The sequence below is a fragment of the Dicentrarchus labrax genome, unplaced genomic scaffold, assembly GCF_905237075.1.
Source record: "Dicentrarchus labrax unplaced genomic scaffold, dlabrax2021, whole genome shotgun sequence".
NCBI lineage: Eukaryota > Metazoa > Chordata > Actinopteri > Moronidae > Dicentrarchus > Dicentrarchus labrax.
The window spans coordinates 17,857,723-17,910,480 of NW_026136722.1; the positions used below are offsets into that span (position 1 = coordinate 17,857,723).

The window sequence follows — 52,758 nt, forward strand, 5'->3', positions numbered from 1 at the left end:
GTTGTCGTGTGCTACACTTTATTTACACATTTATTTACTGGTCTTAGAAACTATAACACCTTGACTTCAACTGAAAATACAGCTGAGGTTTGAACTGTTTGTGATCTACAGTATCTTTTTAATGGGTATTTTGCAACTCAAATTTCTGAAAGTTGCCATCTTTACTTAAAAAAGAAAAAGAAATGAAACATGCTAAAACCTCAACAGCTACTCTAGAGGAGAAAAAGAACCAGATGTTGTTCCCCTGATGAAAAAGTATTCACAACATAAACAGTGTGAGCATGAAATCGAGCACTAATCTGCTCAATCTCTCCTGCAGAACAAACTGTCGCTTGTTTCCTGGTGTATAACGGTGAGGGTGGGCAGCAGATGCACACATTACATTATCTGCAGAGCTCAGAATGACCTCACTCCTCTCTTGATGTCGGGACTGTAATCCCTCTGTATGTTCAGGAAACCGATGCTGAGCAAAAAGCTTGACCCCGATGCTGTCAGGCTAACATACAGCAGCCCGCGACCTCACTGAGGAATCATCCCTCAGTGAAAAGGGATGACCTCTTTGCGTCACCGATCCCCGTCCCGCTGCCGGACCCAGCATCTGGAGGAGTCAAAGTGCACTCTGCAAACTGCGGTCGGCGATGACTGCATCACTTCCACTGTGAATATTTTCATAACACATGTCATTGTTCTGCTCATGACTGGCTTTCATGTAACACCAGGGATATTCGGAAAAGGCTTTATAGTGCATAAATCTGGATTAACTGACTCCAGGGGGACATATTTCTGTCTCAAATTCCTAAATGTTGATATAATTTACAACTGAAGTTACTTCTTTTTGACTTTGTAGGAGGCAACACAGGATCTATCGCTCCCCAGAGAGGATAAATCAATAATGAGATGTTACTATTGTGTTGCTGCTGTGCTTTTTAAGAGCTTCTAATATTGATTTTTGATATTTTATCTGTGAGTGTGTATCATGTTTAATTCTTAGTTTTGCTTTTTAGGCACTGAAAGACAGAATAGTTTTAATTAAAAAGGGCTATTTCACAATACAGGAAATGTATTAACATTAACTTAAAACTTATTATTTTGCCAACACTTAAAATTATCTTATTTTATCTATTTGCCTCCTCACAAGGGAAAGCACAACTTCTCATTCTAGCATTTCCAGATGCAGATTGAGCAACATATATAACACAATACAACCATTACAAAACAATGGTCCCCATCAGGAATGAAGTGCAACATAAACTGCTTTATAACTCTGGCTGCTCCGACTGTAATAACCAGACGGACGTAAACATATAGATGTTTTAAATCATTTTTTCCTGTTTTTCTGAATATTTTTATTCTTATATTAACCCATTTGTGCCCATAGACTATGTTTAGTATCATAAGGAAAAAATGCCTTCACATTTGTTCTGGTTGGTCTAAAGTTTTTAAATTTGGTACCGACATACTTTGGGCAAGTATCTGAAAGTACAGCTTTGAACATTTTTGGATCACATCACACTTTTATCAAAAGTCAAAGTCAGGATTTTTGAAAAATTAGAAAAAATACAAACTTTTTGTTTATGAAAAAATTAAAGTCAGAAAGCATTTGAATTACTTCAATTTAAGTATAATGTGTAAATCCGCAATTTCTTTTAAATTTACAGCAAATCAAATGATCTATATTTTTTTTGTTTTGAATTAAGTTTTTATGTTATTATATTTACATATATTATTGAATTTCAAGGAATCAATAGCAGAAAAAAATCTTTTTCAATTCATGAATAAGGAATATGGCAGTAGTTTGCACTACTTTTATTACTATGCACTTCTTAAATTAACTTCATTTTATGTTTTGTGATATGTACTGAGAATAAAAACAAAACATGTATTCAAAAAGTCAAATCATGTAAAAACTAAAGCTTAGATGTGATAGAAAGAAAAGTTTAAGAAAGTTTAAAGATATTCATGTATTTGTTGTATAAGCAGGATGAGACCTCGAAGACAGAGCAGCTCTCTTAAAGACAAAAGCCTTGAAAAAAAGGTGTGTGTGTATCGGGATTGTCACTTTACCAGAGATTTAGAGCTCTAAAAACAGCAGCGAGTCAGAGGAAGACTGGTGTTTCTGTCCTGGGGATGTTTGTGTTGTCGTGGTCTCGGGGAATGATTAGCTCAGAGGATGTAATAGGTTTGTCTGTGTGTATACCAGGCCTCTTGGGTGGAGTTTCTCCTGCTCATATCTCTAGATAGATCTTCCCCAGCGCCAGACGCTGGTGCCAGGGAGTCCGGCAGCCTCGCTGGGACCTGGAGTCAGACAGCAAGGAGAGATGGGAAAGGGTGTGTTGACAAATCCTGCAGCTGTTTGAGACTGCGAGGCGAGGATGTTGAGAGTTTGCCTCTGCTTTATATTCTACCTCCGTATCTCGGCCGTGAAGCTCCAACAGGTTGTTTGTTCATTTTCACAGCGTGAAGCCGAGTCTCCTGCAGTGATCAGGCACATCGTGACCTCCCCTCTGCTCTCCAACCATAAACCATCCTATGAACAAATGAGGAGCAAGCCATGTTCCCCCTACGGTGGCCATTTGATGTGACCTTACAGGGAAACAGCTGTGATTGTTAATTTTTAAGTCCTATAATTTTCCCTGGATGACAGTAAATGTTGATTAAAAAGTCTGATAAATAACTGCTGTGACAGAAATACTGAATAATAGGGCTGATTCCCTTTTTTCTATAGCTAGCCTATGACCTATAAATAAATGTACAAATATGCTAAAAAAGTTAAGTTAACTGTTTGATTAATGGTTCTAATGATGCTGGTTTATCAGACTAATTATCAGCTTATTGTACTCAGTTTCTAACGGTAGTATGCAACTTTAACAACTTCAAGACTCCTGATTACAAGACTGAACGTTGTGCAGTATGAACTGTACATACCTATATGTAAGTTTCCATACCAAATAATCTAATATTTTCCACCAGATTCTGGGTATGAGTTTCTAAAAGTTTGCCTGTGAACTTCCAGAGTTTAACTTCAATCAGTTTCCAGATATTTGAAACTACTGGAGAGGAGATCCAGTTAAGTAAACCTTTTAGCTGAATTTTACCTGCAGGCTACTAAACATGTGAACTAAAGTGACCTCTGTCATGGAACCGTTAAGTGAAGGAAAAGCTAAGATTACAAGAGTTACACAACAAAACAGTTTTTTTCCCTCCTTTTCTGGGCCAAAGGGGAATATTTAGTTCGGTCTGAATCGGGCTGAAGGCCAGAGGGCACTGAGGGGAGGGAGGTGATGCAGTGAACGTGATCCTTTCGTCTCTGTTGTGTCCTCAGAGATGTTCCATGAGGTCAGCAAGGAGGTGCTGGTTACACAACCGGGAGACAGCTGAGGGAAGCTCCTGCTGCGCTGCTGCTAGCTGAGGATCAATCAGTTTGTTGCCATTCCTCATCCGCCTGCAGCCAACAGTTTCTGACTTTTATATTCCATTTTTTCCACAATAAAACCAAAAGTGCAAAAATATAATCAATATTTACTGAAACCACTCTGTTATAAGTAAAAGTCCTGCATTGACAATGTTACTGCAATAAAAGTATGTATGCATAATCATCTACTTCAATTTCAGTTCAATTTAATTTATAGTAACTAAGGTGTCAGATAAATGCTGTTTCCCTCTGAGATGTAGAGTCTTGTGAGATAAAAAGACTCAAGTAGAGCACAAGTACTAAAATGTTGTACTTAAAGGGGAACTTGGCAGCTCTAGCCATTTCTTCGCTGGTTTTCACTTTTGTCGTCGCATGTTTTCTGAACGAGCTCCCCCTACAGCTCTGGGACGTATATTTCAAAACACTGTCGTAAAAAAACTCACTTGCGGCCCCCTCCTCCCCCTTTCTACCGCTGCTGATGTGCATTTGTTGCCGGAGCGGGGAAAGTCACCATTTTCAGCAGAACAGGCCATTTAACCATCAGATGATTTCTAAACGGGTTTATTAAGTTGAAATAGTTGCCAAGTTCCCCTTTAAAGCTGCTGTAGGTAACTTTTATTGGTAACTTTGTTATATAGAACATAAACAAAATCAGGTTCCTGTTGCTCATTCCAAGTTTTCCTAATGGTATTTAAAAGAATCCAACGGGCCTGAATAAAAAAAACAACCAATCAGAGCCGAGAAAGATAGATAGACACTTTGCGTTGGAGGCTTAGGGATAGTTGATTGTGGAGTCTTAATCCCAGTTTGTCAAATATACCAGTGTTTCGTGTTGGTGGCTTTGGGACCCAAAGCGTCTGTATTTGGCTCTGATTGGTTGTTTTCATTCAGGCTGGTGGATTGTTTTATATTCCATTAGGAGCACTAGGAGGAGCCAGAGGAACTAATACTGTCAGGATATATAGTGAAAGTTTCTCAGACCTCATCAGGGTAAATAGTCACAATGAATGAAATGACCCCTGAGACAAGACACGATCATGGTAATAAAACTACATATAAAGTATCACACTGCCAAATCATTTCCTCTCTACCAAAGACCTCTTCTCAAACACGAAGAAGAAGACTGGAGGAGGGTGGGGTCTCACCTCTCGGACAGCAGCGGGTGACGGACGGGGCCGAGGATCTCGCAGATCTGATAAAGGCCCAAAGAGAGCCCTTTCCTTCCTGAGTGGCGGACTGTTTGTGTTAGAGCGTTGTGCGTCCCTTCTTCTGGGTGTGGGAACCTGCTCCTCCCAGAGTTCATGGTTTCCTCTCGTCAAGGACCCGCCACCACCGGCCCGCATGTGTGTGTGTGTCGTCTCCAGCTGAATGAAGACACTGTACAATAAAACCAACCTCATTATCCTGTTTTTACATAAGCACAATGTTTGCCTCTGTCGATAATGAAGGCAAATTATATTTATATATATATATATATATATATATATATATATTATAGTTATAACTGAAAGCTGAGACACATACTCCCCACTTGTGCTCCCCCAGTCAAAGTCTGGAAACACCCTTTGAAGTAAAGATTCATTATGATTTTTATATTTATAGAATGTATGTTTGCCAAGAAAGTCCAAAAAATGCATTTATTTAAATTAAAATATGACAGCTTTTTACATAAAATGTGTCCAAGTAATCAGTGAAAACTTTCTTGATCATAGTCTTAACCTTACTTTATATTCCATGAACTGTGTCTTTATTTGCTATCCTTAACTTTAAAAGAAGAATTGGTTTTCCATATTTATTCTGGTTGAGTTATAATTTGTTGATTTGTTTGGAAAAGTGCTCGACAAACAAATATAATTACAATTATATCTATTGCATTACGGCAACATCATAACTAATAGATAACACCCAAACAACAAACTCCAACTTTAACTTTACTCGAGTCAAACCCTGTCAATAACTTTTCTGACTCCACAGAACAAATATGAAGCTTCATAATAAAAACCATAACAATGTGGAACTCTTTACAGCACGCACACATGTTGCTTATAACCAGAGCTGTAGCTGCCACTGACGTCACCTCTTCTGGAAAGAGTGGATTTTAATTATTTAAGAGTTTACGTCACATGAACTGGGGGACTCATGATATCAGTATTTTTTTAAAACAAGCCTGGCCATAACAACACCCAAGCATACATACAAAGAGAAAGTACTGAAATGATCACATCAGAGGTAATTTGCCACATCAGCCTCCCATCAACACTTTACATTTAATTTAAAAATAGGAAAACTCTTATCAAAAAACTCCAGCTGGCAGATTCTCAGAATATTCCTGCACCAACCGAACAAGAAAATATTAAAACGTTTTCAAACATAACATGAATTTTATTTAAGATTATTCAATGCACATGAATCTATTTCCTTCAGTAAATTGCACATATCTTCACCACTCTAATGTAATAAGTTATTTTAACTAAAAACACTGTTGAAATGGATTACATCGAGAATTTTAAGTAACACAAACTACATTTATTAAGTTAAAAAGATCCTTGATTTAAGCAGCTTTTATTCGTAATTTTAAGTGACACTTTCGTAAATTACAGAAACATTCCTGATTAAGTACTTTTTATCAGGTATTTTGTTTTCACAGTACAAATTAAAAATGACAAAATGAAGCTACTCGATCAAGAATGTTTAAATTGAGTTCATTTTACTTACAATTTACGACGTGTCACCAATTTTTTGAGTTAAATGAACTTATTTGGTTTTACAGTGTGATAAATGATATGGTGTGTTGTGTGTTTTCTTGCAGCTCTGTCTTGGGTTAAATGTCTCCGCTGTGCTGCAGCCCACATTCACACCCAGTTTGAATCAGCGGGGAGCTGTAAAACTGACTCCTCACCATTGTCTCATGTACGTCATCACTTGTTCGCTCCTTCCCAGGCAGCAGTGCTCAGAGGAATGTCCACGGCTGATAAAAACCAAAGATCTCATCAAAACATACCCTCCCCCCACAGGGGCTCACAGTGGTTTACACTCACTCAGGAGGATAAAGGGGGTGGGGGGGGCTGTGGTCGGGTCTGGTTCCCTTGTTGACGGGGATCCAGGGTGGCAACCTGCTGCTTTATGGGGCCACAGCTCCGGCATTGACAAATGACAGAAGAATGCGTTACAATACATGAGCCATGTTCACACTGTTTTCCTATAAATCTGATGTTTTCTCATCACTGTGACTTGTGTTCAAATGCATTTTATGTTGGACTTTTGAAGCATCGAGCAGGGGCATTTCCAGAGGGGGGGTGGTCTGAAATCTGATTGGGTACCTCATGTGCCACCCCATTATCCATCAACAACTCCGAACTGTCTTTCAGAGGCTGTAGCGGACTCTGTTTTAAAGCTAGAGTTAAATATTGCTATCATGAAGCTAGATGACCTAATGCATCCATCGGCTCCAACCATTTCATGCGAGCATGTCAGGAAAGGGGCTAAATAATGTTCCTAATTTAGGCACGATTTTATGGAGAGATAAACTAGAATGGCCATTTTCAACTGTTACTGACTGGACCTTTAACAGAAGAGACAGCCAGACTCTACAGTCTCTACTGTATGTTTTGATATGGGGTTAATAATGGATGCGACAGAACTGATAAACGTCTATGTAAGCGCTGAAAACTATAAAAAAAAAATAAAAAATTCTATTTATTATGTTAACTGAAAGGAGTGAATGTTGAAAACCGGGACATTTAGGTGTTTTACAGATATTTGTCAGGACTCCCAGCTTGAACTGGGATAATCCTGAACAAACGGGACATCTGGTCCCTATATTATAATGACAATGTTAACATGAAGATTTTTTATCAGGTTTACATTTCTTAGTTTTGAATGTTATCATGCTAACATTTGCTAATTAGCACTAAACACAAAATACAGCTACAGCTGAAGTAAATGTCATTCATGTTGTTTTTGGTCATAAACCAAAGTATTAGTACACTGCGTCCGTATAGACTATGGACATTAACATTAACATGGCTAGAAACAGAAAAACAGAATGACAAAATAAACCAAAAGACAAAGAAAATACACTTTCATTGCTGTTACAGGACTGATGATAAGTTGTCTAGAAGTTAATAAAAGATTTAAAAGTGCATTTAAGATCATCAGGTTGGTTCCATCAGTGCACAGAAAATCAACTTCACCATTGACTGCTTATAGTACTGCTCCCTTTTGCCATGAAAACCAAGAGACCTCTCTTAAAAACATACTAAAACACAAGAAAGAAGCCCCAGCTGACTTGATTTGTGTGCAGGGAGAGGCCTAATTTCAATTATAGCTTCATGCTGTATCCGCAACTTGTTGGAAACAGATGTGGGAGTATGGACTATTGAGCAGCATCTTTCACTGGTTTGGACACGCTATCATAAAGTCACAGTAATTCATGTTGCAGATGAACTGCGAGCGTGGAAACTGTTTGAGGTGTGAGTTGGAGGTTTATGGAAAAGTTTTTAGCTCCACAAAGGAGCTTAGCTGTTCAGATGAAATGGAAACCAAGAGCTGTGAAGAAGCTACTTCCCATGACATCATTGTGTTTGTTAAATGACCTCCGCGGGCACGACGGGCACACCTTCTCATTTCCTCCCCGAGCCACTCAAATGATTTACTTAATTTACAGACGGGGTGGGGGGAAATGTTTTTTTAGTGCCAAGAGTGTCCTTGAAAGACTAAATAAGAAACTGAAAAGACTCATATTGTCTTAATATACAACAGCTTCACTCTTACTGAAGAAACAATGTTTTATTCTAAGCTGATAGTTATTTTTCATTATCAATGTGTCTGCCTGTTGTATTCTCAATTAAAGCTGCAGTACGTAACTTTTATAAAAATAACGTTTTGTCATATTTGCTGAAACATTCACTATATCCTGTCTCTCAGTTGAACATGAGACGGATAATCTGTGGAAAAAACTGCTTCCTCTGGCTCCTCAAAGTGCTCCTATTTTTTGCTAGAATCCACGGGGCCCGAACAAAAACATCCAATCAGAGCCGAGAAAGATATAAAGACACTTTGGTTTGGAGGCTTGAAGATAGTTGATTGTTGTTGTGTGTCAAATACAGACGCTTTGACACTCACAGAATGAGACTCAACAATCAACTATCTTTCTCAGCTCTGATTGGTTGCTTTCGTTCGTGCCAGTGGATTCTTGCAAACGCCATTAGGAGCACTAGAACGAGGCAGAAGAAGCTGATTTTCCGCAAATGATCCGTCTCACGTACTGCTGTTAGGATATAGTGAAAGTTTCAGCAAATATGACAAGGAAAATATTTTCATAAAAGTTATCTACTGCAGCTTTAATCAACTACTTCTTTTGGTTTATAAAATGTGTGGAAAAAAAGTGAAAGAATTCCTACCTTAAATTCCTAAAACCCAGTGTGACATTTTCACAGTCCCACTCTGACACCAGACAAAAAACAGTGAACAAATCCTCACTATTCATTCATATATCTATAATGTTATTATTACTTTTTCTTTACATATTTCTGTACATTTGTAAATTACTACTTTGCACTTCTGGTTGATGCTAACTGCATTTGCTGCAATGACAATAAAGTTGAATCAAATCAAATCTTCACAAGCTGGAATATAAGAATGTTTTTCTGTGATCGGTTAACAAAATAATTGCTGATTGATTTTCTCTGTTGATCAACTACTCGACTTATCGTCTAATTGTTTAAGACAATTGTCTACAATCACCCCAGTCATTTATTAATCCATAACATAAATGTCTGAATACCCTTCTCAGTGTGATTTTAAGTTTCAATTAGAATAGTTTCCACAATGGAAATAAGTCATTTTTCCGACTGTTTTTAAGGAATATGAATGTATTGGTTGCAGTGTTTGACAAGGTGTATATGTAAAAGATATCAGAAATATCGAATCAGATCAAAATTAGTTGAAAAGCCAGGCTTTGCTGAGCTGCTGTGTCGCCCCTCCTGTCCGACACACTGTGGTTGAACATTGCACAAGATTTTTGGAGAATATGGGGGCGTCCCACTTTGTCTGAGGGGCCATCGGTAGGAAGCGTGTCCTGATCAGAACCCCTCCAAGATCTGGCAGCGACTGTCTCAGTTATAAGAGGACATTCTGTACTTGATTGTTTTCGTGGCCACATGTGATGTTCATTACTGCTTGGTCAAAAGGGAATGACAGAGTTCATGCTTCATGCGCTTCTAACTCGACATCAGCGGTTCCCAATCTTTTGCCTCAAGGGACCCATTTTTATCACTGCCTAAACTGACGACCGCTGACTAAGGGTTTTATAGAGTTTGTGTAAAATGAGCGATTTGGATGAATGTTTAGCAACTTTTTGCCAACATTTTCGTTCTGTATCATGTTTATTAAATATATTTTTAACAATTATACATACTTGATACACTTTCATTGTTCTATTAGCTCCTTGGTTGTTTTAACTGTGTCCTTTTTTTAATGCGCCGAGGCTGTTTATCAGAGATTGAAGGCTCAGACAATATTCTCTCCATAAAATATGATCCAGTTTCACCCAAATCACTCATAAAGTGCTGTAAGCTTGTTAGCTAACTAATGAATCTCTGTGAGATTGATTGACAGGTGTCATTGCAAATATCATGATATTGTTGTTGTTTGAAAGCGGTTAGTTCATGCTTACGTAAGCATGTATCACATTTTCTTTTACAGGAAGACAGAATGATTGGATTCTGAAAAATACAAAGAAATTGTAAATGTATTGGCAACATTGTTAAATAGGGGTACAACATAACCGAGGATGCAATGTTAAAGCGTTAAAATGACATTTTTAATTTGACTGGGACTTTAAAACGACCTGTTTTAAAACTGTACCATCATATGTAACCATTGACACTGTTTTCAGTTGCTTTACATGCTCTTGTCAGATATTTATGTAACAGGCGAGCTACGTCAGCAAAGCAGGAGCAAATCTTTGATTAACAAACACAGATTAGGAACAGCTTTTCCAGATCTCTATAAAAAACAAGCTTTTTACCCAATATTCACAGATGCCTCTCAGCCATCTACAGCATCTAATCACTCTTGTACAGTGGGAGGATGAACAACAGGCTGACACATCGGCCATTTATGCAATTTCCCTCGTCTTTTGCAACGTGCGTGCGTCAGAGGAGGCGATACCTATCACAGTCCAAACAAACTGCCTGTAAAGTCAACCAGTCATGATTTTTCCCCACACATATGGACGTAATCATTCTTGATGCATAATGGGACTGACAGCAGGGTGTTAACTTTCCTTTTGGTCTGTCCTCTTTGCGTTCTGCCTCTTTGTTCTTCCTCTTCGGCTGTTGACCACAAACTTTAAATTGTAGAAAGAGGATTCAGATGTGGCGTGGCAGTGATGAAATGGTCGGATTAAACTATAATATGACCTCCAACAGCTGTTACTATATCCAAAAATCATACAACACATTCTTTTGTGTCACTTTTATACTACTTAATGTGAAGTGTAGTAAATAAATAGTAAATAATAAACCTGAGATTGGTAAAATGTGCTTCGTGGTGCCTTTATACACTTCTCTAACTCCATGCTCTTATGGAGGAAAATTTATTTTTCGACAGTATTACACCCCTGGGTTTAATTAGGAAGTGGCAGGTCACTGTAGAAACAATAGGAAAGTGAGAAGAAAGTAACAACGAATAAAAGCACTTACACCAAAGCAGTGTATTGGAAAGTTAATGTGCTGTTGCAGCAGTTTATGAGCACACAGATCGTGGTGGGTGTGAACTCGCAATAACTCTTCTAATCAGTTAAATAAACTAAAATGAAGTCAGAGTACAATCTGTGATGTTTTTATCATTAAAAGTCAGTTGTTTTCTAACTTTCTTGGTAGAACATGATTTTCTTATTTTTTTAAAAGGAAACTCAAACTTTAAAATCAATTAAAAAACAGTGTGAATACATTACCCTGCTGTATGACACAGTAGACATTGTGTATACAGCACATATCATAAGGCTTAAAGATATACATAATTAAAAGCATGAAGGCTTTAGGTGACAGGACTTCACAACCAGGCTTCATTCAGCTTTCCTAAGCTCCACACACGCTCCACATTTTTGGATTATCTGGGAGCCGGCGGAGTCAGGACTGTCAAGATAGCGACAGCCAGAGCCGATAACGCTGAGCTTCACAACGGCTTTTCAGAAACCTCTGGGGGACGCCATGGAGACTGTGTCCACTTTGTATACAGTCTATGATAATGACACATCCATACAGACACAGAAAAACATTGCTGTTCCATTGGAGTTGTGTTTGTATCTCTATTTTGGTCTCTACAAACTCTTGAGGGAAATGTCTGACTCTGTAGCTGCTGGATATTTTTATTGAGGTGTTGATTTTGTCTTGTTCTTAGAAGTTGAAGTTATTTCTTTTCAAAAGCGACAACTTCAAAAAGTAGCATTTTACAAAGATTATATTTAGTTATTATATAATTTCAGGGAACAAAGAGCATCGTGTAAGCCTCCTGTTGTGTTTTGGGGGTTTTGTCAGAGCGATATGTTCGTGTAAAGCTTTGAAGGAGAATGTTTTTCGAAGCCTTGTACTGGAGATGACACTATAGTCCTGCTGAAGTGGGATTTACAGTAAAAAAAAGGGAGGAACCGTTCAGGAAGAGCTTTCTCTTTATTATGTGGTGGAATGAGGGCGAACCGAGCCGGCAGCACCCCGGGGACTGTGGCCAGCCAACACTTCAGACACTCCAAGAACCACTGGCAGCACATGAAAGAGTCAAAGAAAGAGCATATCGTGCAGAGTTAGTGACCGCCACTGTCACACTCTAAAATACTGCTGGCTCTCATTATGTCAAATGGAGAGGTTGGGCACTCTTACATAAACTGCCCTGTGGAAAAGGTGTGTCAAAAAGCCATCATAAGATCCACAACAGGGGAGGAAGATTGTGTCTGATGATGGTTGCAATGTTTTCTTTGTCTATTCATGGGCTAAAGACATCAAACAAACTAGCATGCTAGCAGCATCTAGGGATGTTTGGATGTTGGCGGGTCAATCGGTTCACCACTGGTCCAGGCTCAAATAAGTATTGGATGGTTTGGTGTCATTTCCCGCATCCTGGTGAATGTTTATGCATCAAATTGTGCTTTTTATGCATCAGTTTCATAATCCCCACATTGTCTGACACACCTCTCTGAGCAGGAAGGAGCTGAGCTGGTGCGTGAGACTGAGAAGAGTTTCATAGATGCAGCTTGGCTCACCTTTATGTTCAGATCTGACTCTGGAGTTCAACTTCCTTCCAGCGGGCGGTGTCCTGTCAGGCAGCAGAGACACCCACAACAGTACAGCTGTTGTTCATGAGTACAGACCTCAGAGCAGATCCACAGCCCAACATGTTCTCTCTAGTCACTGCTTAGTTGGAAGCAGGTCACAAAATTACAGATTGTTTAGCCACGCTAGCAGCACGTCTCTAGGGTTGGCAACGTCTGTCAGACCGAATCTGGACTGAAAACTCAAAAATGATCGGATGTATTGCCTTAAAACTTTGTAAATGTATCCTCATGACTTTAGTGATTCCCTGACCTCTCCTCTAGTGCCACCATATGGTTCACATTTGTAAAAATATAAACAAATATTGAATGGATTGTCACGAAAAAGTGTACAAACACTGTATTTGACACTCTTAAGAAGAACCGGTGAATATTTGGGTTCAGCCAGGTTTAATCCGTCAACCACACCACTATCCATACGTGGCCGCTCTCTGTTTCTACTAGTGGAAGTTGGCAACCTTACACACACATTTAGCAGAAAAAAAAAGCCCTCAGCAGGCCAGTCATGTGCAACACTTGGACCAGGAGAGGGATGCGAGGAAAGTGGCAGGGCCGGGAGAAAATGGCGAAATCAGTCTGTTACCAACCTTGTATCCTCTCGTGGCTCCTGGCAGCGCACTGTGGCAAGGCTGCTTCTGTCTCACATCTGACTCCCATCCCATTTACTTGCACAATTTCCAACCAGCCACAACTTTTCATATTTTTGAATTCAATTTGTTTAAAACTGGGGGGAAACGGGTTTGTAAACCTTTAAAAAAAGGGAGAAAACAAACACAAAAAAAAAAAAAAAAAAAAATTAAAATCCCCCTAATTTAAAATAATTTAAAAAAAAAAAAAAAAAAAAAAAATTTTAAAAAAAAAAAAAAAAAAAAAAAATATAAAAAAAAAATAATTTTTGACTACTATTGGTTTTTTTTTAAATAAAAAAAAAAAAAAAAAAATTTTTTTTTTTTTTTTAAATTTAAAAATAACCCCCCCCACCAAAAAAAAAAAAAAAATTAATAAATTATTAAAAAAAAAAAAAAAAAATCATTAATTATTTTTTTTTTTTAATTTTTTATTTTTTTTTTTATTAAAAAAAAAAAATAAAAAAAAAAAAAAAAAAAAAAAAAAAAAAAAAAAAAAAAAACCAGGGTGTGGGGGGTAAATAAAAAATATATATAAACAAAAAAAAAAAAAAAAAAAAAAAAAAAAAAAAAAAAAAATTTAAAAAACAAAAAAAAAAAAAAAAAAAAAAACCATTTTTTTATTATAAAATTAAAAATAAAATTCATAGAACAGCCTCATAGTACCCCTGAGCTCTGCAGTGAAACACCACTGAAACATTGAGAAAGACTCTTGTGGAGTCTGACTCAAAACTTTTCAGATGAATCAGCGATGATACAATCTGAGGAACAGGACGACCTAAAGTCTCCTGAGTTTATTTTTCATCTGCCATCTCCATCTCCTGACACCCAAAAGGTTTACCTTTGCTCTCAGAATACAGTGCATGAACTCAGTCCTGGCCTTTTCTTGGAACAGATCTTATCAACATGCACAGTATTTGTTCCGCCTCCAGCAACGGAGCACTGAAGAATAATGTTAACAATCAGACGACCTGAGCCAGGTCAGATAACAGTCAAAACATTTGGCTTCTCTGTGTTCCACGTTATTCTAGAAAAGGACCAAATGTCACTTCAATCCGGTCAGCTGCTCGGAAAGCTGTCGGGTCAGGTCTGCTTCAGCCTGTTCATGCTCCGTCTGCACAGCTGTTTCTGACAGGATCCCCGTAATGCTGAGCTCATTATGTTTAATTGTGTTGGGTTTGAACAATGTGCAATCGCTTGTTTTGAAGTCTGGAATTTCAGGCTTCAGCTCGTTCTGTGTTTTGCCTTTCCTTCATTGAGAGAGGTGGAAAGTAAATGTGTATTTACTTAAGTGCTGTACTTACCGGTAAGTACAGTGTTCAGGTTCCTTTCTGTTTTTCCTCCACCGTACTTCAGAGGGAATTGTTGTACTTTTAAATCCACTATATTTGACTGGAGGCTGTAGTTGGTTTACTGTATCTGCACATTCAACTGTTACAGCCAACATGAGAGAAAATCCTAAAAAAAATTGTTTTGCTCCATAATAATTCCTATTGCCTCTTTCTTCTGGGCACTTTTTTCCTAATTTCTTTCCTTCCCAAGTTTCCAGACTTCTTTCTTTTCTTCCTTCCTTCTGGCGACTTTTTCGTTGTTCCTTCTCTTCTTTCTTTTTTTGATTTCCTTCTTTCTTTCTTTGCTTCCTTTCTTCTTCTTCCTGACCTCTTCACTTCTAATTTCTTTCTTTCCCCTGTCTTTCTTGATTAATTTCTTTATTCTCCATTTCCTGTGACTCCTTATTAATATCCTTTACTCCCTCATTTTGTCCTATCTTTCCTATTTTTGTTTCCCCCCCTACCTTCCTTATCTGATCTGTAAACAACACATTTCACCCACCAATGAAAACTTCTTTCATTCCTATATTCCTTTAGTTCTTTGCCTCCTCCTTTTATCATTCGTGTCCTTCTTTACTTCCCAAGATTTCTTTCTTTTCTCCCATCCTTCTGGCAACTTTTTTCCTGATTCTTTTCCTCTATTCTTTCTCCTCTTTTTTGATGTAATTCCTTCTTTCTTTTTTGCTTCTTTTCCTACCTTCTGACTCCTCATATCTTTCCTTCCTGTGTTTCTTAAACCATTTCTTAATCCTCCCTTTACCACATATTTTCCCTACCTCCTTATCTGATCTGTAAACACACAAAACTTCTCACCCACCAATAAAACCTTAACTCAATTAATACTTATACTTCAGATTATCCCACTGCTAATACTTATTCTACTTTTACTTTAAGTTTTTACATGTAATAGAGTATTTTTGTGTTGTGGTGCACCTTGGAGGGGCTTCCTGTTTATTGATAAACCAACCCGCCAGCGTGGCACTGAGTGGAATGACAACCACGTGAGGCACAAAAAGTGACGCACACGGTGCCTGCATGAGGTGCCAGCAGTGTGTGAAGAGGCTAAAGACGCTGGCAGAGAGCACCTGTCAAACTTCATATCAAGTCACCCGTTTTTCCAGCTTCAGTCTGCCTTCCTTTAACCCGACAAGCAGGCAGAAGACGCCTCACTGTGTCATGTGTCCCATAAATGTCTCACTGATCTGATCTCAGAGTCCACACAGTACCGGCCTAATAGTGTGGTGGTGATATCCCAAAAGTGACAAAGTGTGTTGTAGGTTCTCCTCTGACGCAAGAAAACCATTTAGTTGTAGTGTCTGGTGTCACGGGGGCGCATAGCAACGCAAATGCTGCCTATAAATATACTTCCACGTCCAGGCTATTTTAAACCTAACAGGGTCATACAAGAGAGTTCAACTTCCTTTTACCACGGGGAATTTATATCCTGAAATGTTTAATTATCTGGAGAACGCAGCAGAGAAATGAGCTGATGACTGTTTAGATGATACAGTATAAACTTGCAGTCAGCATATTATAAGGAGATGCAAATCAAAAAGCAGCTAAAACAAACTCCAGACTGGAAAAATAAACAGACTGAAAATAGATGGTTAAAGGGTCAGTTGTTTCCTCGCTTAGGGCTAGCGGTGTCTAGCCATGCAGATACAATCGGAATTTGAGGGTAAAGGTTGATTTCAATTCGACAAAAAAAATCTTACTGCAGACTTCACTTAGTTGGTCTCTCTGGAGCTGTCAGCCACATATCATGGCCTTCATCAGTAGTTATAAGACCTGTTATCACGTGAACCAAACACTCAAGTTAAAGGATAACAACGAAACCATCTCTATCTACCGATGAAGGCCACAACATGTCAACAACTTTTATTAATGTATTATTAATTTCAGATTTGCTTCCACCCCCAATACAATAGAGGCAAATTGGGGCTCACAGCGTTCATCAATTACATTTAAAAAGTTCAACGTCATCGTAGATTTCACAGGTCCATTTCTCTGGTAGAAAGTAGCTCTAAAGACATACTCTATAAACATCTGAATGTGAATGGAGAATCTGGAAGCAAGGGACAAGATTTTGGTACTGGAATCGTTATGGTTTCCGTTTGTAGTCCCGTTTTTAGTCCTAGTAGTATTGACCAATCGCATTGGAGTGGGCTTTTGGGTTTAGGGTGTGGTCACATGGGCGCAAACTGGCATCGCTTCTTTGCGTGGAGTTCAACTCTGGTGAACTTCAAGCGGTGAAGTCGCAGCCTCAACCATTAGCAAAGAAGAACCATGTGCATTTGCACCAATCACCGTTGAGTGGGCATGCAGGTAACGTCGATGTGGGGAGGAAAAGAGGCAGAACTCATTGGCCGAAATGCAATCTTGGAACCTATCGGCTATCGTCTGAATTTTTATTAGCTTTTAAAAAGAATCTGCATTCATATTCAGATTTCTGTTTATAGAGTTGATCTAAATTGTGTCTTTCTCGTCATTCTCGTGTCCCAAGATGCTAATCAGACTCTAACGATGACGGGCGTGTGGAAGAGGAGGTTGCTCCCAGAAGCTACACTGACGAAAGGTTCTGAGATAGCGCCAAAGAAAACTGTCCACTGCAATTCCAGGATCAGACTTGATCAGGTCTGGGACACGACAAAAAGATTAGTGTGTCTGAATCTTTTTGCCTTCTCTGACCTAGTTTGAAAATCTTTATAACTGGTTCTGTGATGTTGACCAATAGGGACAGTCTTTGGTGTATAACTCCAAACCTGGCTATGCAATAGAGGAATGATGTTGATGATGATCACCAAAATGTGGATGATGTTCAGTTTGATTATATTAAATGATAAACATAAGACAGTGTGTATATTTGTGTGTGAAGACTCAGGGCACACCCATGTACGTCAGGAGAGTAAGAAACATTTCCTTCAATTCAGTACTGAAAGCAAAGAGATGAATGTTATTATAATAACTCATCACTTGTCCAACCCATAAACCGTCTCTAAGAAATACAAACACTGACGTCAACTCATCAAGAGTCCGATTTCCTATAAACATTAAAAGCCTGAGCCATTCATAATCAGTGTCAGTGTTTATTAGGGGCTAATAAAGGTTTGAGTGCAGACATACCAGTGGTCACTTAAAAATGGTGTCGTCATTACATAGTTTGTCCACCTGAGAGCAGGGACACGTTTATTTTTAAACTGTAAAATGTTCCGTTCAGTTTAGACACAATTCAAGAACATTGAAGTAAAACTAACTTAATTTTTTATAAGTTAAAAAGACTTCAGTAATTTTAGGTAACACTGACTTCATTTTGTAATTGTTATTTGTACTGTGAAAACTAAATACCTAGCAGCTAGAATGTTTTACCGATGCTTAGCAGGATATTAGCAAGAAAGTGATTTCACTAAAGAATATAGTGGCGAGAACAACACATCTGAAAACAGGAGATGAGGAGTTCAAATCAGAAGAGTTTGTGATATTTAAGCAACATTAATGCACTCGCTGCAACACTGCAATTTCTCTCTTTATGCCAAACTTCATTCAGAAATTGGTTGTTTTATCACAAACACACTTAAAAGACTGTCTGATCATGTTGGCATACAGGAGAGCTTGTAATAAGTGTTGAATTGTTTGGAAAAGGGCAGGCACTTTCAAAAACTACTTGGTAGGTGACTGGATGAACAATCTGTCTATCACCGTCTATCAAGTGAACTGAAGCCAGCTGGAAAAGAGCGACAGCCTTCATCTACAGTTCTGATATAACTGATGCTAGCAGCATTTACACTAACCTCTATGGGAGCAGCTTTTCTCGCTACGTCCCACCCAGCGCCCACACCCCTGCCAGTACTTCCTCAAAGGACACTGATTGGTCACACAAACCCATAGATTGATGCCTGGCAAGATTGATTCTACGTGTGATTTTGTGATCTTGCGAGTCCAGCTTCCTCGCAAGATACCGACCAAGGTCCCATTCCAGATTGTAGGGAGGGTTGAATCGGAGATAGATCAGCTCCTGTAGTCTGGACCCGGCTTTAGTGAGCTTTAGAGGTGATTTACTTTTGAAGTTTCGACACAGCTACGCTAGCTGCTTCCACATGTTTCCAGGATTTATGCTAAGCTAGGCTAACCTTGTCCTGACTCCAGCTCCACACACAGACACAAGAGTAGTACTGATCTACTCACCTCACTCTCACGAAGAAATCCAATCAGGCGTATTTCACCAAATGCAACTCTTGAATATATCTGCCCCAACAATCTGAAACTCACTCTTCCCGTGTATCAATGAGTTTATTGAACCTCATAACGTCCTGGTAACAGTTAATACATGCAAATGATTACATCAAAACAACAACATATGCTACAATAATATCCTTTTATAGTATGGAAGTACACTGGACAGTAAGTGATCATCACCCAACAAAACCCGACATAGGCAAAACTACTCAGAGTTGTGGACGTGTCACTCATTTCATTTGTTAATAGATGTCTTGTAATACGGAATATGATGATTATGAAGGATCAAAGTGCTTTAAGAGAATATATATTTACGGTTAAATATTCTCTCTATGTATAATATCATGTGCCCTCTAATCTGAACGACGTATATCGGCAGATTTTAAACACAATCCTCATATCAAGTACCATACTTCCATAACAGGCCATTCACAATCCTTCCCTGTGAGATGAACACTTTATTAAACAGATACGTCCAAGTTGAAGCATAGTAAATGAGGCATGAATCATTGTCCTGGATTTTCCAGTTTCCTTCTCCTTCCCTGGGCATTTTCAAACCACAATCCCTCCCATCACAATCAAAGCCGCCGCATCCAACATCGGATTAATGGGAGACTTCCTCTACATCGCTTCGCACAGTGGTAATTCATCTTAATTGTGATACATTCCTTTTGGCTGCGTTCCCGGCTCACCAGATGCTCAACGTCTGTTTGACAAATAAATCCCTTACAATGTCTTCAAAGCTTTAAGTTCTGGGCCTTGAGAGTCTGCGGTCAAAGCTTTTATAGGTCGGAAATCCAAAGCATGCTGGACAACATCTGTCCACAGCTGGTTCTCCAACTCAATCTCAAAATCAGGCCTTTTCCCAACTCACAGAACCAGGACACTTGTCGTCCAAACTGCTAGTTCAAGTAAAAATACTCCTCTGGTTCGCGACCAGGGCGGTTTGGCTCTCCCGTCGCCTCTCCTTCTTCCTCTCCAGTCTCATCTTCCAGCAGACGACGCTGGACGCTAAGAGCACCAGCCCGGCCGAGAGGAGCACCAGGCCGAAGTAAGAGATGGTGGATCCGTGCGAGTTGAAGCTGTAGGCCACGGCGGTGACCACGATGCCAGCGATGAGGACCACCACGCCAAACGGGACGGTGCAACGGTAGCAGGACAGCTCTGCCCCGCCGGTGGCTGCCGCGAGCTGGACTTCATTGACCAGGGGGATGTTGACCGTCGTCGCAGGGGCTGCGGGACACTCGTTGTTGTTGGCCTTCTCTGGGGTCACTGGCGTTCTCATGGCGTCCTTATTAGCTTCTTCTGGCATTGCAGGATCAAGGAGCCTTCTGTTAACCAACCACAGATGGTCCCTCGCCGTTGCCCTTTTACCTCTTTTCCTTGCTAGGGTCTCCCAGTCTGTGCGGAGAAAGAAACCACTCATTAAAGCAGTGAAAATGCAAACTGGTTGCACAACTTTGGACACAGTTTTCCAGAAGAGACCTCCCAGATGTTTTTTCTCAAAATTCAACAAAGCATTTCACAATTCAGCACCACTTTCCTTGAGCGCCACCCGCTGCTTTGAAGTAACCTCTTTTTCACAATCGCAGCCGCCTCCTGACCCAGTCAGAGTTGTCTGAATGACGCAGGACCACTCAGCCCAGCACGAGCTGAGACATTCCCTGGAGAGCGCAGGATATGACATTACAAACTGCTCCGTGAAATGCGAGGAGCTTCGAAATCACCAGCAATTTCACAAGCACTCATTCTCACCCCCCCTCACTCACGTCTGCTGGGTGGAAAGCTGTGATTTAGACTCTGAGTGACAATACATGGGCCGGACAGCGACAGTTATACCTTCCATCACTGTCAGGGGTTTAAAACACTTGCTATTAAATCTTTAACGTTTAGAGAATAGTAGTAACTGTGGAAGGTGGTTTAGACAGACTCTAGACCAGTGGTTCCCAATCTGGGGGTCAGGCCCCGTCATGGGGTCAGAGCCATAGCTACTGAGGGTATCCTCTGTGTTTTGGGGAAAGTTTGGGGGAGTTTAAGCAGCCTGGGTGGAGTATACACTTTGGAATCAGTCAATTAAATCACCACCATGTGTCATTTTTTCAGCTTTCCCACCAGGATTTTACTATAATAATACTAATAAGACGAATAGGTAACCAGTTTATTAAGTAATTTTAAGCAAAAATGCCAAACATTTGCTGTAACAGCTCATCAAAAGTGAGTGTTTGATGCTTATAGGATTATAAACTTGAATCTCTTTGAGTTTTGGACTGTTGGTTGAATAAAAGAAGGCATTTGAAAGCATCTTCTTTTGCTGTGAGAAACCAACATAAAAACATTTTTCACCATTTTCTCACATAACGATCGATTGAGAATATAATAAATAAATGATGGTAATAACAGTTTGGACCTCTGTTTCAGAAAATAATGGTTGCATTATGTTTACCAAGTAAGTATTTCTGCTGCATGAAATAATGTTTAGGCTATTTAATCTGGCATTTCTCAAATCTTTGCTCTTTTCTTATTCAGTAGACTCAACAACTGTTCTAGAGGACAGGCGCAAATTTGAAACAGGTTTGTAATCCCTATGACTCCCTTCAGAGAAAATCTTTGTTCTCTTTGTTTTTAAGTTACAGTTGGCAGAGAAAACCTATTACAGAAGTCACTTTTATTCACACTTTAGTGACTTCCTCTTAATAGCAGCGTAACACAGCAGCAAAAGCCCTCACTTGGAAATCAAGTGGAATTTGTGTCTGTGAACATTTAAAGAAAAAGAGGCATTCAAGGTCCAAGATGTGAAACAGATACAGAAGGAAACTGTCTGAAGCTCTAACAGTCCACATTACAACCAATGATGTTTCTTTTCCTTGCTCTTTCTGACAGGTGTGCTGCATTCAGTGTTTGTCCAGGCTGCTGTCACTGTCACTGTCCATCAGGCACTAACAGTATGATTGTGAAAATCCTTTTAAAATATCATTAAACGAATGTGCACCAGCAACCATGTAACCTGTCTCTGTGGTCCCCTAACAGAATGAATTAAACCCACACTTGTTATGTGCAGAGAGGTGAATGTCCCCGACAGAAGCAGACAGACAGACAGACAGACAGACAGAGGAGAGGTCCGTTACCTCACAGCCGTTGTCCATGTCGCTCCTCCGCACTGGGACCGGACTCATGAAACATTTATTCGGATTCATGTGGTTCAAAGTGAGCTGCTGTTTTCTTCCGAGCTGAGCCAAACAACAAGCAGGAATCTGACTCCCATTCATCCCCCCCTCCCCTCTGTGAGGCGCTCAGGTTGGAGCTGCTGGCCGGACTGCTGCCATCCTCATTCAGAACAACTATTTCAAGTATCGCTGACGGGGGGGGGGTGAAGTTGAAATCAATAGGGAAAGGCGTAATTTCCGGTCAGTTTCAAAGTAAATCTCCCTTTGCTGCCAGCATTTGTTGCGTGTACTTTCAGTTCCTTGGATGCATTTATTTTGTAATATATCAGTCTATTTCCGGTTTCATGGCCTGACACTGGAGCCGGTGGGAGGGTAGGAACTCTGCACACTATAGAAATCAGCTCACAGTTTCATATTAGACAGATTAGAGATGAATTTATTGCATTTTTTGGGGTATTTTTCGTCTGTTATTGTGGTTTAATTTTACTTGCCTCAGTGCACCTCAGTTGATGTCTATCTGAATTCAACTTTTAGCTATCTGACTATAGTGAGAGACCACAAACTCCCACTGGACGTACCCAGAATGGTGACAAAGACTCACAGACAGTTTATCTCCATGTGCAAGATTTATTTGCATCACACTGGATACAAGCAAACCGAGCTGTCCCAAAGAATGTGGCCCCCCCCCTCCCCCCAAGGATGTCTGTTGGCGACGACTAATGTCTGACAAACAATAGTTATAACACATCTGAAGCCCAACGCTCCCCCAGACAGCCTTGGTCTTTGGTATGTACTTAACTCATAGCACAATGAATAACAACTCTCCTAACATGAGTGAGACGTAAAAATAAACATGGAGCAACACAACATAATACAGTTTGCTTCATGTTCACAGAACCCTGAATGCATTTTCCCATTACACTGTATTTCTTAGTGACCATATTTCTTGTTTGAGTGCATCATATCCAGCTTCTGTTACTGATACTAATGCTCTTCAATTGTTCCGTATACTGTACTAAAGTCAGTTATCATTGGAATAATACTATTTATAAGTGATGAATGTGTAGGAATATGTATAATCTGCAGAGTAACTACTCATTATATCACAAATAAGGTAAGGTGTTTCTTTATTGATCCCCAGAGGAAACTCAAATTGGCCCAGCAGTACAGGGGAGTGTAGTGCAAAGAGTAAATAAATAGAACAAAATACTATGTAAATAAATTATATACATTATATATTGTAATAAAATAGAGAAATATAAATGTAGAAGAGTAAAAGCACAATATTTCCCCCTGAAATGTAGTTGAAGAATAAAGTAGCATAAAATTTAAAGACTCAAGTAAAGTTAAGTAACTCAAAACCAGTGTTGTAGTAGAGGGTATAAGCGGTATATTTTTTTCCTAGGATGGCAAAGGCATGGCATAGTTAAGCCACTTTTACTAGTAATTTTAAGTGACTTTAATTTAGTTTTGTAAGTTACAGAAACATTCCTAATCAATAACTTTTTACTAGGTATTTTGGTTTCACGGTACAAATAAAAAATTACAAAATTAAGTAATTCTCACTTAAAATGACCAAAGATACCTGATCAAGAATGTTATTTTTAACTTACAAAATTTAGTTTATCTTACTTAAAAAAATGAATGTAATCAGTTTCACTTTTTTTTTTTTTTTTGTTAAATTAACTTATATAGTTTTATAATTAATTGTTGACTGCTCAGAACTGCACAGTAATAATGCCCAAGGACTAAATGCACTTCTTCTTGTACTAGCACTACTACAGTGTCTACTTCTACTGTTTTATTGTGAAGGTGTGACCGGAAGCCGCGCTGGGTGACAGCTGAGGTGAGAGAGAGGAGCCGTCATGTCGCTGCAGTTCACAGATGAGGAGTTTCAGGGAGCCTGGGGGGAGCTGGACGAGCCGCAGCTGGAGGGAGGATGGGAGCTCTTCACGGAGACGATGGGAGTGAAGATCTACCGGCTGTATGACAAGGTACCGAGAACGAATCAAAGTGCTGCTTTACGACCGGAAGCTGCAGCTAAGGACTGATGTGTGTGTGTGTGTGTGTGTGTGTGTGTGTGTGTGTCGGTTTCCCCTGCAGACCCGGTAGCGTCGGTTTCATCACCGATTTTATTTTCCTTACAAAATGATGTGAGATGTTTATCTTTTATGTGACTTATATTGACCAGGTTGAGAAATATCCGGAAACTGAACGAGACCTGGTTGACTCAGAAACCGGCTTTACCGGTCGTACCAAACTCCATTCATAAATCTGTCATTTTAAGGTCGCCTCGCCTATGGGCACATAAGCATAGCTCGTAGGACCTGGTTGCACACATGTATGAATTCAGAAGGATCCACTCTTCAGCTCGGCACGCAGCTCACGCATCAAGACAGTAGCTTTTAATTCATTTTGACCGAAAGGGGATCAAAAAGTAAATAAATAAATAAAGTTCATGCATGCATGAACAAAACTGTCATCGAACTGAAATGACTACTGCAAACACGTTATATGAATTATCAGACAGCTATGGGCACCTGTGTATCTTTGCAATGTGCTGTATTTTATGAAAAGAAAGTTCCTAAATGCATGCCATTCATGGTTTTTGCCTTAATTTGAAGGGCCAGGATACTTTATAGCCTATTTAATAGTTATTAACTACATTTTACCCACATTTTATAACTAATTACTGGATAAAACTAATAAAGACAAGACAAAACCTATTTTGTACCATAAATATCAGTGTACACATGTAAATCCTAGTAAAAAAAAGGACAAAGTCAAGTTTAAACCATTTTATTCTTCAAGCGGCCATTGTTATTTGTAGTTCATTGGAACTTATACAAGAGACAAGATTGTTGGCAACAATACAGGGATAAGTCATTTTCTTACTTTGGTTGGATTCTGCACACACAAACGTAGGAATGATGTGATGGGACACTGCCTGCTTCCCTTTAAACCCCTAATAATGCACAATGCTACTATCAAGAAGGTAGTATTTTAAGGGTATCTAACATTTATTTAAGTTTGAGGCCTTATATGCTGTCAACTGCCAAGGGAAAAGAAAGAAACCTTAAATTGACGTTTTTGTGAATGGAGTTTGGTTTGACTTACAAGTGGCCGAAAGCATGCCTACGTGACTTACACTAAACCAGCGTAGACGTTCAGTTTGTCATTGTTTATTGTGTTTAAGTGTGAGAGAGAGAAAGCATCCTCTGACCCGTTTTCTGCACGTTTGACTCAAACCCAGCACGCTTCCTCACTCGCAGTGAGAAAGGGTGGAAACGCAGACTGGCTCTAATCAGAGTCGTGTGCTTTCGGGGATTACTTGCATACTGTGGGTGTGGCATGCAGCCTGCATTTGGAAGAGAGAGAACTTTCATGTGCTGTTTTCAGGAAACTGGACTTTATGAGTACAAAGTCTTTGGTGTGCTCACCACCTGCACTGCAGAGCTGTGTGCAGATGTCTACATGGACTTGAAGTATCGGAAAGATTGGGATAACTATGCAAAAGGTAAAAAAAAAAAAAAAAAAAGAAAGGATAACAGGATCCTTTGCCATCCAAACCAACTTTCCCTTCATATTCTCTGTAGTGAGTTGCTAATCATCATGGATCAATTACACATGTGTAGCCTTCTGTCGTCATTGTCTGTTCAGTGTGTCTTTTAATGCTCTGCATAGAAAGGCATTGTTTTATACACTGAAGTAACCTTTTTAAATGTTTTGTCCTCGTCTTCATGCACCTCTACAGTAACCTGCAGGTAACATGTTGTTGCCGTAGTCACATACAGTATGTAGCTCCCTACTCTGTCAAAAAACAAATCCACACCTATCAGGTGATTTTAGTAGTAATGTTAGCTGAAGTAGCTTTTTTTCCTCCAAAATATGTTTTTTGGGATAGTCGTGTTGTCTGTGGTGGTAGTAGAGTATTATTGTATTCACTATAGTCCCCCCCCCCAAAGACAAAGTGGAGTTTAGACTTTACAGTGACGAGTACTGCTGACATATTTGACCAACACAAACTACTATTTACATAAAGATTAGTTGTTACTATCTAAATATTTACATACTAATGCTCATATGCTTAAATTAACTCAGTACATAAGTTACTAAAGTCAACCACACTTCATATTATTGGAATAATATTACTTATTACTGATTAATTAATATGTAGGAATATGATCTAATTTATAATGTTACATAACATTAAAGTTTTACTTCTGGGTGTAACTGTTTTTGTTATTTCGTGCCACTGGTCAGCGGGTGTCACTGATTGTTACCATGGAAACACGTCTCTTAAGAAGAGAGAAGGGAAGAGACTTTTTTTAATAAATAAGCCGGTTTGTGGAAGTTTTGTGCTAAATTTGTTCATTAGCGTAATCTAAAGGCATGTACTGTACAGTTTGTCACACAGGTTTGATGTGGATCAGGAGAAACTGTACTGTACTGAACAACTTGAGCCTACAATTTTTCTTTCAATTAAATTGGTTGTAGGCAGTATTTCAGGTGTTTGCCTCAAACTTTATCCGAGAAAATCTCAGTTTCCTTACCATTTCCTTTCCTTTCCTTTCCTTTCCTTTCCTTTCCATAGAAACCATTAAAATCCTGTTTAAATGTTTAATTTACATCCAGTTACCTACAGCTGATGTTTTTATTTAATGTTTGTCATTTTTTTTTTTTTATTCAGAGCTCTATGAGAAGGACTTCAATGGACAGACCGCAATCTACTGGGAAGTAAAATACCCATTTCCTTTGTCAAACAGGGACGTATCCTTCTGGTCCACATACATCCAGTGCACAGACAACTCATGGACAAACTAATTGAGTATTGTTTATAGAGACTATAATGGAGAGCATGTTTCAGATTGTCTTCCCTAACAGCTCCAACCTCAGTATGTGTACATGAGGGAGCGGAGAGACCTGGATGTGGACGGCAGGAAGATCTGGGTGATCCTGGCCAGGAGTTCCCCAGATACACCGTGTGCAGAGAAGAGTGGCGTGCTGCGGGTCAAAGACTACAAGCAGAGCGTCGCCCTGGAGAGCGATGGAGCCGGTGGAACTAAAGGTAACGCGTGACGGGAGTGAATATCAAATGGTTAGCTTTATGTTGTGATGTTGACTTGAATATTTTTTCCAATATTGCTATAAATATACGCAATAACACATAAATAATCAAGAAGGTTATATATGAAACTCACTTGCAACTAGATGATGCACTAGAGCACCAGCATCTCAGACAAAAGAATGGACTCCATTAACAAAACCAGTCATTTTACCTCGCAGATAACCATAAAAACACATTTCCAACAATCACCAACTCTGGTTTGGTCAATCTTAAATTCACAGAGTTCGATGAGAAATTGCTACAATGGCTGCTATGTAACGTCAGCTAATCCATGGGGACAAATGCACCTGTCATATTACGTCCACTAAAAGTTATTTTCAATCAGACAATGTCTGACAACATCTCAGAAAGCATTCCCACCAGACTCCATTGACAAAAGCAGACCGGCTCTGTCAACAAACCACAGAGAGGCTGCGATACAACACAGGCAGAGGGAGTGAGACACCCTGACTCCAATATATCTTTACATAGAGAATACTTGTTATCTGATACATTGATGTTTTAAATCTCATATATAACATTTAATCAGAGATAGAGATTTTCATTGAAATTGGCTTGAAATCGGTAGCAAATAATAAATGTTGCATTTTACACAATTTAACATTTCTTAGATAAAAAAAAAAAAAAAATCATTGATTAATCAACAACAAAACATCAAGAATGAACATGTGCTTGGTTTCAGTTTTCATGAACTACTTCGACAACCCCGGTGGCATGATCCCTACCTGGCTGGTGAACTGGGCAGCTAAGGTGAGTGTTTTACTTAAAGCTCCATTTTACTGCAACAAAAAAACATCACAGCTTTACATAAAACCTCTTTAAACCTGAATAACCCATTAAGTAGCTTAAGGGGCCTCGCTGAACAGTTATAGATGGTAACTGAATTTCCACAGTGGGATTAATAAAGCATAACTTCAGTTTTGACTGTGTTTTGGAGGTAAAATAACAATATAGTGAGCAGCAAATCCCCCTTGTAACTTATGCTTAATTTACAGTAGAAAGTAATGGTTTTAGTTCATGTAAACCAGATTGGTCTGGAGATATTTCCCAACAAAGACGGGGATTTGTGCGATTTGAATGGCTGCCTATGGGGATTATGCTTGCTCAGCTGCACAAGGAAAATAAAAAAGCCACAGTGACAGATCTTTTTTCCTCTTTCTTTAACAAAATGGTGCATCGCAACCAACCTCTTACAGCTCCATTCTGAATCCTCCTGCTCTCCATCAGTACCTTGACTCTGTTGTTAGCCAAAATCAGAGTTTAGTTGTTCTCAGTTACATGATTTCCTGTTTCTCTTGTCAGACAACTGAAAGAGCAGAGATTCTCTGTCCACATTGAAATGTAAGGATGGTATTTTTAGATTTATCTACTCTGGGGAACAATTACGAAAACGCCTGACAGACAGGTGGCCATGAAAGGTGCTTTCAATTTAGTTGACTTAATGTGGATGTGCACATTTAAGCAAGGACGTGCACAGATATCTTGAGGGGCAGTTGCTTTAACCTGAAAAAATAATGCTGTCTACATAGCTACCCATGAATGTGACAAGCTTTTTATGTCTCTCGACCGCCTCATCTCAAAAAGTACTTAAAGTTGCAGATTTATGCAGATTTAACTTCAGCAGTGTTGGGCTGTTTGTATTTGCAGCCCCAACTGTTCAGCCAAAGACGACAAATGGGCTGCTGCTCGCGCAACTTTAGCTCGGCCTTGTGCACGTCCTTGTCGAAGAGTATCTGTTCCAAAAGATAAACAGCACTTAATGGTTCTGTTGTTGTTCAGGGTTAGAGGACAACCTTGTTAAAAGAAAGAAAAGCCTTTAAATAGCACAAAGCCTAAAGTGACAGAGAAACATTTGTTCCAAATATTCGGACGGTATTAAGTATGCAGACTTAAATGAGCTAAAAGGAATATTCAAACTATCGCTGACATGTGGAAGTCGTGAGGACATGTTTGCTGTCGACCTACTCAGACAGGTCTCTGATGAGGTCTTTTAAAGAGGGTGTTAAAAGGGTTCACTCACAGGCCTCGGAGAGCTCCATCCCTCCGCCTGCTCGCTGGTTTTCTGTCCTTATTGTTAGCAGATGTGCTGCGGGGGTGATGTCAACAGCTGCTCTCCTCGTTGCCCCTCCTGGGTGGGTCCCTCTTGAACACGTGTTTGTGACGCTCACTGACAGACGCTTTTCTTCGTGTGTTTGTTTCTCGTGCAGAGCGGGGTTCCAGGTTTCTTAACCGACATGCAGAAGGCCTGCAGCAATTACAGCAACTACTGCCAGAAGAAATGAACGCAGCTGGCGGGACAACGGCTCACGCACGAGGGCTCACTTTTACTTTTCCTGTTTTGTTTTTGGGAGTTTTTTTAATGTACAATCAAATTTGTCTTTTCCGTTGTTGGGTGAATGTGGCATGGCTACTTGTCGCTGTAGCATGCTGTTGACTCAGGCATGACGTGCATGACTTGCCACCCTCATTAACGGGCTGGCGTGAAATCAATTCTGTTCCATTGTGCTGTATTAACGAATACTGTATTGTCTTTTCTGTGCAGTCACTGTAAGCTCCAGTCCCTCCAGGGTGTGGTTCATAGAAAATCCTCCGTTTTGTACGGTAGTGTCACTTTGGGCCCTGTGTGGTTAAAATTGCAGCTTCTTGCATAAGATTTCATCTCTTGTTTGTTTAACGTCACATTTCCTATGTGACAGATGCAATATAAATTGATTTATTGTATGTTTAGTCACACTCCAATCCTCTACTGTCGTCCTCTCATGTGTTATAATGGAGCAAAAATGACAAATCTGTACTTTTAGAGGAATGCTGTCTGTTGGGTTTCTTGTCCTTTCTTTTCATGGGGTCATTATGTATGCAAAGATTTATTATGGGTGTGTGATGGTCAAAGACACATACAGTATCTGAGGTCATACTGTATTGATTTAGGCTGTACCTCAGTACCTCAGAGCTCCTGTTGATGCAGGTGAATGTGGTTTTATCTGATCATTTAAAGCCTATTACTGTGTAATACTGCTGTGTTATTGAAATGAATAAACTTTTAATTGAAATTTAAGGACCGTCTTTTGCATTTTCTACACCCACATCTGTCACTTACAAGTACAATGATCATCTTAAAAAGGGCTACCATGGTAACCACTGCAAACACTAATCACTGCTAAGCAATGCACTGACATTGATACAGTCTAGGTACACCTATAAACTAATACAGTGTAATACAACAGCAATGCTCCATCATGAAGGTTATAATGTTCAGTTTTTGTTGAAAGTATTTTAGAGAGGCCACACCTTCCCTGATGTACCAAAATAATTACACATTTTAACTTTAACTTCAAAATACCTTTAGTATAACTGCTGAGGCACCTCTTAAAACAGACACTGAATGTTCAACATGAATGATTTTTAAACACATTGTAAATATCTGAAAACTCCAGACTTATTAATAGGTGAATTCCCGCACAGGCACATTTAAAGACAGCCCCCTTTGCTTGCATGGGGTCCTTACAGTCACAATGAATCCCACTGCTTTTCTTGCCAAGACACCTATCCTGGCCAGCAGGAGGCGCTGCTGCAGGTGAGAACTAAAGGTAGTCTCAGTCTGTTCTATTCAGTCACATGTTCGTAGACTATAGATAGAGTATTATATGTGTTAGGTATGATTCATTTATAGAGTCAGATATTAGCTGTTAAAACTCAATGGCCACAAACGAACGGTCTATGAGGAAATACAGTTTGGTCAAGTCTAATGCAGGCTAGCATTAAAAGCAGCAGCACTTTCTGTCAGTGTGGTAACCTCAAGATGACAGACAGATGTGTAAAACTGGTCCAGCTGGACTAAAATACCTCGCTAACGGGGCCATTTATACAGTTTGTTTTTAATGAGTTACTTGCTACATTTAGTTAAGATAATATAACATTTGAGATTGAACAGGAACATTATTCTGACATACATTTCCTTTAAATTGAATCAAGTGGTGGCTCTGTATTAATCACACAAACAGAAATATCTGTGGCGTAAGTTAACAACCTCAACTATTCCCAATGATTTCACTCTAAAGAGTGATATTTAAACAATAGTCAGTTAAACACTGGGATTAGTCATACATAGACCTAAACAACGGTGTGTGTGACAGCAGTGCTTTCTCCTCCTGGTTATAAGAGCTCTGATTAGAGGCAGACTGAGTTCACCTGCGTCTCCAGACAGCACAGGTGTGCCCCGTTGCTCCTCCCAGAGCTCAACGGGGTAAAGCTGACAGGGAAGAGCTTCAGCAGCAAGGGTTAGACACTAACATGAATACAGTGTGAACAGTATCAGATGGATGTAATAAACAGATATACAGTGCAGGTATTAGTAATGGGACAGTGGAGCCAGTGACGCAGAGGCAGTACTATCAGAGAGAGTCCTACAGAGTCACAGAGCTCAATATCAACATTTTATTTCTGGAAGAGGCCTGACGAGCTTTAACAGAACCCACAAGGTAACAACACTGAACACTGTTTCCAAGGTATACGACATTTAAGGTCAGTTCGTATAATCAGTATTTCAGCTGCTTAATGATACAATTTTTAATCAGTTCCCCCAATGTGCAACCCAAACAAACAGTGTACATGGCACACAGTGTGTCCTTACTTAACACACAATGAATATTTTATCACAAGTTATAGCATCTCTGTTAATTCTTCACTTATTTTATATGTTTTTTGCATTTTAATGAGTTGGGGTCAGGAAATCTCACAATTCAACTATTATTTTGTCAAGTATGTATGTTTTTGGATGGCCGTGATGATTGGAGCCTCCACCGGAATGAAGGCATCAGCCAAAAACATTAATGCTTGTTGTTTTTCTGCATTACAAAATAAGAAATATAAAGTGAATATCAAGAGTTTATCTTCAGATGGGGATGTATTGATCTGCTAAAAGTCACAAACATCACTTTCCCAAGGTGACATCTTCTAATTGCTTGTTTTGTTGGACCAACAGTCCAGAATCCAAAGATAATCAATATATAAGCATATAAAATGGAGAAAAATCCTCACATTTGTGTCTAAATAATAAACACGTGGGTGAAAATGTATTTTCAGCAATGTTAATGATCAATTCAGAGATTATACTTTTAGAATTGGATGAGAATGGAAACCTAAAATCGAGTCAAGTTCAGTGCGATTAAGTATTGATCGATCACAACATGTCCATCAGATTTTAAATTAAAGACATATAGTACAAACCCACATCTTTCTGCCTCGGAGGAGTTCTCAGTGCAAACAATGAATTACAGGGTCATTTCCTTGTTGCCCCTATAATCCTCCTGATTACTCCTCCACCAGAGTTAAAAGTGGAACCAGGCCAGAGACCTTTATTCCCCCCCCCCACACACACACTGGGACACACCCTCCCACCACTGCCCTGTTTTTTTTTCTCTGCTGATCAAACTGAAGTGTTGGCCCAGATGTTTCCTGAAGGAAGACGCTGGTCGTTGTTTCCTATGAGCTCAGTCTGCTGGTGCTGTACTGATGGTTTTGGTGGGTTGGGGTTAATGTCTGTCTGCACTGATGGAGCGACTGCATCTTTTACTGTTCCAGATCAACATGTTGTGTTTAAAGGGAGATCGAGTGCTATCAAAGCCAACTTAAAGGACTAGTGTGTTTGATTTAGTGGCATCTAGCGGTGTAGTTGCAGATTGCAATAAACACAAACGACCCGATCTAAAGCCACTGTTTGACTTCCAGGGGCAGACTGTAGATAAAAAATAAAACCTCACAATGATTCTTATCTTAAGATGATTACACGCTAATGAAAACATACCTATGAATTGGAACAAAACTCCCCATGCACTGCCATAAACATATATCCTCCTCGATGTTGCACACTGGACCTTTTTTAAAGTTGTAGTTCAACATGTACAAAACCAATCCTCAACTTGTATCAAGCCTGCATTGATCACGTTAAGGATTTAGATTGCACAGACGATGAGGTGGGTGACTGATGATGATGATAATGATGAAGACTAGGCCAAGTATTTGTCTTTAACATGCAAACTCAACCTCACATTGGGAAAACGTCCTTATGACTTATGCTTTTTGGAATATAATATTTTACAGTATATACTATACTGTTGTATTCCACAAACTCAGGGTCCTAATGAGTCCTGGAATACCTGGGAAAACCTGGAGATTTAGAGACTAGTTTTCCAGACATGGAAACACTTGGAAATGTATTAAAATGACCAAATATCCTGGAAATAATCTATATTGTCCTGGGAAACTGTAATTGTATTTTAGCCCCTCACTATGGTAACCTGAAACCTTGACCACCATTGTGAGCAACTGTTGTCCTGGAATTGATTTCTTAAAGAGTGGGAACCCTGAAACAGCTTACACACATTTTACAAACAGCTTATTGGTTTACTAAAAGTACATTATTCATGTACAATTTGGATTTGTAGAAGGAGATAATTTGGGGTTATGTGTGTCAGTCAGGTGCAGAGTATGCCTCGTGCTTATGGATGCATTGTGAAGTTTGTCTCGATGAAAGTTCTTCCATTATATCTGCTCAGTGGCTTTAGATACACTATAAAGCTGAATGAGGATGCATTTGCACCAGAGTTTAAATCAGCTGGCAGCTCAGACAGAACTTTGATGTTTTTACGCCCTCTGCTGGTGGAAGTTGAACATTGACTGTCTGGCCCATACAGTACTGTAGTGAGAACAGTCAGCTGTACTCTGAAGGACTACATCAATCTCAAACTCTTCAGTGTGTCTAAATATCATCGATATTCCACATTTAATTTTCTGCTATAAACACTGCTTTAATGCAGCCCGGGGATATTTACATTTATCCTGTAGATAGATTATTTTGTCCAAACTGATGTACAAATGAGGTGTAGCACAAACTACAGTAGATCAGAACCTCAACACAACATGTTCTGTCTGACACAAGTGACACAAGTCTGCAGGTACATGATAGAGAGATAGACGATGGAGAAGAATTGAGAAATGATGTAAGGACTCTGCTATTGAAAAACATTTACCATTAACAAAGTCCATGCTATAATATTAGCAGGAAAAGGTATTACAATATATGAACAGGAAACTGAAGGAAACAACTGAACATTACATCATACAATTGGATACAACAAACATATGGGGGGGGAGACACACAATCTGTAGACAATTTACTAAAATAAAAAATGTCCATATATTAGACGTTATAAATGTTTTATTGTAATATAAAGACAGTGCTCAGACATACCTCTTTGCATTCAGTGATATTTGTTGTTGTTGTTGTTGTTATGAGAAACCTTCAAAATAAAGTGAAAATGACAAAGTATGATATTATTTGGCTAAGATATACAATTGTATTGCTGAGACTCTAACAGCATGTATCCTATTGGTAGATATTTTAGATCCTGTCGCATAGAGAACATTTAACTAAACAGACAATTTCGAAAGGGAAAATGTTGTCAGAAACTTTAGTTTTCATTTTAGAGAAGTCAGCGAGTGAATTATTAATGTAACAGAGGTTTTCTCTCCGGTAGCGATGTTATATGTTAACTGAGTGATTGGATCTGAAATGGTGAGCTCTAGTTTCAACAAAGCTCTCATCCGTTTGTTTGGGAATAACAGTGGTAGCAGTGACAAAAATCAGACGCTTAGATCCCTCTTTAATGCAACATTTTATCCCCTGGAATGTCTTGGGTGAATAATATTCAGTCCTGGAGTCTTTCCACTGCCAGTCTTTCACAAATGGAAGACAAATATATTTCTTGGCCGGCCGTTGTGTTTCAGAGTGAGGTTCTTTTGATTGGTAATATACAGGGCTAATTAGCTTAAGAAAGTGATATAGTTTTTCTGCTGGACTGCTGCTCCCCCTTAACGTCAGCTCAGATTTCCCAGGTGCCTCGCTGTCTGCCAGAGGTAACAAAATAATGGCTCTGCTTGGAAACCTATTTTTCAACGTGTTTTTTTTTTTTTTTGTGACTTTTTTTTTTTTTAATAGATTACTATTAGAGATATTGGTGGACTCCAGGGAATCCTTGACCCTGAATAGGCTTTTATGTGTTTTCTTCTTTTCGTACTCTCTGCTGTGCTAATCAGCTGCATTTTGGTGGAAGGCCCTCTGCTCCATTATGCATGCAGATTCACATGAAAGCTCAACGTGAGCCCATTTCATAGAGAGGGGAAAACTGAAGGTACCCATTTCACTGCTTGAATTTCTGGGTTGTTTTTTTTTCTCTGCCACAGAATGAAAGAAAATGCAGCTATTTCCTGTGAAGTTGGGACACTCCGATGGCTGACATTCCTGCATCCAAACCTCAAGTGTCACGGTGTAAGTACATCAGTTAACATCTCAAGTAGTGGGGCAAGTTTGTCATGAATACAGTATACATTTCTCTGTTGTTGATGGCTACCACGGGGCACATGCAAAGTGTTGTCTGACCACATCTGAAGGCACAAGTATTTATAGCTATTCAGAGGGGGGGGGGGGGACCAAGCCGGCAAATGGAAAATTAATCCTGGCCCAAAACTGCAGTTCCTCAAATGGCCACTTGAGGTTGGCTCCAAAAGCAAATCAATCTCCATAAGATCCTATTATTAAAACTGGTACAAAAACTGGTTTTCACCTCTATAGCTTACAAACAGCTATATGTTCATGACAACTGTACATTTTTATTTAACTTGCCCTTTATAAATCAGAGTTAAGAGAGTGGCTGCTTTGAGTGACAGGTGGGTGCTGTTACAGGCGGCTGGTTTCAGCAACCAGGCTTCATTCAGCTCCACCCTCAGCTCCGAGTCTCTGCCAATTTCTGGATTAGCTGGCAGAGTCAGGACCGCCAAGATGGGCGACCACTCAGAGCTTCACAAACGGCTCTTCAGAAACCTGTGGGTGACAGCATGGAGACTACGTCCATATTTCACACAGCCTATGGTCTGTCCTCAAAGAAATTCATGGTGTTCACACTCAGTTGTACCAACAAGTGGTGGGAGTATAGTTGTATCTGTAATAGCTCGAGACAGAGGTTCAAATCTTGCCTTCTTTATCACCTGGATAATCGTTGTGTGAGGTGGGATTGTTGGATTGTCTCCTTGGTAAGAATGAAAAATCCACCCTCTTTGTATTTATCTAAATAATTTGTCTCTTCTAGTAGCTGTATAGTTGATCAAGAGATCAGTGAACTGTTCAGTGCAACGTCTAACAGCACTTCCCATAATTCAGCAGAAGCTCAACAGAGTTAAAATCTCTGGTTCACTTTTTATCCAAAGAAAATCAGCCGCCAGTAGAGCCGCGTGTTGAGTTTTTGTACCGATACAAAACATTTTTTGAGGTCTTAGTTTGGGGACTGCAAACATGTGCTTAATGCATCAGTATTAAATGAAGATCTGAATGAAATATTCCTAATATATTAGGAAAATATCTAAATAAAGGATAAGGAAACAAATATATGACGGAGCATTATATGCCAGATTGTTCAATACCGATGCATCCCCATTTACATTCATATAAAGTACTTTTAACAACAGCTCTGTCTATGTACTCTTTTTGTCTACATGAAAAAGTTCAACTACATGCTTTCTGTCACTCTTTAGTTTCCAGTTAAAATAATAATAAAAATATAAACTACATAATTATAAAAAAGTTTTCATTGTAGACATTTTTGGCTCAGTCCTTCAGGGTTTAAAAAAAAATCTGAACTAGAAAACTTTCAACCTCTCTCGCCCCAAGAGCAATTAATACATTCAGCCCATCTGTATTGAACGCAATAAAAAGAGAAAAACTTGGCTAGATACCAGTTGATAATGTTCTGGTGCCTCCCTGACATTCATCTTCAGGCTGCACAAGTTACATAATGCCGTTTTCATTGCAGTCAACCAGCTGGATGTCAACATTAGTAACTGTAGCACAGCTGTATTTCTCTTGCCAGTCTTCAGTCGAGTAAATCAAACACTGAACATTTGGAGGTAATTCAACCTCACTGAATGATAATTCATCAAACTGCACTGAGCTTAAGTGGTTATTCAGATGAGTGGTTTCCTATAAAAGAGGGAGTTGTCTTCAGGCGGTGTAATTTAGATATGATCTATGTGTGCATTTAGGAAACTACAAGAAGGTCATGCTTTCTTTAAAACCGCTCGCACTTAAACACAACTATAGATTCTACTTTATGCTTCTCATTTTTTGCAATGTATCAAACAAAGAACCACACGACTTTACGAGCTGTCGTTCACACTTCTGTATGTACATCTCAATAAAGATTGTAGTCAATCGGAAAAACCTCAAACCTCTAAGATTTGATATTTGTCTCTGAAACAGTTTTTCCATCCTCGTTCTTGGCAGACAGACGTGCTACAGTGCCAGTATTTTGTACCTGCTTAATGAATGGCCTCTTTTACGAACGCACAATATTGTCTCAGCCACTCACCTGCTATGAATGTCCGCCTGAGGCTATTTAGACTGGACATTTTGGATCACGGTGACTTTAAAGATAATGTCTGAGTTTTAAAACAACAATCATTCAAACTAGCGTTCTCAATTGGTTTTTGTAAAGATCTCCGTACTCATTGACACCCCCGAGCGGCTAGAAAATGATTCAATCTCTTCTTCTTTGTTCTCTCTAGGATGGCAAATAAAATAAACTGTACACAGCTAACATGTGATTAGCAATTAGACAGACTAAATAGTCTTAGTGTCAGCTTGTTAAACCTTCCTTTTGTTTCCTCTTGTTGTCAACTATTCTGTGCTTTAACACAATAAAATTGACAGTTCTCATTTCATGTTCTGTCAGAACACTTAAAGGTCCAGTGCGTAGGATTCAGTGGGATCCAACAGTGAAGTTGCAGATTGAAACCCAGCCTTCAAAGTGTGTAGAAAATACTGTGGCTGCAAGACTTGTGGGAAAATCTAGAGCTAGTGTTTGTTTGTCCATTCTGGGCAACTGTAGAAAACATGGCGCTTCAACATGGCGGACTCCGCCACTCTTAGAGGACCCACTCTCTCTGTAGATAAAAACTGTTCATTCAAAGGTAACAAAAACACAACAATTGTTATTTTCATATTCCATTTACACACTGGACCTTTAATAGACAGGAAATAGTAATTTGATCTGAGGCCATAAATACTTAACCAGGGACTCAATCAAATCATCTATCACAATTTCTCTAAAAGTTATCTAATAAAACTAACACAAATACAGTTTAAAAAAAAGAAAACTCAATGCATGACTGGCTTTATTTACATGTATGTATGTAGAAGATTAGATGCAACAGAAACTTTAAGCACAGCCTCCAATCATGCTTACACTAGCCCAGTTTTCCTTATCTGCACTAAAAGCACGAGGCAGGAGTTGGAGATAATTTTCAGAAAGCTCAGTTCTTGGGTGCGAAAAACACCTGCTTAATATGGACACAGGAGCTAAAACTGAGGGAAAAAGATGGCTTTTTAAATTTAGCCAACTCAGTGTGGATCTTACACAATAAGAAAATATGTTCTTGCAATGATGGTAGAAGCTGTTTTGTGAAATGAAATTTGGAGACCTCAATCAGGCTGGAAAGGTGCTTATTTTGACTTTATCATCCACACACTGCTCTGTCCTGTGAGGTTGGTTCCTTTTTTTAGAGTTTGTAGTTTTTGTCAGAGGCTTTTGAGAAAGAAAACAGTACAACAGTTTCTGTTAGTGGTTTCCAAAAAACAGCGAGAGGCAGATACACTGCAATTAAGACGACCACCTCTTTACAGAACACTTACAGTGAATGCATTTCTAAATTTAAAAGGCTGCTTGTCTGTGCTGGTATGGATTTGATTGCATAACAGTAATGCTGCACGGTTAATGCCAGCTATTTGTTTTGTTTTATTTATGTTTTTTTTGCTTTGCGTTCATTAAAAATAATTGTGTTTTCTACCGTGCATACCACAGACTGGCACCTCCTCCGAGTCGCAGCTCCTCTCTGGGCCAACATAAGCCCTGCATACCAAGGAGGGACTACTTGTGTTTACCTCTCCTTACCGGCACAGACCGACGGCAGACTGAGGGTCCTCTCCTTTTTTTTTTTTCTTCTTTTTTCTCTTCTGTGGTTTCTGGCAGCCAGCGCCAGATTCCTCCATGTCTATCACTGCAATCAGCAGGCCAGACCCGCAGTCAGCCAAGCAGCTTGAAACAAAGCAGCATGAACGGCTGAACGTAAAGTAGGTGAAGCGTTTCTTTTTGGATACTGAGAGGAAGAATCTGTGCTTTCTCTCTCGGCTTTCCGCTCTTTTGTCATCGGAGGACAGTCCTCCTTCTCTTTCGTGATAAGCCAAAGTGCAGCATGCATCATTTCCTCCTCAGAAGAGCAAAACTCGTCCTACAGTGTGTTTTTAAGACCATGAAACCAACCGTGAAAAAGTCTGTATATTTTCTCCATGATAGTGTAGGTGCACTAGGTGTGTCCGACTAAACTTTCAGCACCTCAAATTATATCATTACCCCTCCTGGATGATTTCTTTCTTCTTTTGTTTCTTTTGCTTAACCATACTCCTAAAACCAAAGTACGTGCTGATATGCTAAGTGTCTTATTTAAATAGCAGAGGGTGTAAAGCATGCAGAAAATAAGGGTGTTGGTTAAAAATGCATGTAATGCAGAGACATGTTTACCGAGGAATGATAAATAGCATGATTTGGGCTGGCACCATCCAAGTGCTTTTCTTGGAGCACAGCTTTACCTTCAGTGATTATTTGGATTAGACTAAATCATACTAATACCCTTCAAGAAACAGCAGAGAAATATTAGACCTGCAGTAAAACCATGTGAAGGTTTTCTCTTTGAAAATGAAACAAACTTTTGACCTGTGACCTGTGTCGTATTTCTGCAATTTTTGTGAACAACCTTTGAAAATGTAAAAAGTTTAGTAGGCAGGTTTAATTACGGAGCACAATTTTTACACTGAAGCAAGAATAAGACTCTACGCTATCAGCTCTTTAATGCGTCATATACTGGCTTTAAAAACTAAATTGTGATTTGTGTTTTCACTTTATTACTCAATCAGATATTGTGGGTGTATCGGCAGTTTTCTGTTGCTTCTGGTTATGTTAGCCTAAAAAATCTGTAATGCAACAGACGTATCTGTCCCGTCTACGCCATTTTCAGCCAACAAGTTGCTGTTGCTGGGGGTCGACGGCGATCCATCCATCCATCCATTTGTGGTCATTTCTGTTATGATTTCACTGGTGCTGGCACTGGAAGATGACGTCCTCATTCTTAATCCTGCCCAACTGGCTCAGTTGTTCTATCCATTAGAAATAACATGAAGGAGAAAAAAAAAAGAAAATAAAAAGTGTTTTACATGCTGCTGTAGTGGTAGTCAGCTGTACCTTACAGACGGTCCCTTTATGCTGGATTGTGCTTGTCAATTTTCTTTATTCTTCAGGCTCAACACCGACTTATTCTCCTCGGTCAGGGGTCAACAACCTTTACTATGAAAAGCTAGAAGAAAAAAAAAAAAAAACTGTCTAGAGCTGCAAAATATATTTAACCTCATAATGCTCATTTCTCACTACAAATCAAATATGCGGGTTGGGGGCGACCTGGTAGCTCACCTGGTAGACCTGGCGCCCCAAGTATGACTCAATCTATGGCCCTTTGCTGCATGTCATCCCCTCCCTCTCACCCTCTTTTTCACTAGACGGCAATAAAAGCCCAAAACAATATTAAACACGCTGCTAAGCCAGCAGCGTTGGTGGCGAAAGCTACCATATCATTCTCTATTTTCCTCAGAGACTTTATTTTATTTGCATTTGGAATCCATAGCGAGCCTAGCTAGGGAGACTAGTAGCCACCGCTATTGAGGTTGGGCAGAATAAAGAGGAAATGGTGCCAGTTCAGGACATATTGTATGATGCACGTTTTAGCAATTTTTCTATTTGGTATGTAATGGCTACATATTTACACAATTAGAGAATGTAAGAATAACTTTAACTTTTCAGAGCCACAGGGAGACCCTGGAGTGGAGTTAAGAGGGTTGCCAACCTATCCTTGGCTCATAATAAAAAAAAGTGATTTAAAAAATAGAAATAAAAAAATAATTTCAAACTGCAAACCTACACCTAACTTTCTTTAATTGTCTCATTCAGCCTCAGGTGGCACTTCAAGCCTCTGGTTTGTTGCTTGCTGCATTTTTACACCATCATTATCAAATTAACCAAGAATGACAATGTGCAACAGACACCAAGGACGAGAAATTGTTTCATGTGCAGATAACAATCTCTGCGTCTCCTCTGCTATTTGGGCTCCTTGAACTCGGCACTTTCTATTAAGCAGTGAAACGGTTTTAAGAGAAATGTTTGTTATTTCACACCAAGCGCACGGAGCCAGCAGTAAACCCGTCTGTGAACTTAAGTGCTCTTCTATAAACTTCTCAACAGTGTATTCCCTAGTAAAAAAAAAAACTGCTGTGTTGGTCAGAGATGGATAGGGAGCATTTTGGGACCAATAAACCCAAAATACACAAATACCTCAAATGAGATGTCTCATTGTAGCCTCCAGACTGATTTACTGATTCCCGGAATCAAAGGCCGCTCACCCTCATACCGTCGCGTTTCACAAACAAAGTGGGAGTCGGGGGGGAGGACACACAATGGCTGGGACAATATTACTGTTATTATCATTCCGCTGTTGTTCGCACCGCACTATCAACTCACTGGTAATAGATATAATTCATGTGCTGCTGCAAGAAATCCCTTTTTAACTTGGCTTCTGAAAAACCCATCATGCAGAACCAAAAAGTGAAAAAAAGAAATTCAACTCGAGGCTGAATATTTGTGCTTTTAACCTGTTGGAAGACCGCAGAGCTCATTTTGTGGCTTCTAAAAAATATAAGAAAAATGAAAGATGAAGCTCTGACCTGATCTCTCCGTACAACGGCGGTAATGAGCACTAATGACTGCTCATCCTCTCCCTGCTCTCCAGTAATGCACTTAGATATGATTGAATCCTGCTCTTCGTCGGCTCTTTCTCAGACACACGCCTGCAGAAGTACCCCATTACAAACCCAGTTAACTGCAGTAATCTGGGGCCGTGGCGGGAGCACATCTTGCAGTGTCATTAATGCCACTGCTCATTACGGCTTCGCCCTTGAATCCACACACGCCGGCAGGAATCGAAAGTGTTTCACGGCTGAAGCCATGGTAACAGGAATCCTGCCTCTTTTTACTTTTTCCTGGGGAAAAAATGCATCTTAATTGACCGTATCGCACACTCCCGTTTGCCGTTAGTGTCAGCTGCAGAGCAGAATCATATCTCCACTTATTTTTTTTATTTATCTGGCCTGATTTCACGTTGGCTCTGCAGTGTAGCGCAACCGTCTGCATCCACAAACAGAACTGAGTTAACAAAATGAGACTTGTGTACATAAATTATTCAACCTACCTCAATTTAATCTGGTTATTTTGTCAGCATGTTTTTGGAGTCAGGCGATAGGCCGAGGTCCAGGCTCTAAGGGTTTCCTGAGCTTGGCACGTACCGGCTCTGCCGCCGTTAACTTTGTGTTTGTAATTAGTTTAATTCTACAGTTATTAAGCCGTCTCACAAATACCGAAAGGAATTCGAGCTGCAGACTGGATTCTCACAGAGCTTGTCTGGATGAGTCTGGTGCCACGGTTCTTACGTGGGATGATTCCACATGTTGTAGTTTGTTTAACTGTCAGTGGCACATGCACGCTTCAAAATAAGGATATGTACACAATCGCCAGAAGGCTGAACTGTACAAATATTGTGAGAAGGAAAATGCTCGACCTTGGAATACCAGTCTTCACAAGAATCACGGGATGAGTCGATCTGAACTCTGAGCTTGTTTAAAGAAATTTTAAATAGACTTTGGATAGAGAGGCCCCCCTTTTTTTTTTTTTTTTTGAAGTATAATAACATCAGCCCCTTCCATGTTCACTGTTATGCATTTTATCATAGATGAAAACCAGCCCCTTTATCTCCACATGCATGTTTCTTCACTCTGTTAATTCAGAGTTACTGATACCTTTCTGGCTCTCAGACTGGAATATAATTATCATGTTATCCCTGGCCTTCTTGGATAAGACAGATGCCAATGCGATGCCCGTGTTTTGGTATAGATAACAAATATTAGTGATTTCAATACTTTACCTTGAGAAATATGTTTTTTTCTGTTCAAAAGATGCCAAGGCTCTTGTCAAATGTTAAATGTCTGAACACAAACAGCCATACAACAACTTTGCCTGAATAAAATCAGCCTAAAACTGGCAGAGGTTTGACTTCTCTGATCACAGAACAATATGAGTCTACCAGACATATTTTGGTCCGTACCAAAAAAGTACAGAGGTTCCGTAAACAGTCTTGATTTTAAAATGATTGTGAAATCTGATCAGACTTTAAACATGAAGATAATTTCCTTTCATCAACTGAGATTATATGAAGGTTTGAGCAAACAAAACTCTCTCCCTGGTTAAAACAAACCTGCATCTAATGATTATTTTCATTATTATTTTTTTGACAAACCAGTTCATCCCATAATCCCCGTACATTTACAGAGCCCAGTGTGACATCTTTAATTTGCCTGTTTTTGTTTGACCGACTGTCCAAAGCTCCACAGTTTTCAGTATATAACGATATAACATTGAGAGAAAAGCAGCAATCAATCAATGAATTGTTTCAACAGTAAAGGGAGACATATTTCATAAATGAGACCATGTGTCTTCTCAAAATCCTTGATCACGATCTGTCAACAATCTGAATGAGAGTTCATTCAATTATATTTCCCAAAAAACAGAGTCAGGAAAGAAGGATCAAACGCAGCATAATGATTAATTTAATGTAGAGTCGTGTTCTTTCTGTTCCATTTCCTTTTGTTACTCTAATTTCCCTTTTCCGCCTGGATTACTGTAACGAGCTGTAACGTTTATTTTAAACTAGCACTGATGTGACAGATAAGCTCATCTTTGAAGTGACAGGCGGTTCATCATTTCCTCGAAGAATATACGGCACCGATTACACGCGTTACCGTATAATCTGAACTCTTTAAGTGGTTTACCTGCCGCCTGCTCCGTGCGCTGGTCTGGATTTGAAGTGGATTGAGAGGAGCAGCTTTGCCCTTTGTAGTCCCCAGAGAGGCCGGGGTTGACAGGGCTTTGTTTAGTCTAACCCACAGTGTGCTTCTTCTGCTCCTTAAGCCTTTGGAGACGCCAATCTCAGAGTGTCTGAATGACCGGCAGCACATCATTCACTGTCAGCTCAGCCCAGAGTCTACTGCCGTACCTCAGCTTCTCGACCAGCGCCACTGTCCAGTCCACTGCCATCGATAGACATCAGTCAGGAATGTCACCGGGTCAGATCTGAGGCATTTGGCAGACATCAGTTTATGTTACACCTTCAGAAATTACTGAACTTTTTCCTGATTAACATTTTTTTGTTGATCAGTGGGCAATTCAACTATTAAGTCTAACTATTAAGAAGTTCTATTTAAGCAGCACAAGTGAAGTTCTGACTCTGAAGGCTAGAGCCTGGTCCAGTCTGCAACTTCTACTGTGTGATGTAAACACTGAGAACAGACTTTACAGGGAAGTAGAAGACATCTTGTGTACAGCAGGAAAACTTCAGTAAAGACATTTGCATATTCATAGATTATCAATTTATTAATCAGGTAGATGGAGTAGATGACCCCCCCAAACATAGCAGACAAACGTTATTGTTCCAAGCAGACTATTTGTATATATGTCTTAATGCATGTCTTGAGCTTCAATAAAAGACTAAAAATCAATTTTTACTAGATATGTATTTATATTTGGCTTAATGATTGCCTGAATGTTAAAGTCTGCCAGTAAGTGCTGACTTTCATCGCCATGTTTAGGAAGGAGAGCACAGTACAGAAAGAGACTCCCCGCCAAGCAGAATCAGAAAGACAATAAAAACAACCCGACCACAGACTCCTCAGCTTTCACCGTCAACACTTCCCTGTCTGTCCTCACCAGTTCGGCCTGTTTGTTGCTCCTGTGAAATGGGTTACAATATTAAATACATCAGTTGTGCAGAAGAAGCCACGCTGTCTGTCAAGCTGTGACTGTCGTAACTCGGCCTCCGTCTCTGGGTTTCTCCTGCAAACTCTGCAGAGGCCAGAAGATTGAGTGCCATTGTTATTTTTAAAAACTCCAAAGGGAAAAGAATGGAAGTTTGCACAAAGCCTCAAATATATTACCTTTTTTTTTCAAACCTTTTGCCCCATCGGGCCACCATCAGCGCTCGGAAAACTGCTCAAATGATTCCTAACGTGATCTAAAAGCCCCTTTTCTTAGATTTCATGCACGATTAACTGATGTCTGGCTTCTTTTTCATTTTTCTTTTCTGTTTAAGAGGTTTTTGAGTTACATGCTTTGCCTTAATCGACACAATATTATTTTTAAAATGATTTACATAAACGGCACGAGTTCTCTCTGAGGGATCTGGGTGGTCTGAGTTGGTCTTCTTTCTTTGTGGGAGCTTCTCGGTTGACTGTCTCCGGACCACTCAGGTAATTTGAGTGACTCCTAATTAATTGTTACAGCATGGCAAATAGCAGTCCCCCCCCCTCCTAGTCTTTACTTCAGCTGGCGTCGGACTGACGTTTAAAGAAGAAAATTGTAACTGTGAGTCAGTCTCAGGGTCGGGTACCAGGCCTCTGTCTCTGAGCCATTATTTTCATACTTCAGTGTCTGGGAAACCGAATTGGAGCAATAAATGTTCATAGACGGTATGATGGATTTTCACGGCACAGTTAAGAATCGGCCGGAGCAGCTGGACAGAGCGGAGTGACGTCGGGCTGAATGTAAAAACAGATGGAGCTGATGATGGTGGATGGATGTCATATTTATCATAAAGACGCATCATGGTTCCAGCCAATTTAAACGCTCCAGTTTCGCCATCCGGTTATACTGACTGACCAGAGAACATTAAACTTACATCAGGCTATTGTGATGTGAATTTCTGGAGGAATTTAGTCCAAAGTTTAGTCCAATTTTGACCAAAAGACATTATTCCTGGTAGACAGCTAAATTAGACTTCATTTGTTTGGTCATCTCAGCATTTTCTCTTATGACACCATAAAAAAGCTGCTATAATCCAATGCAATATCACTGCGTATACACAATAACCTGAATGATTAGTCATGCCAGCCCATAAATAATGCATTCACCGAAACCTCCACAGGAATGTTGTACTTTACTGGTCTTTCGTTCTTTATTTTGTCTGGAAAAAGTATTTTATTCATAGCAATTTCCCAGTTATGACACCATAAAATAGTTGGTATAATCAGATGAAATATCACTACACATACACAGTGTCATAAATAATCATGCAATTATACATTTACTGACAAGCTTTTGAATGAATAATATGCACTTTTACCTTCCCCTTTCCAAAGATAGTTTACAGAGAGGTCCAGGAGTACGTAGAGGTTTGCACTGATTGAATAAAAAATATTGAAGTTGAATCAGTTAAATGCCTGACGAGGTGTCCATTATCAGGAATTAATGGACGCCATGGAGGCCAGAACCGTCCGACGTGCAGCATTATCCCGCTAATAACATGGTCGTTTGCCAAATATAAATTATCATTATTTTATATTTTCCTGCATTTTTTTCTATCAAAATCTAACGTTTTTTTTACAAGCCATAACTCTGTTTCCCCGGTAACACCTGAGGTCCTTCCTAATACCTGGAAGAATCATTACCATCCCATAAGGTTCTAATGCAATGGAAATGTTCACTACTCCAGTAAATAGGACGAACCATACGACTTGGCAACAGAAGATGTTTCTAGTTCCCTCCATGACAGTTTCACTGGAAGTACTTAGTAGGTGTCCTACATCAGTAATCAATGAGAATCACCCAGACCATGGGTGATTCCAACAATCATATGGGGGCGGCCATGGCTCACACACTACCCCACCCCATGGTGTGCCACCCCAAGATATTCAGTGGCCCCATCAGACCACCCCCGTGGCACCACTGGAGCAGATACAATATCATTAAATATCGCCAATATGACCATATAAACTGTACTAACTATACAATTACAAAGATAAAGGGTTTTACCTGTATCCTATCCTTCAGTATATCATCTGTTATTCCAGTCATTCACAGAAACTTTTTAACTTGGATAGCACGTTCTTTTTCCATCTAAAATGTTTTTTGTATTACATGTACAATTTTTTTGCAGGAAAAGCCCTCAGCAGATGTTACATAATTTAACCCTTTCAAAGACAGTGAGGAATGTATTAGAGGTAAAAGTTCTTCTATTGATTTAGATGATCTCAAATTAGTTAGAAGGGTACAATAACAACTTGTAGATGCTTATATTTGTTTCCAAATTTTTTTTTAATAAATTTAAGCATGGTTTTAAACTGAGACGTTGCCCTCGCCTTTGCCTTCATATGGGCATTTAAGCACAGCTTCTGTTGTTCTTTAATAAAGCACCAGCTCCAGTCACAGAGTCGGCAGGGATCGACCATCCCGGTTGCTGAGACGAGTTAAAGATCTTAAGCTGGGTGTCTCTGCTCCGCACCCAGTGGGCTTAAACATATATCACACTGGCAGTAGGCTGTTTGCTTTCAACCCCCTCCTCCATCCCTCCCTCCCTGCCCTCGGCTGGGCAGGCCACTGATCCCCTCTTCGCTTCTATCTCACAGTGAATCCCTTCTAGTCAGAGGCACAACGTTGAGTTTTCACAGTCAAACAGCACCCATGCTGGCCGAGAATTTCTTTGATCCCTGAAGAGCTCGTATCTGACGGAGCTACTGAAGAACCTCCCTCTGTCAGGTTAATGACGTGTACTTAACCTAATACTAACAAAAATGAAAGGAATAATCAATAGTTTGAACAGGCAAATATCTGTTTTCCTACTACAATGGCACTCAATAGCCATCTGATGAGCATCCAGTTCATTAAAGTTTTTATTGTAGTTGTAAATACCAGGTGTCAGGTAGGTGTTCCTGGGGAAAAATACAATGAACTGAGCGGTGTAAAAGAGCACCACCCACAGCAATTAACAAGTAATCTCAAGAAAGTGAAAATAAACAACTTAAAACCAAGTTGGAAACTGAATTTTACTAAATGTCGCTTCTAAATCAAAGTGGAGTAACACTTTACTTTAAAGCAGCGGTTCCCAAGGGACCCCTTCTCAATCGTTAGTAAACTGATGACCCCTGACTGATATATTTGATTGATATTTCATATGATATTCAATGCATAACAACAGTACAGAACAAAGGATAAACTGAACAATGAACCCAAATACTGAGCAATATATAACTCAATAACTGATTCTTTCCTGAGTATTGCATCAGAGATGAGTTTTCCTGATCATTTTAGGGAACTTTTAATATAATTGTCAGTATAATGTATTTTTAGAAGATCTTAACTATCAAACATACTCAATAGGCTTCTTTTTGTTGACCAATTCAGTGTTTGAAATTCGAGAGCTAAACAAGATATAGGCGTATACTTTTTACGTTTTCTTACACCTCCTAAAATCAAGAAGGCCTTGCAACCCCCTGTGAAGCTTTGGCGACCCCTAGTGGGGGTCCTGACCCCCAGGTGGGGAACTGCTGCTTTAAAGCTGCAGTAGGTAACTTTTTTGAAAATAACTTTTTGCTGAAACTTTCTCTACATCCTGAAAGTAGTACATGACGCAGATAATCTGTGAAGAAATCAGATTTCTCTGGCTCTTCCTCGACAATCAACTGTCTTTCTTGGCTCTGATTGGTTGTTTTTGTCCGGACCCAGTGGATTCTTGCAAATGTCATTTGGAGGACTAGGAAAAGCCAAAGGAACCTGATTTTTCCACAGATTATTACTCTCATTTACTACTGTCAGATTATGGAGAAAGTTTCAGCAAATGAGGCAAAAAGTTGTTTCCATAAAAGTTACCTACTGCAGCTTTAAGTCCCAATATGAAGAATTTATGCAGTATAATCATTTCCGATTCTTTCTGTTCCTGCTTTGTGGTTCACACTAATTCATTTGCCAAAAAAGAGACAAAACACACAATCAATACAATAAAAGATGTATTTGACTGATAGCTTATATTTTCTTCAACCTTTCTATTGATATTGCAACAATATCTTTATCATAACAATCCTATAGATACATACATTTAATAAATGGTTTATAACTTTTTAATAATAATTTTATATTATTCCAACAGCATTTTACTATATTGTCATTCATTATCTGCAGCCTTCACCTACCCACAGGAGTTAAAGTTTTTGATAAATACATTAACAGACACTGCTTACAACTGCATTATAATGGGTTATTAACCAATTTATAAAATGTTTATATACTGCTTTAAAAGTAAATGCTAAATAAGGAGACTTAAAGTGTTCCTAGAACTGGTGTGTCTGCGGCCAGAAGTCAGACCTCCAGAGTTCACACGGCAGGGGATAAGATGGAGAAATATGCAGTGATTCCGGGTGTGAAGACTGTGAACTGTCCTGCTGACCCCTGTGACTCCTTTGATCACTGGACCTTGGTGACAGTGCACCATTCCATGCGAAATTGCCATGTCACAACACGGCAGACCATCTATCAATCTAGATTTCCCTCAAAGAAACAACATTTATCTGCAGCAGATTTCAAATGCTACAAGCAGACGAAACACAGGGAGTGACTCTGCAGCACACGTGACCCATTTTCTGTGATCTAATGCTGAAACAGTGAGTCAATTATTTCATTAGTTAATTGACAGAAGATTATTCAAAACACTTTTGATGACAAATTAAGTATTTTGGTCATTTAAACTGTTGGAAAATGTCAAAAATGGAGTGAGAATTTGCTGTTTTTCAATCTTTTCTATCATTATGAATTAAATATTTCTGGGTTTTGTACAGTTGGCTATTTTCTGACGTCTTATAGACCAAACAGTGAAAGTAATTATAAGTTTCAACACTAATTTAATGGTTGTTTATGGCTTGGGAGAAGCTAGCTTTGTAAAAATTCACATCTCTAATTTCCCTAAATATTAATAGGGGTAAATTGTCACATTTAAGCTTATTTTGGGGTAATTATATGGCTTATAATGGAGTCCTTTAATGGGATCAACATGATCACTGGATGGCTTTCTTCTTTGTGAAATAAATCATAATTTAATATAATTTAATAATAATAATTAATAATTAAAATACATATATATTTTTTGTAGTGAATCTTATACTGTCATATCTAAGTATAAGTATATAAGGAAAACCACACCACACTTAAGCCTTTTTTTTTTTTAACAGAGTCACAGTGGTTCTGGTCTTGGCCGTTCTTCTTAAAAACATGGTCGAAATTATGTTTTCGAACTTGTTAATTTCCAAACTAGACTCACATGAAATAATGTGACCAGTGTGGAGTCGTGGTTCTTGATGTGGAATTCAAATTGAGGTTCAGTTTAATTTTCCACACCGACAGACAGAGATACAGTGCAACAATAAATGAACAACAAACAGCACAGACTCGATCTTATCAAATGGATATTCTTGGTTAAATGTTTGTCTATTTCTGGGTTCATTAAATTAAAACATTTGCAGATCCAAACTGTATTGGGGGCAAATTGTGAAGATAAAGTATTCTTCTCTGCTGTGTGTTCTCCCGTGTTCCTGTATCCCTTCTTCTTTCATTTCTGTCAGAGGTGCATCGGATTCATCAGCTTTTGAGAAATGATGATGCTAAGACCAACAGCATCTGGTCCGTTCTGTGTGCATCTGGCCATCTTCCAATATAAGTCAGTTTTGCAGCCACGTCGGGCCAAAATTTCACACGGCTGTGACCTGAATACTGTACCTTTTTTTAAAATCAAATACATGAATGCGACTGCTGTGGAGCTCCGTAGGTGCCACGTTGGGTGTCCGTGTAAGTCTTTACATTTCACTCTGCGTGAGAAAAATGCTTCAGAAAACAAACAGCACGCAGCCTGAAGCAGTGGAAAATGTCTTTCTTTCTGTGTTTATGTGATGGTCTAATTTAAACTAAAACAGATCTCATTGGTACAAATTGCCTGTTAATTTGCCTGTGTGCAACACAGATGGTCTATTTCATAGTCCAATAAATTTGCCCACAAGAATCCCTCGAAAAAACTCAGGGTAACACTTTACTTCAAGTCCTTCTATTTAGCACCTATAAGCATTTATAAATGTGTCTAAACACTTGATTCAAGGTTCATAATGCACTATAATGCAGTCGTATGCAGCTATAAGGACATTTTAAACCCATCTTCATGCACAGTTTTTATTACGTCTCCCAGGAAGGCATATTTTATATTAACACAATTTAATACAACGATATTGTCATTCATTATCTGTTTATACAACCGCCTCCAGTAATGGGTGCCTATAGAAAGCTTTAAAGTTGTTTAATAAATAGCTATTATAAGAATAAACGCTAATATCTGCTTATAACCGCATTATGATGGGTTAATAACCATTTATTAATTAAGTTTATATGCTGCTTATAAATGCTAAATAGGTGGACTTACCAAAGTAAGAATAAGTTCCACTTCCACTCTTCGCATGTGCACATGAACTTAAAATGAAGTGACTTTTTTATGCTCTCGCAGGCTGTCCAGGAATTCTGGGAATCTGCAGGGTGTGTAAATCAAACTTAATCAGCCACCTGAGCAGGTATGATCTCTCACTAGTATTTTTATGTCTGACAAAAGAAAGCTGAAGTAGAACAACCAACACATTTTTAGTGTTTGACTGCGGGGCCCTTGGGAAGAATGTGTCTCCCAGTAAAGCGTCACCTCTTAAAGAAAGCATATTACGTTACATACAAACATGTCATTTGTGGGACACTGGGGTGGAAATGTCTCCCTGGGGAGCAATCAGACTGACTCCAGCTTTTTAAAAAGTCTCCTCTCTCTGCCACTCCTCATTTTTCAGACTCCTGGAATTAGTCGAAATCCTAGCTTGCAGTATTTGCCTTACCCACACAGCTCAGTTACATTGATTAGAAATCAATTAACATTTTCCTGTTTTGAAAGTCGCTTTGTAATTCAACTCCACTGGAGATAAATCAGAGCATGGAACATTTTCTCCGCAGCAAAAAAAAAAACAACCTCTCACAGCAATACTGTTCCTGTTTTTGCTCTGAAGTTTAAATCCAGAATACAAATAATGCAAAATTATATTTATCATCAAAGTAGCTCAGTACATAATTGTATTGTTCCACAAGAGGAATTCTTTTTGGATAAAATCAATAAAAACATAATTGAAGAAAAGTGCAGATACAGTTACACACGATACAAGGAGGACATTGAATTAAGTCAATTAAATGTGTTTTCTGCATATGGAATATATTGGAATTTGAACCAGTTGCACCAAATCTCAGCCCCAAGCTTTTCTGTAGAAGACATAAATCTTTAAAAACATCTTACAAATATTTAATTTTAAAAGGTTCCTAAAAACAGCTGCTCACTGTAGTTTTTAAGCAAACATTACTCAAACAGGAGGAAACAGTGCATTTGTTGGGCACTACTTTCAGCAGCGGATTAATCCACATTTGGTGCTGTAATGAGTATTTGGGG

At 39.3% G+C, this 52,758-nt stretch overlaps 2 protein-coding genes and 2 long non-coding RNA genes across 4 annotated transcripts; 2 read left to right on the plus strand and 2 right to left on the minus strand.

Moving 5' to 3' along the window:
* Positions 1-1,908: 1,908 nt before the first annotated feature.
* On the minus strand, positions 1,909-4,785 carry LOC127356709 (uncharacterized). The gene is made up of 3 exons (XR_007882046.1): positions 4,558-4,785; positions 2,406-3,442; positions 1,909-2,295 (listed from the first exon to the last, which is right to left on the minus strand). It is a non-coding gene; the product is annotated as an uncharacterized LOC127356709 (long non-coding RNA).
* A 14,183-nt stretch (positions 4,786-18,968) lies between these two features.
* On the minus strand, positions 18,969-22,267 carry tmem100a (transmembrane protein 100a). Its single transcript, XM_051388688.1, has 2 exons — positions 22,059-22,267; positions 18,969-20,334 (listed from the first exon to the last, which is right to left on the minus strand). Exon 2 carries the CDS (start codon positions 20,243-20,245, stop codon positions 19,841-19,843), a length of 405 nt encoding a protein of 134 aa, XP_051244648.1. The 5' UTR covers positions 20,246-20,334; positions 22,059-22,267; the 3' UTR covers positions 18,969-19,840.
* Positions 22,268-23,913: 1,646 nt separating this feature from the next.
* Positions 23,914-30,280, plus strand: pctp (phosphatidylcholine transfer protein). Its single transcript, XM_051388674.1, has 6 exons — positions 23,914-24,091; positions 25,497-25,614; positions 26,788-26,867; positions 26,994-27,165; positions 27,908-27,975; positions 29,433-30,280. Exons 1-6 carry the CDS (start codon positions 23,963-23,965, stop codon positions 29,505-29,507), a joined length of 642 nt encoding a protein of 213 aa, XP_051244634.1. The 5' UTR covers positions 23,914-23,962; the 3' UTR covers positions 29,508-30,280.
* A 1,328-nt stretch (positions 30,281-31,608) lies between these two features.
* LOC127356711 (uncharacterized) lies at positions 31,609-44,574 on the plus strand. The gene is made up of 3 exons (XR_007882048.1): positions 31,609-31,703; positions 35,467-35,551; positions 44,394-44,574. It is a non-coding gene; the product is annotated as an uncharacterized LOC127356711 (long non-coding RNA).
* The last annotated feature ends 8,184 nt before the right edge of the window (positions 44,575-52,758 follow it).

Coding starts and splice junctions, on each gene's coding strand:
- tmem100a (XM_051388688.1), bottom strand. CDS start 20,245: ATGCCAGAAGAAGCTAATAAGGACGCCATGAGAACGCCAGTGACCCCA.
- pctp (XM_051388674.1), top strand. CDS start 23,963: ATGTCGCTGCAGTTCACAGATGAGGAGTTTCAGGGAGCCTGGGGGGAG. Junction 24,092..25,496: donor TCTACCGGCTGTATGACAAG/GTACCGAGAACG, acceptor TGCTGTTTTCAG/GAAACTGGACTTTATGAGTA. Junction 27,976..29,432: donor TGGTGAACTGGGCAGCTAAG/GTGAGTGTTTTA, acceptor TTTCTCGTGCAG/AGCGGGGTTCCAGGTTTCTT.